Below are 72,089 nucleotides of genomic sequence, written 5' to 3' on the forward strand. Positions count from 1 at the left end.
TGTAAAGCTTACATTTTTGAGTGTTTTCCTGTGTTAATTCAGGAAGTTCTGATGTCCTTTGTGGGTGGATTTGTGTTCCGAGGCTGTGCTTCAATTTGAGCCTTTTCTTTGTTTTGTTGGTTCTTAATTTTTTTTTTTTACCTTGTAACATGGTTTACTTTTGAGGGGCTGTACTTCATTTAATTTGTTGTTTTAGTGTGTTTTCTGTATTCTTTAAGGAATGTTCAGATTTTCAAAAAGACTGAATTTATTTCCATTTTAAATATGAGTTAAAGACATATTTCTTTTGTAAGTGTTTTTCTTAGTTGCAATGTGAAGTTACATAAACACCACATACAAATACTTGTGAACTTCTAACATGCAAATGTAAAATAAAATCAAAAATATTATTACCTTGCTTTCTTTGAGGCAAACACAGGTCAGAGTAGGAATAGTAAATTTGCCCACACCACCAACCAGCACTTTCCCTGAGGTATACACCTGTCGGAGTTGGAATAGTAAGCTTGCCCATACCACCATGCAGCACTTTCCTTGAGGCAAACACAGGTCGGGGTAGGAATAGTAAATTTGCCCACACCACCAACCAGCACTTTCCCTGAGGTATACACCTGTCGGAGTTGGAATAGTAAGCTTGCCCATACCACCATTCAGCACTTTCCCTGAGGCAAACACAGGTCGGGGTAGGAATAGTAAATTGGCCAACACCACCATCCAACACTTTCCCTGAGGCAAACGGTAACTAGTCATAATATCGACTGCAAAATATCGAATGGATAAAATATCGAGTCAAAAATATCGAGTATAGGAAAATATCGTAAAAAAGAATATCGAAGTAGAAAATATCGTATTATTTAATGTGAAAATAATATCGAGTACAAAAATATCTAGTCAAATATCGAGTTATATTAATATCGATATGTAGTAATAGTAAAAAATATCGAAAAAGTATAAATAAAATGTTAATAAAATATTATAAATATATTTTTAAAAATAATATATATATTTATATAAATATATAAATGTATGTTAATGTTTAGGAGCGGGATGTTGGGTTAATAGGGGATAAGGGTGGGGAGTAATTTAAAAATATGTTATAAAAAGTGTAAAAATCAATAAATTGTTAGTATATTTTTTAATAAATTATTTAATACATTTTTTAAAAGGAAAAAATATTTTTTTATTTAAAAAATAACAAAAATAATCTACTCAAAAAATGGAATAAAAGAAAAATAAAAAATAATTTTTTATTTTAAAAACACCTATATATAGTTATATAAATATAGAAAATAATGTTAATGTTTAGGAGCGGGATGTTGGGTTAATAGGGGATAAGGGTGGGGAGTAATTTAAAAATATGTAATAAAAAGTGTACAAATCTATAAATATATTATAAAATAAAATAAAAATAAGTATATAAATATAATTTTATTACATAAATTAATTTTGTTAAATATAAAAAATTTATATAAAAATATTTAAAATAATAGGAAACAAAAACAATTTGGGATAATTTATGTTAAATAAGTAATTATAAAATATCATAAATTATTTTTTTAAATTTTTATTTAAAAAAATGCTTTTTTAATATTTGAAAAATAATATTATTAATTTAATCAAATACCATAACATATTTTAATATTTATACATATTTATTAATATTTTTATCAAATACTATAAAAAAATATTTATACATAATTATTAATATTTTTATCAAATACTATAAAATATTTTAATATTTATAAATATGTATTAATATTGTTATCAAATATGACATATTTTTACATTTATTAATATTGATTATTAATTTTATCAAATTTTAAAAACATTAATATTTATAACTATTTATTAATAGTTTCATCAAATACTATAAAATATGTTTATTAATATAAATATTTATTATTATTTTAATTAAATAATATAAAATATTTTAATATTTATACATATTTATTAATAATTTTATCAAATACTATAAAATATTTTATTATTTATAAATATGTATTAATATTGTTATCAAATACTATAAAATATTTTATTATTTTTAAATATTTATGAAGATTTTTTCTAATATTATTTAATTAATTTATTATTAAATAATATTTTTTAATACATTTTTCAAATAATAATTTCTACTAACGTTTGCTCATAAAATAAAAAAAGAAAATTTCAGAATTACTATCCTAAAATATGTAACAAATACTTAAATCTATTTAATTTTAGGACAATATACTGATACTGAAAATAACTGATTTGAAAAAATTTATAAGGATAAAAATACACATAAAATATATCTGAAAATAACATAAATATTTTTTTATAACACAATATATATAATTTAATATGTGGAAAAATATTATTACAATATGTAATAAAATATAGGGCCCCATTAGGATAGCGGGCGGAAAACCACCCCGCCCGCCATGGACGCGGGAAACAACCGCCCGCCATGGAGGCGGTGCAACCGGCAGACAAATTAGGATCGACCGCCACTAGAGACCGACCGCGGCGGTAGCGGTGAAAATGAAACCGCCCGACGTGTGCGGTGATGACAAAACTCCGACCGCGGCGGTCGGAAAAGCAGCTGGAAATACAACACCGCCCACAGGGAAAGCGGAGACACCGCACAGGAAATTACGATATCCCCGAGGGTGGCGCGGGCGGACCGGCAGGCACCGACCGCCGCGGTCGAAGGCAGGATTGCATGGGAGAAATGACGGACAAGCACCAGCAAAGTCACCGCAGCGGACGAACACGAAATCCATCGCGGTCGATGTCAAAGCACCGCAGCGATGCAAAATACTGCATAAACAAAGTAGCCCAGCCACAAATACATACAACACACACACACAGATACAGAAATGGCAAAGATATACACAATACTACATAACCACACCCACTACACACCTGACAACCACTATCCAATTGGACACACCCACACAGCTGAGTACAAATCCACACCCTCCACTCACCACAATCCTTTGCATCTTCCCAGAACAGAAGGCCACACACCACATCTGAGAGAGGCAAAATCGCACACAACACCCACCACCACCATCAACACCACCATCACACCATCACAATCAAACCCCCAGCACAGAACACACCTCATCACCACACCCTTGCACCCACACACCCCTGCACCCACAAACACCTCAACACCCCCACACCATGACCTCACAAAAAATGCCCAAATTCACAGAGAGTGAGTTGACAGTCATGGTCAACGAGATTGTGAGAGTAGAACCACAACTATTTGGGAACCTAGTCCAACAGACACCATTAGCCACCATGACACAAATGTGGGAAAGGATTGTCCAAAGGGTGAATGCAGTTGGGGCCACCCCAAGATCCAAGAAGGAGATCATGAAGCGGTGGCATGATCTCAAGAGGGTTGTCAAGGAGAAGAGGAGCAAGAACTGGACTCTGGCAAACGTGACTGGCAGTGGCCCTCCCGTCCCACTGAAGACATTCACACCATGGGAGGAGAAGGTGCTTGCTATCCTGCTACCTGAGAGTTACACAGGAGTAGCCGGGGGAGCGGAGGCTGGTAAGTACAGACAACCACATTGACTTTTACCTCCTTGCAATACCCAACCACCAATACACTGTCCATCCCTAAACAAGATGTAGCCAGCCATTCTGCTGAGGAGGCCTGTATGGGGCCGGAATGTCAGTACAACAACTCCCACCATAGACCCTGTCCCACAGCCCAGCATCATGGAGGCCTGCCCCACCCAGGAGCAAGTGTCAGCCATTGCACTGTGTAACAAACAAACTTACAGGTAGGTAGCCATCTGCACTTGGAGGGTGTTTGTGGGGGTGAGGCCTGTACCACTACTCCCAGCATGCCCCCTGTCCCACAGCCCAGCAGCATGGAGGCTACCCCCACCCAGGAGCAAGTGTCAGCCATTGCACAGTTTAACAAACAAACTTACAGGTAGGTAGCCATCTTCACTTGGAGGGTGTTTGTGGGGGTGAGGCCTGTACCACTACTCCCAGCATGCCCCCTGTCCCACAGCCCAGCAGCATGGAGGCTACCCCCACCCAGGAGCAAGTGTCAGCCATTGCACAGTTTAACAAACAAACTTACAGGTAGGTAGCCATCTTCACTTGGAGGGTGTTTGTGGGGGTGAGGCCTGTACCACTACTCCCAGCATGCCCCCTGTCCCACAGCCCAGCAGCATGGAGGCTACCCCCACCCAGGAGCAAGTGTCAGCCATTGCACAGTTTAACAAACAAACTTACAGGTAGGTAGCCATCTTCACTTGGAGGGTGTTTGTGGGAGTGAGGCCTGTACCACTACTCCCAGCATGCCCCCTGTCCCACAGCCCAGCAGCATGGAGGCTACCCCCACCCAGGAGCAAGTGTCAGCCATTGCACAGTTTAACAAACAAACTTACAGGTAGGTAGCCATCTTCACTTGGAGGGTGTTTGTGGGGGTGAGGCCTGTACCACTACTCCCAGCATGCCCCCTGTCCCACAGCCCAGCAGCATGGAGGCCTCCCCCACCCAGGAGCAAGTGTCAGCCATTATACCCTGCACGCTCACCTTACAGGTATGTAACTACCGTTTATCTTCATGAAGTGTGTGTGTATTAATCTATTTACTATTGTACAAAATGCATAGACAATCAACCTTTAGGACACCATGATCTAACTATCCACTATGTAATGTAACACGATGTTGCCATGATTTGTACAACTGATGACAGCACAATGCACTAGTGTACAGACAGCTGATGATACACAGATGACACAAACACTGACCACTCCCCATCTACTCCACAGGTGATGAAGAACTCACTGCTGGGGACAACACCAACGACCCGCAGAGCCAGTCTCCACCTCCGGCACATGGACTCACAGATGCAGACTCCCAGGACAGTATGGACGATGAGCTCCAGGCCGGCCCATCCGGTGTTCCACACACCCAGAGGTCCCAGGCCCCCATCCTCCCCACCACCACCTCTGCTGCAACGACAACGCAGCAGACCCCTGCTGTCACAGCCTCTGCCTCCACCGCAACCACCACCGCAGCCACTGCCACCAACACCACCACGACCACCAGTACCACCTGCAGCACCCTCCCTGTCCCTAGGGATGACCAGCCCACACCAACAACTGTGGAGGGCAGGGAGCCAGTGCGTGGCGCACCAGTGGCGAGGGAAGAGGTTCGTGGCAGCAGAGCAGGTGGGAGGGCCAGGGCCAACACCAGACCTCGGGCGGAGTGGACACCATCCCTGGACCACTTCACCAGAGTTGTGGATGCCTATCAAGAGGTCCAGGGACAAAGTGGCCGGTCGGACGAATTTTTCAGGGAGCTCATCCTGCTGATGAGGTCCATCAATAACCACATGGGACAGATGGTGGACCTCATGGGCCAGCAAGTGGCGTTGCAGCGGGACAGGCCTGTGTCCCAACCATCACCGCCATCCCCTCCTGTTGTGCAGCAGGATGACAGTCCACCATCCTCCCCTGCGCCAACAGAGAGGGGCGAGTCCTCTGACGCCGCTGGCCATTCAGCAGGCCCCCCACCGCCAAAAAGATCTAGGGGGCGTCCAAAGAAGAGCCTGGGAGTCTCTGGAAGCCAAGCACCTGCCACACGCCAGTCACGGAGCCAGCCTTGAAGACAACCCTCTCCCCAACTGCATTGACTCTTTTGGACTATCTTTCCCCACATTGCCTTGGCAATGGCACCTGTCTGTTGGACTGGGTCACCACATTCATGTGGTGTCTACTCTTGCATCTCAGCGACCATGACTGTCAACTCACTGCTCATTCCCCACCTTCCTGTAAATATTCACGCACAATTCACATGTCCACCCCGTAAATAAAATACCTTACAATCCAGATTTTGTGTAGTGAATTCTTTAGTGCATAATTTACAATGATGATTATGTCCATGATATGTAAACATGATGTACAGTATGCAGGGCAGGAACACGCTGGAGAACCTAGGGAGACACAACAGAACTACAGTCACTGGTCTCATCGTGGCAACACACACAGATCACTGATCCACAAATATCCTAATTATCACAGGTACCCTACACAGTGTCTATCTGAAATGCTGTAATGCCGTCCATAATACATCTCCGGACGTAACGTCCATTCCAACAATCCCATACATAGGTGACAGAACATGTGGCTATTGGGAACATCTGCGCATAACCATTCACAACATAAGCTAAGACACTAGACTATGTAGACGTTGTAACTCGTCACACACCTCAAGTGAAGTAGCGTTGGATTAGCTGCTGCCGTTGGTCAACTCCTTCCTCCTCTCCACTCTCCTCATCACTGGATTCAGGTCCCTGAGAAGGTTGTGGCCTTGGTTCCTCACCGTCATCCAGGAGCAGGGGGACCCCCTTGTGGATGGCCAGGTTGTGTAGCATACAGCATGCCACAACGATCTTGCACACCTTCCCAGGCGAGTATGCAAGTGCGCCTCCAGTCCTGTCAAGGCACCGGAACCTTGCCTTCAGCAGCCCAAAAGTACGTTCAATTACCCGTCGTGTCCTGCCATGGGCCTCATTGTAGCGGATCTCTGCAGGTGTCTGGGGATTACGGAGTGGGCTCAACAGCCATGGCCTACTGGGATAAGCCGAGTCCCCTGTGGAAAAAAAAATACACATTGCAATGTTGTACGGCCACAGTAAAGGCAGTGACACACAGCACGCGATAGCAGTTGTGTAACTCACCCACAATCCAGGCACGTTCGGGATGCAGATTCTCCATCATCCGTGGCACCATGCTGTTCCTCATGATGAAAGAGTCATGTGCCGAACCGGGATACTTAGCACACACATGTGAAATTGTCATGTCTGCAAGGCACACCACCTGCACATTCATGGAGTGGTAGTGTTTCCGGTTTCGAAAAATGTGCTCCGTCGCCTGCGGTGCCACCAGAGCCACATGGGTGCAATCTATCGCACCGACTACATGTGGGATGTGCCCAAGTGGATAGAAGTCCCCCTTAACGGCAGCCAATTCACGTCCCCGGGGGAAATGGATGTAGCGATTCCGATAGATCATCATGGCCTCGAGTACATCCCTCAGCACCATGCTGAACATGGGCTGCGACATTCCCCCAGCGTTAGCCACGGTCTCCTGGAAGGAACCAGTCGCAAAGAAGTGTAGTGCTGCCATTACCTTGTGGGCGGGTGTGAATGCCGTAGGATAGTGACGGCGAGGCTGCAGGTGGGGCTCCAATAGATCACACAAGATCTTCAATGTCGGTCTGTCCAACCGGAATTTCCTGATGATTGCCTCATTCTCCATGTCCTCAAGCACAATCACCTGACGTAGGAGATTTGGCCTCCTCCTAGTTTAGGATTAAAAACAATAGGTCAATGACAAGCATCATGAGATGGCCATAGCACAAAACATCAATAATGTAATGGGTAAAAAACAATGGCCAGAAAGCTGCATGGCACATCTGGTTACATGGCTGCCCAATAGCTACACACAGAGGGCAGGCCTCTCCAGTGACAATACCCAAGTGACAATAATGTGGATACAATGATTAAACGAGTGACATGCGCAGACATGGAGCTACAAGAGCCACAAATCTAATGTGACTTAACATGTCTGTCATACCCATCTGCCGTACCTGCCAGACCTCAATGCATCATGTACATTGTGGAAGCATTCATCAACACAATGATCACAATAGCAGGGACACATCTGGTTGTGTGCATGATCAGTTCTGAATGCACAAGTCAGGTACGATACAATGCAGTGCCACCAGCCTGGTCAAGGTCTGCACTGACCAACAACACATTAAACCTCACTACATCTATGTAGAGCACCTGACGTCTGACAATTATCAGCACCCATCAAAAGCCTTACTAAAATGGCACAAACACATGCTAAAGTGGCTCAGACTGAACGTGCGTCCTCCTGTGGATGCAATGGCTCTGTGGCATCGTGTGTACAATGATGTGCCCTACACCATGTAGCTGCATGGCACTTATACATTGTCCATGATTGACATACACAGCAATGTGTACGAAAATGCCAGAACCTAGCGCCAGTCCCTGGCGGTGTGACCCCAGCACCACCATCTACCCAGCCAAGGTAGCCATTGGCACATGGACTGGTGTCCATGCCGCTGGCTAGGCTCCGCCGCATCAGTCGCGGTACCTACCGCCGGTCCCCGGCGGTGTGACCCCAGCACCACCATCTACCCAGCCATGGTACCCATTGGCACATGGACTGGTGTCCATGCCGCTGGCTAGGCTCCGCCGCATCAGTCGCGGTACCTACCGCCGGTCCCCGGCGGTGTGACCCCAGCACCACCATCTACCCAGCCATGGTACCCATTGGCACATGGACTGGTGTCCATGCCGCTGGCTAGGCTCCGCCGCATCAGTCGCGGTACCTACCGCCGGTCCCCGGCGGAGCGTCACCGCCATGGTGCATTGCATACAGCCAATGGCATGGGTGTTCAATGTGGCATGATGCAGATTTGAATAATGCGGAAGCGGCGCGCCGCCGCCGCGGAGCCGGTCATTGGATGCTTTTGAATGATGCACCATCGCGGTAGCGCACCCCGGACACCCGCGGTGCGTCACCGCCATGGTGCATTGCATACAGCCAATGGCATGGGTGTTCAATGTGGCATGATGCAGATTTGAATAATGCGGAAGCGGCGCGCCGCCGCCGCGGAGCCGGTCATTGGATGCTTTTGAATGATGCACCATCGCGGTAGCGCACCCCGGACACCCGCGGTGCGTCACCGCCATGGTGCATTGCATACAGCCAATGGCATGGGTGTTCAATGTGGCATGATGCAGATTTGAATAATGCGGAAGCGGCGCCCCGCCGCCGCGGAGCCGGTCATTGGATGCTTTTGAATAAGGCTGACCCAGACAACCAATTGTAGCACCTTATCAGCTTCCTAACGACCCCATGGGCCTATAAATCTGTGGGAGTGAGCCACACATTCCCACTGCTCACAAAGCCTGCTGCCTGGGACCCTCTCCTGCTGCTGCCTGGGACCCTCTCCTGCTGCTGTCTGGGACCCTCTCCTGCTGCACACAGAGCCTGCTGCCTGGGACCCTCTCCTGCTGCTGCCTGGGACCCTCTCCTGCTGCACACAGAGCCTGCTGCCTGGGACCCTCTCCTGCTGCTGCCTGGGACCCTCTCCTGCTGCACACAGAGCCTGCTGCCTGGGACCCTCTCCTGCTGCTGCCTGGGACCCTCTCCTGCTGCACACAGAGCCTGCTGCCTGGGACCCTCTCCTGCTGCTGCCTGGGACCCTCTCCTGCTGCTGTCTGGGACCCTCTCCTGCTGCACACAGAGCCTGCTGCCTGGGACCCTCTCCTGCTGCTGCCTGGGACCCTCTCCTGCTGCACACAGAGCCTGCTGCCTGGGACACCTCACAACTCACTTCCGCCACAGGTCTGCCATATCCACAGGGATGTCAAGAACAGATAAGATCCGTGCCAGTCCATTCACGAGTGAGGAGCTGGATGTCCTTGTGAACGAGGTGCTGGCACAGTACCCACGGCTGTTTGGTGGCCCCAATGTCGTGGTAAGTCACCATGTAGGGAGCAGTAGGGCAGGGTGGTGTCAGACGTGTATTCATGATGCAGCTGTATGTTATTTTGGATGTGTGGTGCTGACAAACACTGACAGACAAGATGTTTGCTGGTGGTGGGAGTGTGTGTTTTGCATTATGACTCTGTCCTAGGCCAATACTTGTATGTGTGAGTGGGATGTGCTACTTTTTGGGGCAGACATGACCAACGGTTGTTTGCCTTGTAGCTGGTTGGACAGTGTCCGCTTGTGATGTAATTTCAGGGTGCCCCTGTAGTCATAGTCAGTGTGCCCCACAGAGTAGGTTCAGTGGCTGCCCTTCCAAAGTTTGTCCATCAGCCAACTTACATGCTACAGTTGCTGCACACTGATTAGTGGATATGCCACATCAATGCCCTGTACAATTTATGATTTACACAGTGCTGTCGATGCATTTGTGTTGAATCATCATTCTTCAGTGTGATAATCATGGAGACTACGAAGCTCAATGTGTGCATGCATTCACTAATGTTTATGCCATGCAGAGTGGCCTTGTGAGGGTACCCCCAGTTCTGGAGGGAGGGGGGTCACTGTGCGTCCAGATTCAGTGTCTGGCTGCTGTACTGATAGATGCTGACATATGACAATGTGTAAATGTTCATTAGTCCTTCTTTACTCTCATACCTGCAGCTCAAAGTACACCAACGTAAGGCTGTCTGGAGGGCCATAGCAGCAAAGGTGCGAGCCCTGGGGGTATCAAACAGACAACACACACACTGTCACAAGAGGTGGGACGACATCAGCCGGCTGGCTAAGCAAGTGGCAGAGATGAAGTTGGGGATGGTACCACGCACAGGGCGTGTGGCACGCCGCACCATGACTCCGCTGATGGCACGCATACTGGCAGTGACCTATCCAGACCTGGATGCACGTCTGAAGGGGCTTCAGCAGCAAGACAGCGATGGTGAGTATCCGGGGAGGGAGAGTTTGTCTGGGAGTGGATGCATGTGTAGAGTGCCTGTGTCTGCGGTGACACATGTGATGTGCGTGTGCTGCCATGCTGTGATATGTGATGTGAGTGGCAACTGTGATGTGTGTCTGTATGAGGCATTGGCCCACCATGGCCTTACTCTGCAGCTCCTGGCTGCAGTTTTCAGTCCTTGACATATATTTTGTTGTCCACATGGTCACTCTTCTTTGTGATGGTGGGTGTAGTCCCTATTATGCTGTACAGCTGTGTCCACTTAATGAGTGTTACACCATGTCAGTCTACTTTGCATGCACCTGCATGGTAGTGGCCCACACATCTGACAACAATGTGAACCCACATTGGCACATGGTGATTGTAATGGCCTATTTGACAATGTGGCATGTGTAGACAAAACAGGTGTGTGTATTCCCCTCTGGATCCCTTTAGGCTCTGGAAGTGGTGATGTTAGTTGTGGCTACATCATGTCCGTGGGGCAGGTCCATGTGGGCTAGGGGAACACCATCCATGGGCAGGGTGTAGTGCTGTGTGTCATCGACATTGGTCCACTCCTGCCTGTTTGTCCGCATGACAGGCACAGTTGTGGTGTAACTGGTGTGTAGCAGCACAATGATTTGAGGGTGTGGTGGTTACCATGTAGCTCTAGGCCTCTCATGTGCTGCATTGCTCTGATATCATGTGACCAGACTATGACACTTATACAACCATGTTTCTGTCACTAATGCAGATTCGGAAGACACCACGGCGGAACATGATCCTGAAAGTGGTGGGGAGACCAGCACGACAGCGGCAGCAGAGCAGGGTGAGACGGAGCAAAGTGACACTGACCACACCAGCGCTACTGAGGGTGACAGGAGTATGCATGAGGAATCTGTGGCTGAGACACAGAGTACCACTTCATCTGATGGCAGGGGGGATGAGTCCCTGTTAGCAGCCACAGGGGATGGGGACTCTGCTGCTGCATCTGACTACCAACGGCCACTGCCCAGCCTCCCATCCACTTCCTCTGGGGCTGGCCATATCCGTGTCACTAAGAGGGGACGTGTGACATTCACACATGGCACCGCAGCACCTGCACCTGTCCCCCCTGCTGCCCTCAGTGCAGAGTGCGTAGAGCTCCTGCGGCAACTTTGCGTGGGCCAGACCGCCCTGCTGAATGCCTTCGGTGCCCACGATTACAAAATAGGGCAGGTTCTGGCATTCATGGAGGGCATACACTCTGACGTGGGTGGCCTACATCGTAAACTCCTGTCATTGTCAGGTACAGTGACGTCAGCCCTCCAACATGCCCCCTTTGCAGCTCAGGTGCCTGTGACGTCCACCCAGTCAGTGGCCACATCAGATGACAGTGAGCACTTGGGACATACATCAAGTAAACGTTACAACACTAGGAGCACAGCTCAGACCCAAAGCAAACAATCCCGTCCACAGACTCCATCCCCAAAGAAGGGCAGGGACCCCCCAATATGCACAGACAAGGTGAAGTCACAGAAGAGCAAGGCCAGAAGAACATTGTGTCAGACATCAGGCTCACATGCTGCTGAGCCATCACCAGATATTGACTCTGCTATGCCCACAGAGGATGTGTGGGATGTCATGACTACACCTGGGGTGAACACAGGGACACACCCACCTACCACATCAACCCCAGAACAAAGTACATCGAGGCAGGTGGAGGGAAGCCCTGTTGTGACCAGCCCAGTCATTGTGGCAAAGAAGGGCAGTGTAGTGGCCATCCCTGGCAAGAAGGGACAGGAGGGCAGTGTAGTGGCCATCCCTGGCAAGAAGGGACAGGAGGGCAGTGTAGTGGCCATCCCTGGCAAGAAGGGACAGGAGGGCAGTGTAGTGGCCATCCCTGGCAAGAAGGGACAGGAGGGCAGTGTAGTGGCCATCCCTGGGGTAAGTGGGAAGGTGGTCACTGTGGGGGGTACACCTTCCAGAGAGGCTAAAGTGGTCCGGAGGCGTAGCCAGCACAAGCGTACTGCAGGATCAAGCACTTCTCCAGAGGGAGTGGCAGTCTCTGCCCCTGAAGTGGAACAGTTGGGGGGTGTGCAGGTGGTGTCAACGCCACTTCCCATCAACCCCATGACAGGGAAGCAAATTCATATTCCAAAGAAGTGGAAGGGCACCCCTCCAACCTCTCCCACCCACACTGTGTCAAGGGCGTGCATGACTCCACCTCCACGTGCCACGTTGCCACCTGGTCCGCACAGCCCTCCACCTTGCAGGCCCTCTGTTATAGCCACACCACATGTCCCTCTGTCACACCAGTCAAGTCGACCTGCAGTCCCTGACACACAGCCAGGTTCCACTCCACCTGACAGCCAGGAGTGAGTTGTCAACACCCTCAGACGCCTGTGCCACACATAGGTGTGCTACAGTACACCATTGTTAGCGATGTGGGTGTGTTCCTGGGCCTGTTGCTCTGATGTGCTCTCCCCTGCCAAGGACACTGGGCCTGTTGCTCTGATGTGCTCTCCCCTGCCAAGGACACTGGGCCTGTTGCTCTGATGTGCTCTCCCCTGCCAAGGACACTGGGCCTGTTGCTCTGATGTGCTCTCCCCTGCCAAGGACACTGGGCCTGTTGCTCTGATGTGCTGTACCCTGCCCTGCCAAGGACACTGGGCCTGTTGCTCTGATGTGCTCTCCCCTGCCAGGGACTCTGGGCCTGTTGCTCTGATGTGCTCTCCCCTGCCAGGGACTCTGGGCCTGTTGCTCTGATGTGCTCTCCCCTGCCAAGGACTCTGGGCCTGTTGCTCTGATGTGCTCTCCCCTGCCAGGGACTCTGGGCCTGTTGCTCTGATGTGCTCTCCCCTGCCAGGGACTCTGGGCCTGTTGCTCTGATGTGCTCTCCCCTGCCAAGGACTCTGGGCCTGTTGCTCTGATGTGCTCTCCCCTGCCAGGGACTCTGGGCCTGTTGCTCTGATGTGCTGTACCCTGCCCTGCCAAGGACTTTGCACTTCCCGATTGTGATTCACCAGTGCATAGTCTATGGCATTTGCACATGATTTTGAGAGTTGCTGTTGTCTACTTATGTTGTGTAGCTACATCTGTGCAATATGTGAATAAATACAGTACATTATGGTGTGTTTTCTCTCTCTCCTTACTGATTAAAGTCATTTTCTTGACTGAGTTCCATGGTCTATTTTGTACATCACCATTGCAAGGTTCTATGTGGCCATATGATTTTTAGACAGGGGGACAGGTTCTTCAGTCCATTGTGGCCCTGCTGATGTTGTACTCTGTGATGGTTATTTGGCAGGCCATGCAGTTTTCGTGTGGGTGAATTGCTATTGCTGCATACACTGTTCACAGGTCACCTTGGGGGACACTGGCAGCACAGGGTGTGCAGCTGTGCTGTGGTGTAGTAGATGTTTATGATGTGATGAGGTGTGTGTTTCCCTTTCTGTGTGCCCTGGCGTGTATGTGTATGGTCGTCTTGTGTTGGCCCTTGGTCCTGGTGGCATGGCTTACATGGCATGTGTGTGGCAGAGGTGTGCAGTGTGAAGGGTGTTAGTTTGTAGTGTATGTATGTGTGCCCCTGTATGGTGTGAGACACACATGTGTCAGGCAGGAGTTGTATGCCTGTTGTATGTTTTGTCTTGCCCTGTGTGGATGTTTGTATACAATTGTGTGGGCTGTGGGGAGTGCACTGGTGTTGTGTGTCCGTTGTCAGGCAATCCTGCTGTGCCTTTGTCCCTGGTTGTGTGTCGCAGTGTGTGTGTATTGTGCTTGTTGTTACAGTGCTTGTTGATGTGCAAGGGGGTGCACGGGATTGGCACCTGGCCTGTGACTACTTCGGGTGGTGTGCAGTGTTGGTCGGGGTGGTGTGTCGCTGTGATGTTTGGAATGTGTCCATGCCTTGGTGTTGCCCTGCCTTCTGCATTGTGCGCATGTGTTGACCGCGGCGGTGACGTGTCCGTGACCGTGACGTTGCTGCAGGTTGGCCGACGTTGTGTGTTCCGGATGCCGTGGGGTGCCTTGTTGTGAGGTGGGTGATGTGTGGGTGCCCATGTGGATGTGTTGTGCCCCCCAGCAGGATGCCAGTGTGGTGCTTGGGACCTGTGTCGGCATGTGTGTTGTGTGGTGTATATGTGTAGTGACGTACCTGCGGCGGCGTCCGCGGCGGCCCATCTGGCGATAGTGTTGCAGCAGGTACATGACCGGATGCATGTGGAGGGCTGGGTCCATGGGGTTCATGTCGGATCTCGTCGTGCGTGCTCCGCTGTAGACTTTCCGCCTGCTAGAGCTGTGCTGTGTGTCCGCTGCGGTGCGCCTGCTTGTTTGGCCCATCCTAATTTGTCGAGCGGGGCGGACGTCATCGGCCGCGGCGGAGGGTCTTGATTGGCTGCAGCCGCCGCAGTGGCGGGCGCACCTTGATGGCGGAGCGCGGCGCTCCGCGGCGGACGGGAAATGACCTGTGTTTACATATCCTAATGTGGCGGACGTGAATTCCACTGCTTGCGGGCGGAAATAGCTGTTTTTCCGCCCCGCCATCGTTGCGGTAGTGCCACCGCCCGACATCCTAATGGACCCCTAGGCCTCTAACATACACGACGCCTCGGTAAATACGAAGTTTCACGTAAAACATACCAAAACGACAACTACATACATACAATAACTCTAAAAACGTCGAATATAGTCTCAAACACTACTACTCTCTCCGAAATATTAGTTAAAATTCCCCTTACCTTTCTCAATGCGAAGCAGCTTCCAACCGTGCTCTTCTCCAGTCCTGAATGAAGCAAAATAACCTTACGCGGTCAAAAAGTAGTCCCCTTAAAGTATATTTGAAAGGTAAAAATAATAAATACAATGTTCTAATAAGAAATAAAATACATACACCAACTTATAATTTCTAATAAAAATGTGTAACACTAATGACCATTTATTTAGTTTAGATATCCGTTTATAATTAATATTAAATAATATTTATAGAATATTATTTAATATTAATATTCTTTAAAAAATATAAACTAAATACATATCTTTTAAATGTTTAATGTTGAATGAAAAATATTATACATTTTTTTTCCTATATTTAAGTAAATGTAGCAATTTATTTCATTTGTAAATTAATAGTATAAATAAATATTGTTATTTATTTATATTAATAATATAATTGAAATACATCATTGGAAATAAATACTATGACAACTCTAAAATTGATGTACTATTTTCAGAATGTATATATTTATTTTGTAACAAATGTTATAACTATTGTTAAATTGTAAATTAATTATAATAATTAATATAATATATTAATTATTATTATTAATTATCCCAACAATGTATGTAAATTAAAAACATATATTTTTAAACATTATATCCAACTAAGTCATTGTTTTAATATTTCATATAGTATTTGGAATAATGTTTTTCTCCTAAATATTTGTATATATATATAACAAGAATTAAAAAATGTTTATTTGTTATTAAAAATTCTATGTAATATCTATCAAAGTATTTTACAATGTTTTTTGTATAATATCTTTAAAACATATAATTACTATTGTTTTTTTAAATAATAATCTCTATATCAAAAATGTATATTTAATAATATTAATATATAATATATTAACATTATTAAATAAATAATAAACAGTCTGTGAATTAAAATGATTATAATTTGTTCTCAATATTAAAATTTGTCACCCAAATATAAATATGTTACAAATTATTATGTTTTGTATAAATACAGTACAAAAGATATGTTTAAAAAATGTACATTTAAAAATGACAATAAATGTAAATGAACACATCCTTTTTTCCTAAATACTTATATAGAATATTAATTGTTTTGACTATTGTACTGTACATGTTATAAAAACAAATTGACAATAAAACTTTTAAAAACATCCATGTGTACTTATTTTCCTAAGATTCTAACACAGTCATGTAAATTTTTCTGTGAGGGTGCTGAACACTGACCAATTATATTTTACTATTCCTAGTCCAGTCAGACAAATATCAGGGAAGGTGTTGAACACTGACCAATTATAATTTACTATTCCCACTCCAGTCAGACAAATATCAGGGAAGGTGCTGGACACTGACCAATTATAATAGATGTATTACGTTACAACACATACTTTTACAACGCATACCTTTACAACAAAATATTTTGAAGGCAAAAACCATTACAACTCATGTAATTGAAATTAATAAAATTTAATTTAATTTAATGTAATTAAATGTAATAAAAATTATTTAATATAATTTAGATGTAATTTAATGTCATTTTTACCCTGTACCCGTAACCCAAAAACCCAAAACTAACCTGGCCTGAACCCTAAAAATACCCCTTTAGCCAAAAACACAAAACTGACCCTGAACCCTTAAAATACCCCTTAACCCAAAAACTAAAAACTGACCCTGAACCCTATAAATACCCCTTTACCCAAAAACTGAAAACTGACCCAGAACCCTAAAAATATCACTTTACCCAAAAACTGAACACTGACCCCTCAATATACCCCTTTACCCAAAAACTAAAAACTGACCCTGAACCCTTAAAATATCCCTTTACCCAATAACTGAAAACTGACCCTGAACCCTAACAATGCCCATTTACCCAAAAACTAAAAACTGACCCTGAACCCTAAAAATACCCCTTTACCCAAAAACTGAAAACTGACCCTGAACACACAACGTCGGCCATCCTGCAGCAACGTCACGGTCACGGACACGTCACCGCCGCGGTCAACACATGCGCACTATGCAGAAGGCAGGGCAACACCAAGGCATGGACACTTTCCTAACATCACAGCGACACACCACCCCGACCAACACTGCACACCACCCGAAGTAGTCACAGGCCAGGTGCCTATCGCGTGCACCCCCATGCACATCAACAAGCACTGTAACAACAAGCACAATACACACACACTGCGACACACAACCAGGGACAAAGGCACATCAGGATTGCCTGACAACGGACACACAACACCAGTGCACTCCCCACAGCCCACACAATTGTATACAAACATCCACACAGGGCAAGACAAAACATACAACAGGCATACAACTCCTGCCTGACACATGTGTGTCTCATACCATACATGGGCACACATACATATACTACAAACTAACACCCTTCACACTGCACACCTCTGCCACACCCAACACCACACATGCCATGTAAGCCATGCCACCAGGACCAAGGGCCAACACAAGACGACAATACACATACACGCCTGGGCACACAGAAAGGAAAACACACACCTCATCACATCATAAACATCGACTACACCACAGCACAGCTGCACACCCTGTGCTGCCAGTGTCCCCCAAGGTGACCTGTGAACAGTGTATGCAGCAATAGCAATTCACCCACACGAAAACTGCATGGCCTGCCAAATAACCATCACAGAGTACTACATCAGCAGGGCCACAATGGACTGAAGAACCTGTCCCCCTGTTTAAAAATCATATGGCCACATAGAACCTTGCAATGGTGATGTACAAAATAGACCATGAAACTCAGTCAAACCAGAAAATGACTTTAATCAGTAAGGAGACAGAGAAAACACACCATAATGTACTGTATTTATTCACATATTGCACAGATGTAGCTATACAACATACTCAGACACCAGCAAGTCTCAAAATCATGTTCAAATGCCATACACCATGCACTGGTGAATCACAATCGGGGAGTGCAAAGTCCTTGGCAGGGCAGGGGAGAGCACATCAGAGCAACAGGCCCAGAGTCCTTGGCAGGGGAGAGCACATCAGAGCAACAGGCCCAGAGTCCTTGGCAGGGTACAGCACATCAGAGCAACAGGCCCAGAGTCCTTGGCAGGGCAGGGGAGAGCACATCAGAGCAACAGTCCCAGAGTCCTTGGCAGGGCAGGGGAGAGCACATCAGAGCAACAGGCCCAGAGTCCTTGGCAGGGGAGAGCACATCAGAGCAACAGGCCCAGAGTCCTTGGCAGGGGAGAGCACATCAGAGCAACAGGCCCAGAGTCCTTGGCAGGGGAGAGCACATCAGAGCAACAGGCCCAGAGTCCTTGGCAGGGTACAGCACATCAGAGCAACAGGCCCAGAGTCCTTGGCAGGGGAGAGCACATCAGAGCAACAGGCCCAGAGTCCTTGGCAGGGTACAGCACATCAGAGCAACAGGCCCAGAGTCCTTGGCAGGGGAGAGCACATCAGAGCAACAGGCCCAGAGTCCTTGGCAGGGTACAGCACATCAGAGCAACAGGCCCAGGAACACACCCACATCGCTAACAATGGTGTACTGTAGCACACCTATGTGTGGCACAGGCGTCTGAGGGTGTTGACAACTCACTCCTGGCTGTCATGTGGAGTGGAACCTGGCTGTGTGTCAGGGAATGCAGGTCCACTTGACTGGTGTGACAGAGGGACATGTGATGTGGCTATAACAGAGGGCCTGCAAGGTGGAGGGCTGTGCGGACCAGGTGGCACCGTGGCACGTGGAGGTGGAGTCATGCACGCCCTTGACACAGTGTGGGTGGGAGAGGTAGGAGGGGTGCCCTTCCACTTCTTTGGAATATGAATTTGCTTCCCTGTCATGGGGTTGATGGGAAGTGGCGTTGACAACACCTGCACCCCCCCCAACTGTTCCACATCAGGGGCAGACACTGCCACTCCCTCTGGAGAAGTGCTTGATCCTGCAGTACGCTTGGGCTGGCTACGCCTCCGGACCACTTTACCCTCCCTGGAAGGTGTACCCCCCACAGTGACCACCTTCCCACTTACCCCAGGGGTGGTGTCTACACTGCCCTCCTGTCCCTTCTTGCCAGGGATGGCCACTACACTGCCCTTCTTTGCCACAATGACTGGGTTGGTCACGACAGGGGTCTCCACTGCCACAATGACTGGGCTGGTCACAACAGGGCTTCCCTCCACCTGCCTCGATGTACTTTGTTCTGGTGTTGATGTGGTAGGTGGGTGTGTCCCTGTGTTCTCCCCAGGTGTAGTCATGACATCCCACACATCCTCTGTGGGCATAGCAGAGTCAATTTCTGGTGATGGCTCAGCAGCATGTGAGCCTGATGTCTGACACAATGCTCTTCTGGCCTTGCTCTTCTGTGACTTCACCTTGTCTGTGCATATTGGGGGGTCCCTGCCCTTCTTTGGGGATGGAGTCTGTGGACGGGATTGTTTGCTTTGGGTCTGAGCTGTGCTCCTAGTGTTGTAACGTTTACTTGATGTATGTCCCAAGTGCTCACTGTCATCTGATGTGGCCACTGACTGGGTGGACGTCACAGGCACCTGAGCTGCAAAGGGGGCATGTGCTTGTTGGAGGGCAGACGTCACTGTACCTGACAATGACAGGAGTGTACGATGTAGGCCACCCACGTCAGAGTGTATGCCCTCCATGAATGCCAGAACCTGCCCTAATTTGTTATCGTGTGCACTGAAGGCATTCAGCAGGGCGGTCTGGCCCACGCAAAGTTGCCGCAGGAGCTCTACGCACTCTGCACTGAGGGCAGCAGGGGGGACAAGTGCAGGTGCTGCGGTGCCATGTGTGAATGTCACACGTCCCCTCTTAGTGACACGGATACGGCCAGCCCCAGAGGAAGTGGATGGGAGGGTGGGCAGTGGCCGTTGGTAGTCAGATGCAGCAGCAGAGTCCCCATCCCCTGTGGCTGCTAACAGGGACTCATCCCCCCTGCCATCAGATGAAGTGGTACTCTGTGTCTCAGCCACAGATTCCTCATGCATACTCCTGTCACCCTCATCAGCGCTGGTGTGGTCAGTGTCACTTTGCTCCGTCTCACCCTGCTCTGCTGCCGCTGTCGTGCTGGTCTCGCCACCACTTTCAGGATCATGTTCCGCCGTGGTGTCTTGCGAATCTGCATTAGCGACAGAAACATGGTTGTATAAGTGTCATTGTCTGGTCACACGATATCAGAGCAATGCAGCACATGAGAGGCCTAGAGCTACATGGTAACCACCACACCCTCAAATCATTGTGCAGCTACACACCATTTAGACCACAACTGTGCCTGTCATGCGGAAAAACAGGCAGGAGTGGACCAATGTCGATGACACCCAGCACTACACCCTGCCCATGGATGGTGTTCCCCCAGCCCACATGGACCTGCCCCATGGACATGATGTAGCCAGAACTAACATCACCACTTACAGAGCATAAAGGGATCCAGAGGGGAATACACACACCTGTTTTGTCTACACATGCCACATTGTCAAATAGGCCATTACAATCACCATGTGCCAATGTGGGTTCACATTGTTGTCGGATGTGTGGGCCACTACCATGCAGGTGCATGCAAAGTAGACTGACATGGTGTAACACTCATTAAGTGGACACAGCTGTACGACATAATAGGGACTCCACCCACCATCACAAAGAAGAGTGACCATGTGGACAACAAAATATATGTCAAGGACTGAAAACTGCAGCCAGGAGCTGCAGAGTAAGGCCATGGTGGGCCAATGCCTCATACAGACACACATCACAGTTGCCACTCACATCACATATCACAGCATGGCAGCACACGCACATCACATGTGTCACCGCAGACACAGGCACTCTACACATGCATCCACTCCCAGACAAACTCTCCCTCCCCGGATACTCACCATCTCTGTCTTGCTGCTGAAGCCCCTTCAGACGTGCATCCAGGTCTGGATAGGTCACTGCCAGTATGCGTCCCATCAGCGGAGTCATGGTGCGGCGTGCCACACGCCCTGTGCGTGGTACCATCCCCAAGTTCATCTCTGCCACTTGCTTAGCCAGCCGGCTGATGTCGTCCCACCTCTTGTGACAGTGTGTGTGTCGTCTGTTTGATACCCCCAGGGCTCGCACCTTTGCTGCTATGGCCCTCCAGACAGCCTTACGTTGGTGTACTTTGAGCTGCAGGTATGAGAGTAAAGAAGGACTAATGAACATTTACACATTGTCATATGTCAGCATCTATCAGTACAGCAGCCAGACACTGAATCTGGATACACAGTGACCTCCCTCCCTCCGGAACTGGGGGTACCCTCACAAGGCCACTCTGCATGGCATAAACATTAGTGAATGCATGCACACATTGAGCCACGTACTCTCCATGATTATCCCACTGAAGAATGATGATTAAACACAAATGCATCGACAGCACTGTGTCAATCAGAAATTGTACAGGGCATTGATGTGGCATATCCACTAATCAGTGTGCAGCACCTGTAGCATGTAAGTTGGCTGATGGACAAACTTTGGAAGGGCAGCCACTGAACCTACTCTGTGGGGCACACTGACTATGACTACAGGGGCACCCTGAAATTACATCACAAGCGGACACTGGCCAACCAGCTACAAGGCAAACAACCGTTGGTCATGTCTGCCCCAAAATAGTAGCACATCCCACTCACACATACAAGTATAGGCCTAGGACAGAGTCATAATGCAAAACACACACTCCCACCACCTGGAAACATCTTGTCTGTCAGTGTTTGTCTGCACCCCACATCCAAAATAACATACTGCAGCATCATGAATACACGTCTGACACCACCCTGCCCTACTGCTCCCTACATGGTGACTTACCACGACATTGGGGCCACCAAACAGCCGTGGGTACTGTGCCAGCACCTCGTTCACAAGGACATCCAGCTCCTCACTCGTGAATGGACTGGCACGGATCTTATCTGTTCTTGACATCCCTGTGGATATGGCAGACCTGTGGCGGAAGTGAGTTCTGAGGTGTCCCAGGCAGCAGCAGGAGAGGGTCCCAGGCAGCAGCAGGAGAGGGTCCCAGGCAGCAGCAGGAGAGGGTCCCAGGCAGCAGCAGGACAGGGTCCCAGGCAGCAGCAGGAGAGGGTCCCAGGCAGCAGCAGGAGAGGGTCCCAGCCAGCAGCAGGAGAGGGTCCCAGGCAGCAGGCTCTGTGAGCAGCAGGAGAGGGTCTCAGGCAGCAGGCTCTGTGAGCAGCAGGAGAGGGTCTCAGGCAGCAGGCTCTGTGAGCAGTGGGAATGTGTGGCTCACTCCCACAGATTTATAGGCCCATGGGGTCGTCAGGAAGCTGATAAGGTGCTACAATTGGTTGTCTGGGTCAGCCTTATTCAAAAGCATCCAATGACCGCCTCCGCGGCGGCGGCGCGCCGCTTCCGCATCATTTAAATCTGCATCATGCCACATGAAACACCCATGCCATTGGCTGTATGCAATGCACCATGGCGGTGACGCACCGCGGGTGTCCGGGGTGCGCTACCGCGATGGTGCATCATTCAAAAGCATCCAATGACCGCCTCCGCGGCGGCGGCGCGCCGCTTCCGCATCATTTAAATCTGCATCATGCCACATGAAACACCCATGCCATTGGCTGTATGCAATGCACCATGGCGGTGACGCACCGCGGGTGTACGGGGTGCGCTACCGCGATGGTGCATCATTCAAAAGCATCCAATGACCGCCTCCGCGGCGGCGGCGCGCCGCTTCCGCATCATTTAAATCTGCATCATGCCACATGAAACACCCATGCCATTGGCTGTATGCAATGCACCATGGCGGTGACGCACCGCGGGTGTCCGGGGTGCGCTACCGCGATGGTGCATCATTCAAAAGCATCCAATGACCGCCTCCGCGGCGGCGGCGCGCCCCTTCCGCATTTTTAAAATCTGCATCATGCCACATAGAACACCCATGCCATTGGCTGTATGCAATGCTCCACGGCGGTGACGCTCCGCTGGGGACCGGCGGTAGGTACCGCGACTGATGCGGCGGAGCCTAGCCAGCGGCATGGACACCAGTCCATGTACCAATGGCTACCTTGGCTGGGTAGATGGTGGTGCTGGGGTCACACCGCCGGGGACTGGCGCTAGGTTATGGCATTTTCGTACACATTGCTGTGTATGTCAATCATGGACAATGTATAAGTGCCATGCAGCTACATGGTGTAGGGCACATCATTGTACACACGATGCCACAGAGCCATTGCATCCACAGGAGGACGCACGTTCAGTCTGAGCCACTTTAGCATGTGTTTGTGCCATTTTAGTAAGGCTTTTGATGGGTGATGATTGCCAGACGTCATGCTCTTCATATATGTAGTGAGGTTTAATGTGTTGTTGGTCAGTGCAGACCTTGACCGGGCTGGGGGCACTGCATTGTATCGTACCTGACTTGTGCATTCAGAACTGATCATGCACACAACCAGAAGTGTCCCTGCTATTGTGATCATTGTGTTGATGAATGCTTCCACAATGTACATGATGCATTGAGGTCTGGCAGGTACGGCAGATGGGTATGACAGACATGTTAAGTCACATTAGATTTGTGGCTCTTGTAGCTCCGTGTCTGCGCATGTCACTAGTTCAATCATTGTATCCACATTATTGTCACTTGGGTATTGTCACTGGAGAGGCCTGCCCTCTGTGTGTAGCTATTGGGCAGCCATGTAACCAGATGTGCCATGCATCTTTCTGGCCATTGTTTTTTACCCATTACATCATTGATGCTTGTGCTATGGCCATCTCATGATGCTTGTCATTGACCTATTGTTTTTAATCCTAAACTAGGAGGAGGCCAAATCTCCTACGTCAGGTGATTGTGCTTGAGGACATGGAGAATGAGGCAATCATCAGGAAATTCCGGTTGGACAGACCGACATTGAAGATCTTGTGTGATCTATTGGAGCCCCACCTGCAGCCTCGCCGTCACTATCCTACGGCATTCACACCCGCCCACAAGGTAATGGCAGCACTACACTTCTTTGCGACTGGTTCCTTCCAGGAGACCGTGGCTAACGCTGGGGGAATGTCGCAGCCCATGTTCAGCATGGTGCTGAGGGATGTACTCGAGGCCATGATGATCTATCGGAATCGCTACATCCATTTCCCCCGGGGACGTGAATTGGCTGCCGTTAAGGGGGACTTCTATCCACTTGGGCACATCCCACATGTAGTCGGTGCGATCGATTGCACCCATGTGGCTCTGGTGGCACCGGAGGCGACGGAGCACATTTTTCGAAACCGGAAACACTACCACTCCATGAATGTGCAGGTGGTGTGCCTTGCAGACATGACAATTTCACATGTGTGTGCCAAGTATCCCGGTTCGGCACATGACTCTTTCATCATGAGGAACAGCATGGTGCCACGGATGATGGAGAATCTGCATCCCGAACGTGCCTGGATTGTGGGTGAGTTACACAACTGCTATCACGTGCTGTGTGTCACTGCCTTTACTGTGGCCGTACAACATTGCAATGTGTGTTTTTTATTCACAGGGGACTCTGCTTATCCCAGTAGGCCATGGCTGTTGAGCCCACTCCGTAATCCCCAGACACCAGCAGAGATCCGCTACAATGAGGCCCATGGCAGGACACGACGGGTTATTGAACGTACTTTTGGGCTGCTGAAGGCAAGGTTCCGGTGCCTTGACAGGACTGGAGGCGCACTTGCATACTCGCCTGGGAAGGTGTGCAAGATCGTTGTGGCATGCTGTATGCTACACAACCTGGCGATCCACAAGGGGGTCCCCCTGCTCCTGGACGACGGTGAGGAACCAAGGCCACAACCTGCTCAGGGACCTGAATCCAGTGATGAGGAGAGTGGAGAGGAGGAAGGAGTTGACCAACGGCAGCAGCTAATCCAACGCTACTTCACTTGAAGGTGTGTGACGAGTTACAACGTCTACATAGTCTAGTGTGTTAGCTTATGTTGTGAATGGATTTGCGCAGATGTTCCCAATAGCCACATGTCCTGTCACCTATGTATGGTATTGTTGGAATGGACGTTACGTCCGGAGATGTATTATGGACGGTATTAAAGCATATCAGATAGACACTGTGTAGGGTACCTGTGATAATTAGGATATTTGTGGATCAGTGATCTGTGTGTGTTGCCGCGATGAGACCAGTGACTGTAGTTCTGTTGTGTCTCCATAGGTGCTCCAGAGTGTTCCTGCCCTGCATACTGTACATCATGTTTACATATCATGGACATTATCATCATTGTAAATAATGCACTAAAGAATTCACTACACAAAATCTGGATTGTAAGGTACTTTATTTACGGGGTGGACATGTGAATTGTGCGTGAATATTTACAGGAAGGTGGGGAATGAGCAGTGAGTTGACAGTCATGGTAGCTGAGATGCAAGAGTAGACACCACATGAATGTGGTGACCCAGTCCAACAGACAGGTGCCATTGCCAAGGCAATGTGGGGAAAGATAGTCCAAAAAGTCAATGCAGTTGGGGAGAGGGTTGTCTTCAAGGCTGGCTCCGTGACTGGCGTGTGGCAGGTGCTTGGCTTCCAGAGACTCCCAGGCTCTTCTTCGGACGCCCCCTAGATCTTTTTGGCGGTAGGGGGCCTGCTGAATGGCCAGCGGCGTCAGAGGACTCGCCCCTCTCTGTTGGCGCAGGGGAGGATGGTGGACTGTCATCCTGCTGCACAACAGGAGGGGACGGCGGTGATGGTTGGGACACAGGCCTGTCCCTCTGCAACGCCACTTGCTGGCCCATGAGGTCCACCATCTGTCCCAGGCGGATATCGATGGACCTCATCAGCAGGATGAGCTCCCTTAAAAATTCATCCGACCGGCCACTTTGTCCCTGGACCTCTTGGTAGGCATCCACAACTCTGGTGAAGTGGTCCAGGGATGGTGTCCACTCCTCCCGAGGTCTGGTGTTGGCCCTGGCCCTCCCACCTGCTCTGCTGCCACGGACCGCTTCCCTTGCCACTGGTGCGCCACGCACTGGCTCCCTGCCCTCCACAGTTGTTGGTGTGGGCTGGTCATCACTAGGGACAGGGAGGGTGCTGCAGGTGGTACTGGTGGTAGTGGTGGTGTTGGTGGCAGTGGCTGCGGTGGTGGTTGCGGTGGAGGCAGAGGCCGTGACAGCAGGGGTCTGCTGCGTTGTCGTTGCAGCAGAGGTGGTGGTGGGGAGGATGGGGGCCTGGGACCTCTGGGTGTGTGGAACACCGGATGGGCCGGCCTGGAGCTCATCGTCCAAACTGTCCTGGGAGTCTGCATCTGTGAGTCCATGTGCCGGAGGTGGAGACTGGCTCTGCTGGTCGTTGGTGTTGTCCCCAGCAGTGAGTTCTTCATCACCTGTGGAGTAGATGGGGAGTGGTCAGTGTTTGTGTCATCTGTGTATCATCAGCTGTCTGTACACTAGTGCATTGTGCTGTCATCAGTTGTACAAATCATGGCAACACCGTGTTACATTACATAGTGGAGAGTTAGATCATGGTGTCCTAAAGGTTGATTGTCTTTGCATTTTGTACAATAGTAAATAGATTAATACACACACACACTTCATGAAGATAAACGGTAGTTACATACCTGTAAGGTGAGCGTGCAGGGTATAATGGCTGACACTTGCTCCTGGGTGGGGGAGGCCTCCATGCTGCTGGGCTGTGGGACATGGGGGCATGCTGGGAGTAGTGAGACAGGCCTCCCTCCCTCCCTCACCCCCACAAACAGGCTCCAAGTGAAGATGGCTACCAACCTGTAAGTTTGTTTGTTAAACAGTGCAATGGCTGACACTTGCTCCTGGGTGGGGGAGGCCTCCATGCTGCTGGGCTGTGGGACAGGGGGCATGCTGGGAGTAGTGAGACAGGCCTCCCTCCCTCCCTCACCCCCACAAACAGGCTCCAAGTGAAGATGGCTACCAACCTGTAAGTTTGTTTGTTAAACAGTGCAATGGCTGACACTTGCTCCTGGGTGGGGGAGGCCTCCATGCTGCTGGGCTGTGGGACAGGGGGGCATGCTGGGAGTAGTGAGACAGGCCTCCCTCCCTCCCTCACCCCCACAAACAGGCTCCAAGTGAAGATGGCTACCAACCTGTAAGTTTGTTTGTTAAACAGTGCAATGGCTGACACTTGCTCCTGGGTGGGGGAGGCCTCCATGCTGCTGGGCTGTGGGACAGGGGGGCATGCTGGGAGTAGTGAGACAGGCCTCCCTCCCTCCCTCACAGCCACAAGCAGGCTCCAAGTGAAGATGGCTACCAACCTGTAAGTTTGTTTGTTAAACAGTGCAATGGCTGACACTTGCTCCTGGGTGGGGGTGGCCTCCATGCTGCTGGGCTGTGGGACAGGGGCTACGGTGGGAGTTGTTGTACTGACATTCCGGCCCCATACAGGCCTCCTCAGCAGAATGGCTGGCTACATCTTGCTTAGGGATGGACAGTGTATTGGTGGTTGGGTATTGCAAGGAGGTAATAGTCAATGTGGTGTTACACATTTGTCTGTACTTACCAGCCTCCGCTCCCCCGGCTACTCCTGTGTAACTCTCAGGTAGCAGGATAGCAACCACCTTCTCCTCCCATGGTGTGAATGTCTTCAGTGGGATGGGAGGGCCACTGCCAGTCACGTTTTCCAGATTCCAGTTCTTGCTCCTCTTCTCCTTGACAACCCTCTTGAGATCATGCCACCGCTTCATGATCTCCTTATTGGATCTTGGGGTGGCCCCAACTGCATTCACCCTTTGGACAATCCTTTCCCACATTTGTGTCCTGGTGGCTAATGGTGTCTGTTGGACTAGGTTCCCAAATAGTTGTGGTTCTACTCTCACAATCTCGTTGACCATGACTGTCAACTCACTCTCTGTGAATTTTGGCATTTTTTGTGATGTCATGGTGTGGGGGTGTTGAGGTGTTTGTGGGTGCAGGGGGGTGTGGGTGTGGTGATGAGGTGTGTTCTGTGCTGGGGGTTTGATTGTGATGGTGTGATGGTGGTGTTGATGGTGGTGGTGGGTGGGTGGGTGTGGTGTGCGATTTTGCCTCTCCTCTCAGATGTGGTGTGTGGCCTTCTGTTCTGGAAAGATGCAAAGGATTGTGGTGAGTGGAGGGTGTGGCTTTGTACTCAGCTGTGTGGGTGTGTCCAATTGGATAGTGGTTGTCAGGTGTGTTGTGGGTGTGGTTATGTAGTATTGTATTATTTTTTGCCATTTCTGTATCTGTGTGTGTGTGTTGTATGTATTTGAGGCTGGGCTACTTTGTTTATGCAGTATTTGGCATTGCTGCGGTGCTTTGACATCGACCGCCATGGATTTCATGGTCGTCCGCTGCGGTAACTTTGCTGGTGCTTGTCTGCCATTTCTCCCATGCAATCCTGCCTTCGACCGCGGTGGACGGTGCCTGCGGTTCCGCACGCGCCACCCTCGGGGATATCGTAATTTCCTGTGCGGTGTCTCCGCTTTCCCTGTGTGCGGTTTTGTATTTCCCGCAGCTTTTCCGACCGCCGCGGTCGGAGTTTTGTCATCACCGCACACGTCGGGCGGTTTCGTTTTCACCGCTACCGCCGCGGTCGGTCTCCGGTGGCGGTCGATCCTAATTTGTCTGCCGGTTGCACCGCCTCCATGGCGGGCGGTTATTTTCCGCCTCCATGGCGGGCGGGGTGGTTTTCCGCCCGCTATCCTAATGGGGCCCTTAGTGTTTTTCTATGCTTAGGATATGTGTTTGAACATGTTTTACATAAATTTTAATGTGTATTTTGGAATCTTTGGGTGTTTGTGTGGGTGGGTTACTTAATGTATGTTTTTTTACAGGTACCGGAACTTCGCTGTATTATTCCATTGAAGGATGCGTTTTTTTTTTGGAGATAGGATTGTATTACAAAATAATGTGATATTTTAACATCTATCTCCTTTTTTCGTGATTTCCTGGAGCGATTTTTAATCTTTTTCACAATTTTTCGGGTTTTTATGGTTGTTGATTTGGAATGGATTACAATAAGATAGGGCTTATTTTTTTTTACTACGTGTGTGTATGTTCATTTTTTAAATGAATTTTACACACTTTGTTTAATATACGTTTACTGGAGCGATTTTTTTAAACCTTTTACTAATTTTCGGGATATTTGTAGGGTGTTGCATTGCATTGGGAGAAGAATATGCGTAATTTAATTTTTACAAGGTGTTTGTATATCACTTTAAATAATAAAGTGTCCACACTTGTATTATCGGGATTTCCTGGAGCGTTTTTCACAACTTTTAAATTATTATCGGGTTTTTGAGGGTTTCCGAAATTGATTTTGTACTGGATTGTAAGGTATGGTATGCATTATACGTGGCTGGATGACCTCTTCTTCTGCTACATAAATTGTACGTTTTTACATTTATTTAATTTGGGTGGGAAATGTCGATTTAAATGTCATTGCAATGTTTAATATTCTAAATATTGCATATTTCTTAAATAAATATTTCATATAATTTAACAAATTTATTTAACAAATGTGTATTATTTATGATTAAATGAAAATTGTTATTCATTGCACAATTTCTGTAATTATCAGAAGTTTTTGTTAGTTTTGGTATGATACATTATAGTAGGCTTTTAGCTATGAGTGATAGGTACTCTAAACCTCTGGTTGAAGGATATAGAGTTACTTGGCTTTGCAGGAGTCTGAACATTTGTTTTGTTTGTTTTGTTAGTTTAGGGCCAATTTGTGTAACAGATTGTTCTATCCTTAGTTCTTGGTAGCTTTGTTCTTTTTTTAAAGATTGTATTAGATTTAGGAAGGTGGGTTTGGCTCTGTTAGTGGTAGCTTGGAATGCATTGTGCCATCCTTCCACACTGTTATTCGTTTTTGCCTCTTTGTTTAATGTACTTAGATATACATTCCACCAAGGTATGTGGAATTTAGGTTGGCGTCGGTGCCCAGATCTATGTAACCTTCCCACCCAAGTATCCTCAAAATAGTCCAGTAGTGGGGCCAGTTTGTCTTCATACTTTTTGTAGTATGTGCAGTTAATAAGTAAGTCATAGTGTTCCGCTACATCAGTAACTGGAACATAGGCTAGTGCTATTAATTTTTTTACTTGATATGCAAAGTTGCTATCAGTTGAGTATTGAATGCTTAGCGTTGATTTTTGGAGATGTCTCCATATACTTTGGTTAAAGTGATAGTAGCAACCTTGGATAGCTGTGTGGGGAAATGTTTTCAAAATGCTATTGATCATAGCAATTTCGAAATCAATAATTATTTTTTGTGGAAAATAATTATTGATTTCATTTTTGATAACATTTAATATTTCTATATATGTATTTTGTTGTTTGTTAGGTAACAAACAGTAAATGAAAGGGATATTGTAGTGATGATATAATCCATGAATGGTATATAGTTGATAAAATGGTTTGGGACATGGTTTAAAAGTCCCATCCATCATCCATTGGTCGCATTGTTGTATTTTTCTTAAATTTGTTGCTGTTGCAAACATGATAATTCTGTTGGTGGGGCTTTCATTGTCAAAAAGTAAAAAATTATCATTACTGTGTGTTACGCTCATTTCTGGGGAAATTATTATTTCTTCAAAAGATGTAGGGTTAGGTTGAGTAGTAGTAGTTAATCTTTTAGTGCGTGCTATTGTGCGTTTAAGGGAGTCAATTGAGGGTAGCTGCCCTGAAGCATGGGCAGGAATTTTTAACAGTTCTTCTTTTAGGATTTGTGTGGTAGGTTTGTCACTCCCTGTGCTAGCTGTTTTTATAGTTTCTAAAGCATCCCTTATCTCTATCTCTGTGACATTGGGGGGGTGATTATGTTCTCTGGTAGATAATACATTTGTGTCTTCAGTAGTAGCCCTACCATAGCATTTGTTTGAATAGTATTTGGTGCATTTCCAGAATACTTTTCTTCCTGTTTGTCTTTCTTGATTATAAACATACCCCATATAACATAACAACAATTTATTTTTCTGTGACATAACAAATTCTGCACCTTCAGTCATTTTGTATTAATTGTTCTAGGAAAGATTAGAAAGAAACATGTTTAAATGTAAAATATTATTGGTAGTGTTTTACACATTTATATTTCACTGTTTATACTTACAGTTAGTAAATCTGGTGTTGAAAAATTCTGAAACTATTATGTTCAATTTATTTCTAGTATGTTCTTCTTGTTTTCCTGTTGGTAGGCAAAGTAAAAAATTATAAGCCATTTGTTAAAAATGTTTCGAATTTTTTTCTCCAGAAAGCAGTATTACATTTAGCTTTTTAGGCAATTTTAGGACATTATTAGAGATACTTACTTTTTTAAATTGTTCACTGTTTGTCTTTGGTGGAGTAGATGAAGGATGTAATGTGATTATCTGTACAGAAGATATAATACACAAGAAATGATTATTAGTACATAGATTTATAAACTTTAGGGACTTAGAGGAAGTTAATAAATATACTTACTTGTTTTAATTCTGTAGTGTTAGCTTAAGGTAGAGGAGATGTAGGATGTTTTCTGAATATCTGTAGAGAAGATAGAAGAAAAAACAAATGGTGTTTAGAATATAGCGTTAACTTTTTAGGGCCTTTGAGGAATTTTACACATATACTTACTTTTTTAAATTGTGTACTCTTTGCCTTTAGTCTAGTAGATGTAGGATGTGTTTAGAATATCTGTAAGGAAGATAGAATAAACAAGAAATGGTTTTTAGAAAATAGTTTTCGTATTTTTGTGCCTTTTAGAACTGTACACATATACTTGTTTAATTTGTGTAGTCTTTACATTTCGTTGAGTAGAATGCGGATGTTATCAGAAATTCTGTTTAGAAGATAGAATAAATAAAGAAAGGATTTTAGAAAATAGTTAATAAGAACAGCAGTTGGTGTATTAGACAACATTTACATATACTTACAAATAGTATTTAGTGGTAAATCACTAGGAGCATATATTTTGATGTGTTTAGGAGATGTCAATAAATCAAATGTTAAAAGAGGAAAATAAATGTAATTTAAACTGTTAGGAGAAATACATACAATTTTAGCCTAGTACTTGTGTATTATAGTAATTAATTTTCACTTACTTGATTAATTTTGTTGCAATCTTGAATAGTAATCTCGATTTCTCAGGAACTAGTTGATCAAAGAGTTGCCTTCTGTTTTCTATAGCTTGTGCAGCAACAAATGGTAGTAGGCATGTACTCCTTTTATAGTGTGTATTTTTTGTGTTCTCTAATCTCATTGGATGTTTTAAGAAAGAGAGCATTTTATTGGTTAGTTTGAATTTTTTCACAATTAATTGGTTTGTTTGTTGAAGTGGAAATGGTCGTTTGTGAAGAGTTTTGCATTAAAGCAGGTTAGTTAATGTAATCTTTTTAAATATATGTACTAATAATGTGATGATATATGTTGAAAAAATTCGACAAATGTATATATTATTTTCTAACTATTCATGATATGTAGGAAAAATGTTTACACATTTAAATGTGTTTTAAAAATTTATTTTAATATATAATATATAATTAGCATTGTGTAATGTATTTTACAAGAAGATTTATGTATCATTTTATATATATAATGTGTATAATCACAAGTCGATAAATTTAAAAAAACGATATTTTTGTAGTCTATATATTGGTAGTCGATATTTTTGTAGTGTTAGGGTTATTTAGCTTACAAACGATATATTTTTAGTCGATATATTGTTTGTCTATATTATTGAAGTCGATATTTTGTAGACTCGATATTATTTACTCAATATTTTTGTAGTTACTTAAATAAGTATATAAACTCGATATTTTTGTGGTCGATAATTAGTCAACTATATTTTGGCAACTCGATATTTTGGCCGTCGATAATATTTCAGTGATCCGAGGCAAACACCTGTCTGAGTAGGAATACTAAATTTCCCCCACCAGCATCCAGCACTTTCCCTGAGGCCAGTGCAGGTTGGAGTTGGAATAATACATTTGCTCCCACCTCCACCCTGCTCTTTCCCTGAGACATACCCATGTCGGAGTAGGAATAGTAAATTTGCCACCACCATCATCCAGCGCTTTCCCTGAGGCCAGTACAGGTCAGAAGGTTTACAACCATTACAACGCAACTCTTACCACGCAGTGCTGTTACAACGCAGGTTTTACTACGCATACCATTACAACGCATTACACTGGGGGGCGCTCTAGGATAGGGAATACGTTTAATTTACTATCCAACACCTTCCCTACTATCCATGGGGACTGGAGTTGGAATAGTAAATTAAACTATTCACTATCCAGCACCCCCAAGTGTAATGCGTTGTAATGGTATGCGTAGTAAAACCCGCGTTGTAACAGCATGCGTGGTAAAAGCATGCGTTGTAACGTCATACATTCGGTCAGAATAGGAATAGTAAATTTGCCCCCCCACCACTATCCAGTTTTTCCCCTGAGGTAAGCACACTGGTAAGTAGGAATAGTAAATTTGTCACCACCATCATCCAGCACTTTCCCCGAGGCCAGTACTGGTTGGAGTAGGAATAGTAAATTTGCCCCCCCACCACTATCCAGTTTTTCTCTGAGGTAAGCACACTAGTTAGAGCTTTAACAATTTATTCCCAGCTGTGTATTTTAAAACTCTTTATTATTCTACTTTGAATATATATATTATTTAAAAAAGCATACTTATTTGGTATAAAATCTAGATTTTTTTGTTACTTACTGAGTAGGTGATTCTTTTGCTGGGTAATATCTGTTTTCAAAATTCCTGCTGGGTTTGAAATTCAGCAAATGCTGTTGAACATTTTTAATAAGTACTTGTTATTATTTCTGAAATATGGGGTCCATTACGACCCGCCACCGTAACGGTACACGGGACCGACCGCCAGAGGTGCATGGTCCCTCCATGGCAATTAGGATGCCACTGCTACGTGGCAGTGGCATCCCGCATATAATACATTGTGGCCGGTGGTGCTGTAAGCAGCACCCGCCACAATGCAATATATGCATGTGGTACATTGGCATGCACAATGTGACAGGCACCACGCGGTGCCTGCCACCTTGTGTATGCCAATGTCGGGGGCTACCATGTGTACCCCCCAAGTGCATACCCCACTGGAGCCCACAACGGGCCCCCAAAGTTAAAACTGCATGCCTTTCCATGGTGGAGTCTCCGCCATGAAAAGGCATTAAACTGTCAACATCATAATATCGATGGCGGTGCCTGCAAGGCACATCCACCATACTGCAGGCCTTTTCCACCCGGCAGGCAATTGTGACGATTACCTACCGGCGGAAAAGCTACAGACGGTCTATCCGTCCGCCACAATACCCCCCGCCATGCTAATGTGGCGAGGGTAAAAGGCCATCTCGCGGGGTGTTTTGGCGATGCGCCTGCCATGCTAATAATCCCCTATATGTTTATATTGTGTTTTTTAAATACTTAAATTGTACACTTACTTCTGTTTGTAGATGGCACTGTTTGGCTTATCCAATTCTCAATAGTTTCCCGGCTCGAAAAATGTCTGTGGTTACCGTGGAAGTCAGTTTACCCCTGTGCTAAAAAAATGGTGGATGGCTGCTTTTATATGTTTTATTGATGGTAAATAATAATTTAATCAAAAATATGTTTTGAAAACAGTTTTTCAGCGTGATTCAGAAGCTGACAAAAAGTTTAATTAATTTGTTATCTTTAAATTGTTTGTTAAATAAAACATTTATTGTTGTAGTGTCAGCCATTTTGGCAACTTGCAGGTTAAGGGGCATTCATAAAAATAGTTAAAGGACTTTTGTTTTTTCAATGTTCAAAACGGTGGCTTAAAAAACATTGCTTTCGCTCCATTGGTACTATGTAAAAATATATTATTCTGTTTTTTTAAACGTTCCTTTAAATTTTGATGTTAAATAGGATCGGGAAATTCTAAAGTACATGGGTACTCATTTTAATACCCAACTATGTTTTTAATAGCCAAGTATTAATACACTCCCCTCCCCAAAACCCCTATTTCCCTTGCATCCGTTCTAGGGGTTAGTTATAGTTTTAAAAAAAATAAGGAAAATATATATTTTTGTTTAATTGAATATACATAGTAATAGTATGCCTAGTAATAGTATGCATTGTAATGGATTGCATTTTAATTGTAGTTTTTGTGTATTCCTATGATCATGCGATGTAATGGTATGCGTTGTAAAATCATGCGATGTAATGGTAGTTGCATTGTGGAAACCGCGTTGTAAAAGCATGTGTTGTAATGGTTTGCATTGTATCATCATATATTCATCTCCGCAGAAGGTGGAGAGGCAATTTATATGCCACAACATATTCAGCCTTCTGCCGAGGGGTGTTGGTGGGGATAAAGCCTGGGACCCCTTTTGACGCCTTACACACCACTATAGATCCCAAGGGCAGGTATGTGATGGTTATGCGGAGGTTAATGGGCAAGGAGATAGCACTGGGCAGTGTTAACGTGCCTAACCAAGAGCAACCACTGTTGCTTTGCAGGCTTTCAAGTCCACTCGCAGAGATAGCCACTCAGAACATTATACTAGGTGGGGGCTAAAATTGTATAGTAGCAAAACACACAAGATGATGGGACGGAATGTTGCACAATGGCAAAACATGCACCCCCAGTCACAGATATGGGTTTAATCCATCGTTATTTTGCTCACCAAGCCACCCCAGTTCAGACATGGCCATATTCAAAACAGTCTTGTACCTGTGCCTCATGGGAACAGTCCAGCCCGAACTGTCAAGCCATGTCTTCCCTGGACCGGAATCAAGCATCCTAGGACCGGTTTCTGGCTATCAGCTGTCTTCAGCCAGGATAGCTTGACTCCCGTGGCTTAGTGAGCATGGGACCCACTTCTGGGCATACCCTTCCCACATAGGGTGAACAGCAAAACACACAAGATGATGAACGGAATGTTGCGCAATGGCAAAACATTCACCCCCAGTCACAGATCTGGGTTTAATACATCATTATTTTGCTCACCAAGCCACCCCAGTTCAGACATGACCATATGCAAATCAGTCTTGGCCCTGTGCCTCATGGGAACAGTCCAGACCAAACTGCCAAGCCATGTCTTCCCTGGAAAAGAAACAAGCATCCTGGGACCAATTTCTGTCTAATCAGCCATCATCAGCCAGGCTAGCTTGAATCCAGTGGCAAAGTGGCTAGGTGAGCAGAATAACGATGGATTAAACCCAGATCTGTGGCTGGGGGTGAATGTTTGCCATTGTGCAACATTCCATCCATCATCTTGTGTATAATTGAATAGTAGATATTAACATAGCTAGATCCAATCTGCCATTGCACTCGGTTATAGCCAGCCACCGCAAAAGCTCTTTGAGAATGAATGGATCATTGGGGCCTGGTGGATGTTTGGAGATTGCAACACCACCAGGCCAGGGATTACTCTTTCTATTCCCCATTATATCATTTGCATACTAGGTTGAACATGATCCTCTGCACATCTCACATTAGTACACTGATGGTGGACTCTGAGTATTTGAGTTGCACTTTGTTAGACCACAGCCCTTTGACTTTTAACCCTCTCTATTGCACCAGAAGTGTCGGCCATTCCAACCTGGCGACTAGTTGCAACCATGTTGGAAGACACATTTTTTAAACATTCCCTCCAGAATACTATTTCTCACTAGTATTTTGAGGAACCAAGGTTTAGCCAGCTCCTCACTGATCGAGTGGGACTCCTTCAAGACAGTTGTCAGAGGTCACTGCATGGAGCAGACAGTGGGGGCCAGAAGGGAGTTAGTGAAGGAACTCCAGAACCGCAAAACCCAGATACATGAGCTCGAGCTTAGACTGGGGGTCAAAGAGACGCCTTTACTCAATTTTCCAGAGCTAAGAGTGATTATAGTAAAACGCTTGATAGACTTCGAACTTTAGACTATAAAGACTATCAGAAGAAACAACATGCTGAGGGTGGGAAAGCAGGCAAACTCATAGTGTGGCTGATTCAGCCAGAAAGTGGAGGGTCACACATAACCAGGCTTCAGACTGGAGATGGGTCCGCAACCTTTTCCCCTAGAGCCATTAATACCTGCTTCTTAACTTACTATACTCCCCGTTATGATCCCCCGCCTGAAATACCAGTTTTATTTATTTATTTTCTATTTATTAAGGAGTTTTATATAGCGCTAGCCTGACCCCAGGGTATTGGTGCGTTTCACAACAGTTGTTTTGGCAAGATTCATACAATTAGCAGTATTCTACATATAGATTTGGCGTCCTAGTGTGCTGAGCAGCATTGAGGTAGTATGTGAGTCCTGAGATAACCTCATAGAGTGCACGTTGTCTCGGAGTTGATACAATAAAGCAGGATTCTACATTTAGTTTCGGAAGTCCAAGTGTGCTGAGCAGCATTGAGGTAGTCCGTGAGTCCTGAAATAACCTCATAGAGTGCACATTTTCTTGGGGTTGAACCAATTAAGAGAGGAAGGAGCAGTTGGGGGTCGAATAGCAGAGAGGAGGTAAGTCTTGGAGCTACAATGTCAGGAAGAGACGACGAGCAGGGAACAGCATTTTTATGGCGGCTATCCATTCAGGAGGGGGCGGTTGAGGAAAAGGATTTTAAGTTGTTTTTTTTAATTTTGTGTAGGACGAGGTAGTCCCGATACCGATTGGGATAGGATTACAGATTTTGGGTGCGTTTCCAGCGAAGGACCGTGCTGCAGTTTTTTGTTTGCGTGTTTTGTGAGGTTCCTTGTCTGACCAGCGCTCTTGAGTTTGACAGCCAAATACTCGGGTTTTCCTGTGTGCATGGCTTTGTGTGTGAGGCAGGAAGTTCTGTATCTGGCACACAGTTCGATTGGGAGCCATTTTAGTTCATTGAGTGCTGGGGAGATGTGATCGTATTTCCTGATTCCAGTGACCATTCTAGCTGCTGCATTTAGAGTAGTTTTGAGGGGAGCTAGGTGGGATTTTGTTGTACCAGGGGGTGGCATTCCCATAGTCGAGTCTGGATAGCACCAGTGATTGGGTGGTTTGTTTGAGGTCATTGGTTAGGATGATTGGTTTTATTTTATTAAGTAACTTTAGGTTGATGAAGGCACTCTTTGCAGAGTTCTTGATGTGATTGGCCATGTCTAGTTTTGAGCCTAGGATAATTCCTAATTATTTAACGGAGTGGGTCAGAGTGTGATTCTCTTAAGAGCATCCAAAGCTTTTAGCCATTAAGAAATATGAGGGTTCTCCTCTTTGTTAGAGATGAGGAGTATTTCGGTTTTGTCTTGGTTGAGTTTTAAGTGGTTAAGCAACAGCCAATGTTGGATTGATTTTAGAGTGACATTTAGTCTATGAATGTCATCAATGGAGGAGTTGTCTAGATATACTTGGGTGTCATCTGCATAGAGGTGGAAAGGGATGTTAGCATTGTTGAGTAGGGTGGTGAGGGATTCCATGTATATGTTGAACAGTTGAGGTGAGAGCGCTTAACCTTGGGGGACGCCCCTGTTGACAGGGTGTAGGTCGGAGGTCAAGTTTTTAATTTTTATCCTTTGTGAGCAGCTGTGTAAGAAGGCGGAGAACCAGCATACGACCACCTCATCAGCTCCTACCCTTTCTTGTAAAGCCTTGATGAAAAGTTGGTGATCAAACATGTCAAAGACTGCTGATAGGTCTTGGAGAATGAGGAGGCAGCATTGGTCGGTATCGAGGGATTTGTGGATGTCGTCTGTGATGTTAAGGATCGTGGTCTCGGTGCTGTAGCCTTTTCTGAAACCTGATTGGTGGGGGTCAAGAAGGTTGATGTTATCCATGTGCTGAGTCAGTGTTGGAGGACACATTTTTCAAGGATTTAGGATAGGAGGGAGTTATTCAGTTCCTTGGAATCTTGGCCTGGTTTTTTAGTAGTGGCGTGACTTGGCCAACTTTGAGGCATTCAGGTATGATGCCGGTTCTCAGGAAGCAGTTAATGATCTTGCACCAGAACCGGGCTATGTAGGGTCTCAGTTTTTTGCTCAGTTCGGTGGGAATCGGGTCAAGGACATGAGAGGCTGGTTTGGAGGTGGGGATCAGTTTGAGGATCTTGGTTTCTGGGTTGGGGTTGAAGGACTTCCAGGTTTTTGTGGGGTGCTTGGGCGAGCTATCTACTGTCACTGGAGGCAGGTTTTTTGCAGACGGCGTTGACGATGATGTCCAGTGAGAGCTTAATCTTGATGATTTTTTCTTCAAAGAAGTTGAAGTTTTCACACAAGTCTATAGAGGACTGTAGGGAGGATTCCGGGGGTTTGGAGGATTGTTGTCTGATGATTTTGAACAGTTCGTTGGGCATGTTTTTTGCGTTGTCCAGGGTGGCGCAGAAGAAGGTGGATTTTTCGATGCTGATGTGTTTTTGTATTTCCTTTGGGCTGCTTTGAGTTATTCAAGTAGGCTTGAGGAGGGGTTGCTCCTCCATAGTCTTTCTGTAGCTCTTAGTTGTCTTCTTTTGTTGTTAATGTCCAGTTTGAACCAAGATCTGGATGGGATGTTCCTGTTTTTTTTTGTTTCAAGGAGGCTACTTGATCTAGAATGGATGTCATGTTTGTGTTGTAGTGGGCGCTGAGTTCTGTTGTGGATAGGTCATCCGTGGAGGCTGTGAAGAGAGAGTTAACCCTTCCCTGTAGGTCAGTCATGTTAATTTGAGCTAAGTTTATAGTCCATTTTGGAGGGTCTTGGGTGGGGGATTAGGTGTGATAGGCTAAGTGAGGTGGAAAAGGATTAAGTGGTGGTCAGACCAGTCCACGAGCTGGGTGCTCTCTAAAGTGATAGTGTCATGGTGGGTGATAACGGTGTCTAGGATTGCTCCTTTGTTGTGGGTTTCCTCTAAGCAGTGTTGGGTAAGGTTTTACTGAGAAACAGCTCCTTCAGGTTCTGGATTAACAGGTTGTTTTCTTAATTCCAGTGAAGATTGAGGTCGGCCAGCATAAGGTTGTTCACATCTCGGAGAGAGCAGTGGGCAATCAGGTCGGACAGGCGTTCAGTGAATGCGGTGGTGTTGTCGGTGGGGGGGTAAATGAGGTGGCAGATAAGTGTTTTATTGTTGCTAGTGTTGATGTTAGTTGTTAGGCACTCAAAGGTGTTGTAGATGAAGGAGTCTATTTCCGTCATGGAAATATTGTTTTTGTGGATGATAGCTATGCCTGCACCTCTTTGATCTTTTCTATCTCTGTTGGTGATAACAAAGCCAGGGGGGACAAGAGTATCCATGAGTGGAAATTAGGGGTCATTTAGCCATGTCACAGGGATGAATGCTATGTCTATGTCATGGGTGAGGATAGATTCCGATAGCTCTGTGGCATGCCTGGTGGCTGATCTGCCGTTTATGAGCATGCAGTTTGTGGGGGCCGTCTCTGTTGTGTGTTTATCATTCGGGGGACCATGGGGATGATAGTAGTGTGGCCGGGGGTCTAGGAGATTTCGGAGGGCATGTTCTCTTCCCAGTCCGGTGATCACTTGTATGTTGGATTGGAGGGTGGCAGTAATAAGATTGTCATATGAGGAAGCGAGAGCTTCCGCTTCACTCTCAGAAGTGTCATCTCTGGTTCATTTTGGTCTCTGTGTCAGATGAGAGAGGGGGTAGAGCTCCCTTCCAGGTGGGGAGTATTGGGAAGCCTCTGTTGTGAGCGAGAGGGGAAGGAAGGGTAATGGTGGCTTTAGGGGTGTGGAAAGGTTAGTAAGGATTTCACTAAGACCCTGGATTATGGTTGGCTTTCAAGCATGGTGAACCACTGCCCAGTCTCTATGTCGGTGTAGGTGTTCTGCACAGGAAAGTTAAACCTGGGGGAAGAGCCTAACATTGTTAAGTTGCCCTTTAGTGTGTGTGGTGTCCGTATGTGATCTAGGCGGGGTCAGTGGTGTGGGGAGGCAGGGGCCCTGTTGGGGCATAGATGTTAAATTGCATGAGGGACTAGGGAGGGGGTTGGGAATCATGTACTGTACTTTGAGGTCATTTGAAGTGGGTTGGGAGGGAAGGAGGGCGGGGGCGGGAGAGGGTGGTTGCCGGAGGTGGGTAGAGGGTTTTGTTCTCTCTGGTAGTGTTGGAGGTGGTGTCTCGCAGCATGAGGCAGGTGTTATTACTAGGGTACACCAGAAAGGTGGGTGAGCTCTGTTGGCAGGTCGAGTTCTTCAGGGAGAGGAGGATGGGTGGGCAAGGGAGGAGTGCGTGGGAGGGGGAGGTCTGGAGGGATGTGTGGTGCAGTTCCTATAGTCCCAATAGGCTCTGCGCATTGGAATAATATCTTCAGTAGTGTAGACGTAGGACTGAGGTTAACTAGGTCTCTACTGACTATATTAGACTTAAGTTTTTTGCCAGCTAGCTCAGAGTTCACTAGAAACTTTCTCGAATAAGCGAGGAGGAGTTTAACCTCCCTGGATAGACAAGAAGGGATTTAGTTTCTGACAACCATAAAACATGACAACTTTGCTCTCCCTGAATAAGAGTGTATCTCTAGAGTCGTGTGAAAACAAAAGACAGCTATTTCACTCAGTCAAAGGTGCGTGCTTAGTTTCACCAGATTGCAGAGAAAAAGAGAGACGGGCGTTTTCAATAAAAGATGTTATTTATTGAGCAGTCTCTTTCCTCATACAAGAGAAATGAATTGCTACAATTGCAATACTTGTAGTAAAGTAAAGTGCATACAGTAAAAGCAGGATTATGAAATAATACTGTAAAAGCATGGATATAGTTTCTTAGCCATATGATACTTTAAAATGGATAAAATAGATACATACATATATACATTGACTAATCGTACTCAACTGGTGCTTCTAACTACGCCTACCCCGGTGTACCTGACCTAAGCCTAATACGTGGGAAGGAGTAAGTAAGTAGCAGTTTAAGTTAAGTTTGTTTTACCAAGAATCTGTCTCAAGAATTCTCTGTAAGGGTTTAGTCAGTTCAGTACCTGGGTAATAGAAGGCAGGAGGGCTGGTATCTCTCTCTCAGGACTCGGTATCCCAGTCACCCGCAAGGGTAGGCTGGAAACGCCGGAGGCTGGATTTCTCGGCAGGAGAAAAGACAGCGTCTTTCTTTTTAAAGCTAGAGTACATTATTTTTAGGTATGAGGGGAGGGTTTCTCGGGTGTCCTTCCTGATCAAGTGGGTTGGAATGTGGGAGGATTTGCATGGTAGGAGTATCCTGCTGTTCTGGATTTTGTCGTGCTGAGCATGGTTTTCTCAGCAGAGGAGGAGGCAAATGTTTCAAAGTTAAGTAGCATTTTGTTGTTTGAGGATGGAGGAAAGCTTTTGCGGTTCGTCTGGTTTTTTACAATTTCAACAGCTTTTTTTGGTCGATTAATTGCAAAGTCAAGCTGATTTTGGAAGAATGCTGCTTTGAGGTTCCTGATGGGTCTATTATAGATGCATTATCTTTGTTGTAGAAGTTTGAGATTTGACAGAGAAGGGGTATGTCTCCATGCTCGTTCTGCAAGTCTGAGGGATAGGCATTCCTCATTAAGGGGTCTATTGAACCAAGGGTTGGATCTTTTAGATATAATTTTCTTTAGTAATTGGGGGTCCAGGGTGTCCATGGTTTAAGACATGATGTAATGCTCAGTGAGGTCATGTGCATCATACATGGAGGAGGACTGGAGTAGGATGTTGTTAATGAAAGCCAAAATAGTGAGTGGGTAAAGGCGTTTTGTATAGCACAAACTTGACCCAGAGGTATCAGAGCGCTTTACATGACCACCAATTGTGTTACACAAGGACGCATACTTTTTTTGTTAGGCACGGGTAGATGAATTGATTTGCCCGAAATCACAGGATGTCGAGGGTCGTTGCCGAGACTTGAACCCAGTTCCCAGTTTAGAGGTTGACCACCCTCGCCCTTAGGCCACATGGTTGTCACTGATTGGCCCTCAAGATAATTGCACTTTCTGAAATGGGAAAGGTGGTGCAGTGGTGGTCAGTCCAGTCATAAGGTAGGATAGATTCAATTTATATGGCATTCTCCCTTGTGATGATTAAATCTAAGGTGGCCCCTTTCTTATGGGTCGGGTTGTTGCAGTCTTAGATGAGGTTGAGGTCCTGGAGGAGGGATTTAAAACTGTTAACAAGAGGGTCATTGAAGTTTTCCAATGAATGATAAAGTCATGTTATGTTCATCATTGTTAGAGGAGATAATCTCTATGATCTGTTTGATGAACGTGTGGGTATGTTCGGGAGGATGGTAAAAGATGTCAAGAGAGCATGTTGAGATGTCATTGATGGTGATGTTGATCCTAAGGTGTACCTGTATGTAGGCTAGGCCACCCCCTGAATGGTCTGAACGGTCTAGTCAGATGAGTTCATGACTGGGGGGGAATAGTATGTCAAGAAGTGTGGATGAGGATTAATTCAGCCAAGTTTCAGTAAGTATAAGGATGTCAAGGTTAAGAATAATAAGATCCTCTATATCTCCTGCATGTTTCACAGCTAAATGACAGTTGAGTAACGAGCATTTAAGGAATGTTTTGGAGGTATTCATAGACATATGTGATATGGGAACTTATTTGAGGTTTGCTTTATTTATACCTAATGCTAGGGAGGGATGTCCTGAGAGGGTGAGTTAATAGTCTCACTTTCTGTAGTAGGTCTACCGTGGTCAGCCAGAGCATCGGTATAAGTGTCTAGGAGGGAGAGCATATCCTTATTCTCAAACTCTCTGACTGGCCTATTGGTACAAGTGTAGTGGTTATGATTTGGTGTAGATCTCCAACAAGGATGTGTGACCCAGATGTAAACAGGAAAAGATGGGATAGAAGCAGACTGGCATTTGAGAGTTAGAATGTTGATAGTCGAGAGGTTAGTCGTATGTGAGGCTAGCTTGAGTTCAAGGGTGAAGGTGACATAACCTAGTTTAAGGATGTAAACTCTACTCAGCTGTAGTTAATATTTTATAGTGTTGAGCATGCAGTAGTCAAGTCAAGTCAAGTCAAATTCCTTTATTCGGCATTTAAAAACAATAAAACCTTCAAAGCATTACAATTCATAATATTTCATTTTTCAAGGATGATTTGATTAACAGGGATAAAAATCAACTTCTGCCACGCGAATTCCAAATCCTGACCGCCATTCTGATAAAATTCGTAATACAAAACAGTGTATGTACATCGTTAGCCTTTTGCAAGAACAATAAAGCTACTTTAGCGTGTTTGAGCTTTACTCTTTTCAGGATTCCGACAAGGTACTTTCGCCTGGGTGGTCTATAAAATGGACATAATAGTACAAACTGAAGGGTATCCTGCGGAGACCTATTGTCGCAGCCGCAGGTACCCTTCTGTTCAACCATTGATGTAAAACCTAGGGGGTCCGCCAGTAAATGGTGTAGAAGGTTGAACCTAAAACGGGTCATAAAAAATCTGTCCTGTGCATTATAGGTCAGTGAGAGGTAGGGTTCCATTCCACTCTCGCTTTTCACTAGACTGTAAGCAGCGACTGTATGTTTGCTTTCTTCGGATGTCACCCTACTTAGAGCTATCCATTCCCCATACATTTTCTTAACTCTCAATTTGTCCTGAGATGTAATTGTTTCAGGATTGGAAAAGAGGTCCTTGCAACCGATACCCTCTAATGTGCCCTTTACATATTTTAACCAGGGGATACATCTCCCTTTGTCCCTTTTCAGACAGTCTGTGATAATTTGCCTGCTGAGGTCAGCCTCCGGGTTAGACCAAATCTTCACCCAGGCCAAGAGTGGCCTGACCTTGATTTTGTCTCCAATGTAGGCTTCTCCAAGTTCTTCGTGTGTGATATAGGCAGGAGTACTGTGTGGAACTTTCAGGATCCTTCTAAAAAATGTATTTTCCTCCACCTGTATCTGTTGGATATTAACAAAGCCCCAAACTTCTGCCCCGTAGGTTGTTTTGGTGCAGCAAATTGATCTATACAGATTCGAAATCTGCTCCGGGGACCATCTGCCCAACCTGCGACCATAGCCCATTATAGCTCCTGTTGAGGCCACCAGTTTGGGGTAGTGTTTATCCACAAGGAGTCTGAACTTTAGCAGCCCATCAAATAGTAAATCTAAATAGGAGAAGGACTGAACCTGTCCAATTATAAAGGTGCCTATCCTATAGGTGAACTTCTTGTCTGGTCTGGCCCCCGCCAGCGTGACATAGGATTTATCCAGATTAGCCGATAAGTCAAGCGTGTTCATGAAGGTGACAAATCCATCTATCAGCCTCTGAAGCCCCCTCGGTGTTTGGGCTAGCAACACCGCGTTGTCGCGTAGAGCAGGACGGGAACTGGGCGGCTGCCTACTTGTGGGGAGTCTACTCCTAGTTTACATAATTCACTATTTAGATTATTAATGTAAAGGGAGAATAAAAAAGGCGCTAGGATGCAGCCCTGCCGCACGCCACTATTACATGGAAATGGGGAGGTCCTACCTCCCTCTGTGTTGAAACGGACCGAGGCAGTGGTGTTCCAATGTAAGGCTTTAAGGATGTTAACTAGGTCCTGTCCACCCCTAGGTTTATCATCAGGGCCCATAGCTTCTCTCTGTTCATGTGATCGAATGCCGCAGAGAGGTCCATGAACCGCAAGTAAACTGCCTCCTTGCTGGCTATGGTATACTTGGCGATCAGCAAGTAGAGGTTCAAGCATTGGTCCGTGGTAGACCTTCCCTCCCTGAACCCATATTGGGTGTCCGTTATTATCTCGTGGGTATCTGCCCATTCTGTGAGGCGATTTAGGATGACACGCCCCAGGATCAGCCCTGTTCCCTTTTTTGTATATCGGGACTATTGTCGCAGAGGACAAAGAGCGCGGGAGACCAAATTCCGCTGCCGCATGCAGAACCCTCACACGAATAGGAGCAAACAACTCAACTTTACTGAGATATAAATCGGGAGGTATGCCATCAGGGCCGGGGGCGCTTTATTTTTGGTTAGGCCCAAAATAGCCCCTTCCACTTCTCTCAGGGTGATCTCAATCCTTGCTGTGCAACTAAGCCCATACCCCTCATCATTATTGGTTTCGCCCGTGTGGTTATATAGATTTTTAAAGTGGGAATACCATTGATCGGGCAGAATGGTGCTAGAAATCTGTGGGGTGTTTGAGTCCTGGAAACACAGTTTATTTATAATTTTCCAGAACTCGGTCGAATCCCTTCTGTCTGCCGCCTCCCTTAGGTCCTCCCAGGCCTGGGTTTGCAGGCTAAGTTTACGTTTTTTTTGTGCCTTCTTGTATACCAGCCTACATTGAGCGATATATGACTTATCTCTAGGTGTTAATTTTAGGCTAGCTTTTAGCTCTTTGTGTGTCTGTGAACACTCTTTGTCAAACCATCTAGGGGTAGGGGTGAGCATGGAGTAAGTGCCACGATTCATAAGGGGCTCCTGCCTAAGGGAAGCACTGTAGAGTAGTGAACTGGCCGAGTCAGGGTAGTTGGGGGAGCCAGCAACGGGATGGTCTGCCTTCGGAGCTTTGTTCATGGTTGGTTGACAGGGGACAGTGGATGTGCAGATTGTGTTGATGGGATTGTAGGTGCAGGAGTCTATAGAAGAATGGAAAGTACAGATGTTGAAATGTTGTTGTCGGGGGGAGTGCCAAAATGAGCACTGGATGAGGGTGTGTGTTGGGTTGCAGTGGTGTCCATGGATAAATGGGTGCCCGTCACCGAGCAAGAGGTAGGAAGAGAGACGGGGAGGTAGGAGAGATGAGGTTGTCAGATGGAGAGCAATCAGAGTGTAATTGGGAGAGGGTAGGCAGGAGAGTGGCCATGTCGAAATTGTTCATGAGACAGGTGAAAAGATTGACATGAGTCCCATATTGCGACCTGAAGATTGAATGAGCACGTTGCTGTTGTTATAGATGGAGATGGTGGCAACTGCATTGTACAACTTGGAGGGTGCTATAGTAAGTTTATGACTGTGTGGATTTTATTAGTGATGGTGGTGTTGAGTGAGGAGGAGAAGACTCTACTCCACTAAGCGGTTCAGTTGGTAGTGAACATGAGGTCATTCAGTAGGGTACCCTTATTGAGACAGAAGTAGGGGTCAGTGATAAGGCTTTCTTCATTAAGGTTGAGGATTTTATGTTGTAGATTTCTCATGGCTTATTTGGTTAGGCTAGTAGGGTAGTTGATAAAATATAAGTTATTTCCTACATGGGATAGTAGGGCATTCAGCTTGCTGGCATGGGGATGATCCATGCTGGGTTATGTAAACAGGAGAACACTAAGGAGATGAGGCGTCTTCAGAATGTATACCCTAAAAAGGCAGCAGGAGTGAACATTACTACATTGGCAGGCAGGGAGGATCTTTATTCTTATATAAAACCAGGACATATTTGAGACAGCCTTGAAGTCCCATTTCTGTATCTAGTCCCAATAGGTGTTGCAAAGCAAATTAAAATTTTAGAGGTGGTTTAGGTGCTTGGATAGAGGAGTAAAAAAGAATATACAATATATAGATGTACAATAAAATTACTAGTAAGACACACCTCATGAGCAAAGGCAACAACAAATATTTGGAGTAAGGATCACAAAGGCAGACCCTGGTCATGACAGAGGAATGAGAAGCAGCAATAAAATCCTGAGGATGGTTGGCTTTAGATCAAACTCTTTCAGCAAGGAAAATCTTTGTTTTATTTATTTATCAATTTTAGTAATGTTCAACCATCATCCTGAGACATTGTAGATCACACGTGTGAGTTGACTACACAATATTGTTGGCTCATTTGGCTGTTAGGGTGTAAGGTGGCGCTTTAGTTCAATGAATGAAGGGATGTTTTCAATCTTGCTATAGAGAGCTGGGCCAGTTGGATCAGCAGTCATTCATAAACACAAGCTTATGAAGAGCAGTTTTACTCTTCTTTCAGTGCCTTACAGCGGGAATGTGCCTTATAGCGGGAAAGCGGCAGCGCGGAGACAGCTATGCAGCATCAGGCAGAACCTGGCAATCTGGACTGAGGGACAGCACCATGATCCGGGATCAGGTGAGTGGCTATCGGTCCCTCGCACCCAATCAAACCAAGATATAGAGCTCCTTGCTTCTGCAACAATCGGTTCAGAAAACAAACAAAAAGGGAGGGTGAGGCATAAACGGTACCAGTGGTACTGCAGGAAATCAGTGATGCTACAGGGCTCAGCGGTAGTGCTCAGCAGCAATAATGGGCAGCAGTGATAGGGTCCATGGTTGGGTGCAGACGGTCGACAAATCAAAAATATGGCAGGCTCTTGATCAAGGAAGCCGTTTGGGCCAGAACTCGGGCAAAAAACAATTCTATTTTTAGTTTCTCATTTATAAGGAGAGAAACCATCCTCCACAGGACCACTTATTACTGAAAGACTGAAAGATGTCCCTATGTATGTCAGATGTTCCAAACGTAGGGCCTGCTTACAATGTCAGGGAGACCGCCACTGATAGGCCCTTAGGTGGTGGTCTGCCCAACAGAAAGGACATTGGTCGAACCGCCGCATTACAATGCAGGCTCTCAGACCGCAGAGGTCAGGGGAAAAGACCAACATCTCCGACAAGATCTTCTGATCCCGACAGGGCGGTGGTCAGAATCGTAGTCCTGACAACAGGTGGTGCCGAGGCAGGCACCACCATCAGGACTACGATGTCCCTTTACAAGAGGGCTGTCATGGCGGTCCCACCGCCATGAAAAGTCTATCGGAAAACAACTTTGGGGGCTCCAAAAAGAGCCACCTCCCTTATGGGCCACTACAAAGAGGCCCAGGGGGCACATATTATGCCCCCACTCACATCCATGCACTGTTGGTGCATGGCCCAGATTGCATGGATGTGCACAAACTTATTTTTTACACTGTGGCTTCTGCTACTGCCCTTTTTCTGGGCTGCAGCACAAGCCACAGTGTTAGAGAGCACTCTTCTGACCGACAGCACAGCAGTCAATTGTAATTGGGTGGTCGACCACAAATGCCTGTTGGGCTGTCTCCTGCCTGCCACAATAGTGGCTGGTGGTCCGACCGCCCGATATCATAAATGGGCCCTTAGTTTTATCCTGTACAATATAACCTGGAAAAGTGTCTAGCTCTTACAGGAAAAAGTCAAAATGATAAAGTTTGCCTCGCCAAAAAGGACTCGCTCTTGCGTTCTGCTTTTTCCAACAGCATTGGAAGATGCAAAGGATGAAAAAGGCTCAGCGGTAATGGACAACAGTGATAAGGTCCAGGGTCGGATGTAGATTGTCGGCACCTCAACAAATATACATGGAGGGCTCCTTCCTCAAAGGGCTGAATGGCCCAGAACGTGGGCAAGCAGGGGCGGTATTATAAGAGTGGCAGCAGCAAGTATTATAAGAGCGGCAGCAGCAACCCTGCAGGAAAAGCAGCACAGCAGGCACTCAGCGGAGACTGAGATGGAGCCAGTTCGAATAGGGGTGACAGGCAGGATACAGTTTTGGGTGAGGGATGGTCAGACCCCCTCATCCACTTCATTCAAGATGGCAGGCTCCTTCCTCCACAGCCGTTCTCGGCTAGCAGGGGGGTGAAAAGCAAGCAGCCCCAGTGACCCTGTAGCCAACCTCACTGCTCTCTCAGTCACAAAACAGCAGAAGGGGGCTAGAAACACCCGCTGACACCAGGATCTGCATCAGGCTCGCACCTAGAGCTCTGCATCATCAGGAATCCAGTCCAGGGATGAGGAAATGGGTTCTGCTTGGAACGCAAGCTGCTTAGAAGTTTGTAGAGAGATAAGTAGAAGGATCAACATCGTGGAAGGGCAACAGAGACTGGTTTCTGCAGGGACTTTTACTGAAAAGTGATCCCAAGCCCCAGAGTCTGTTACAGGCGGGAAACAACCATGACAGCACAGTCATTACAACGCACTACCTTTACAATCTGGGTGTTCCAACACAACTGCATTTACATCGAAAGCCATTACAACGCAGGCATTACAACGCATGTCACTAAAAGGCATGCCATTACAATGCATACCATTACAACGCATGCCATCACAATGCATTATAAGGTAAGTAATAGATTTTGTTTAGTATTAGGTTGGGTATGGGTTTGAGGGTACATGGGAATAGTAATTTTTGCCCCTACACTATCCAGCGTTTACCCTACTGTTGCACTCACTGGAGTGGTAATAGTTTTTTTACCCCTACACTATCCAACACTTACCCTACTGTTGCACTCACTGGAGTGGGAATAGTCATTTTACCCCTACACTATCCAAAACTTACCCCACTGTTACCCTAAAAGTATTTTGCGTTGTAATGGTATGTGTTGTAAGGGTATGCATTGTAATGGAATGCGTTGTAAATGTAAGTTTCTAAAAATGCGCTGTGATGGCATGCGTTGTAAAATAATGCGTTGTAATAGATGTTGCGTTGTAAAAGCATGCTTTTTAAATGTTCGCGTTGCAACGTGTCCTATTCGTCACAGGCTTGACCTTCTGGTGGTCATCCTGGTGCATGTCTTCTTTCTCTTTTCTTTATATGATATGCACCTTTTTTTTACTGCCAAACTGTATAGGCTTAGAATTCTCAACAACTATATTCGCTTCTAACATAAGTACTAATTTATACCTCGTAACCCTTTGTGGGACATTAGCCTAATGTATTCCTTTTGTTTTGGACTCAACTGCTGGTAATTGTGAACTCCAACACCTGCACACTGCTATCTAGTGCTGACTATATGTCCTGTGAACTCTAATCGTAAATTTGGCTTAAAACTTGATTGCCATATTTAACTTTCATATATGCACATAGCAAATTATACACAAATACACCCAAGGCATGAAGAGCCCCTTGTGGACTGCAGCCCCTGTTATTCCATCCACTGCAGTGGAACTGAAAACATGGCCTTATGCCTATCCTGTGTAGCCTGACTTCTGCTGTTGAAACCTGCAGTGTGACCTTTGTGTTTTGACAGGAATTGACTACCCTTTCAAATATTAGTAAACCAACCCTGTTTTGGCCTTAAACCCCACAAGGCAGGGATTATTATATTTAAAAGTAAGACATGCAGAAAATTAATGTTACCATGTCCCTACAGTGATAAGGTTCCAAATGCTATTTTAATTGTGGCAGGCTTAGTTGTCCACTGCAGAAAAGTACAGATTGAAATAGTAATACTGCTAGCTTGGAACTGGGAGCACCTAGAAACCTCTAAGAAATCTCTGCCTCAGTCCTCAGGAGGATGATTAGCATTCAGCTCTGACAGCTGATCAGCCTGTACCTGACCTGAATGAGGTGGGACTGATGTGTGAACGTCCTTCCAGGAGCTACCCACGTTGTCCTTTTGGGTGACAGGTTACCTCAATGGGCAGGAATCACTCATTTGAACTCACCATAATATTCAGGGTGGGGGATGTCACCCTCTTGTTGGTACAATGGAGTAAAATCCTCACTGACAGGTCTGTTTAAGGCACATGTAAAACATTTGCCCTTTTGAAAGGGATCGAACAGGACCAGAACACTGATCTTTTTTATCCCCTGCATGGCTGCTGAAGGCCGCTGATTTTGTTCTATCTGATTTTGTTATATTAGGCTTCTGTCTCCTATTTAGTTTGGGGTCCAGGACCTGCTTCAAACTGAGTTTTAGTGTTAGATGTGGCTGGACCCTGGTGATTTCCCTCCTATACACAGCCCAGCTCTCAGTCCCCAAGTTTAGTGTGACTGAAGACTTCAGTCTTCTTGCACTGCCCTGGCACATGGCGTTTTGGGCCTGTTAGCAGTAAAGCAAACAGGAACCACTGACAAAGAGGGTAGGGTTGTCACTCGGTACTTTACCCCATTAGTTAGGGAGTTCCCAGGAGCCACCCTCATCAACGAGCTAGTGCCAACCATCGAGTTGGCACCTCAAGGCATCCTCCTTAGAACACTTTCTGGATCTGTGGATGAACAAAAGAGTACTGGACCTACAGTTGTTGACCTGAGAGGAGACCTGAAGTACTGTGCCTGCCCCCTCGTGTACCCAGGACAAGGATGTGGGGTCCAATAGCCAGGTGGCTGTCCTCATGTGTGACTAGAGGGACACTTAAGCTAGAGGGGTATTCTCTTGTAACTTCCAAGCTGACCGGTAGCAACTGGGCCTGGATTGGATGTTGCTGTTACCTCTGCCTGAAAACCCTGAGAGTTTCTCTGTTCCCTCCCATAAGGTCATGGAGGCCTTGTAAGTGTACTTCTGTGGATGTTAGGTCACCAGAATCAAGTTTGGAAATGTTTGAAGAGCCTCCGCTGGACCACTGGAAAAAGTATCCAACCGCTCAAAGCCCCACACACCTCCAAAAAAACAACTAAGTCCCATTCTGCTTTGGGACAATTTTCAGAAAGTAATTTTCAAAGCTCCAGTGGGACCAACTTGCTTCAGGTATCTGTCCTTTAGTTTGACAGTGGCAGCTACAATTTCTGAAATGACCTACTCATGGAAGGTTCTTCCTTCTCATAGAGTGACAAAGGGCTTTTCTCTGTTGGAACATGAGAGAAATGTCAACGTTTAGCTTCAGAAAAGTGACAAAGTCCCTTTCTGCATTGAGACGTAAAAACAATTTTCCGATGTTATGACTTTTAGACTGGGTCCCATAAACTTGATGAATATGACATGGGCGACCTTACGGGCAGCCTGAAGAAATGCCCCTTGGTTCAGGTCTACCATGACCAATGATTTACATTGAATTATACAACAAAGCAATAGAAGGAATTCTTGAATGAATCTCAGTCACTGGTAATTACTCAGGGCTGCATCCCATTTCATCGTTATTTTGCACACCATGCCACCTCAGTTTGGACCCAGTCACGTGGAAATCAGTCTTGCTGCTACTCCATTGGGAACAGTCCAGCCCGAAATGCCAGATCAGGTCTTCCCTGAACTTGAATGAAAGCAACCCAAGACCAGTTTTACCTTTTTCATAGGGCTTATCAGTTGGTTATAGCTGGGTCCCAGTGGCACAGTGTGCATTGGACACTATTCTAGGCATACCTGTCCATTGAGTAAAATGTGCTTTATTTTTTCGGGCAATTTTCATCTTAAGTCTTTAGAAATTCATTTATCCTGTTTCCCTTATTGGATTTTGCCATTTTGGTCTTATTGTACTTAAAGAATTATATTCATCATTGTAAATTAGGTTGGGAAATTGTATTATTTTTAGTGTGATTTTTCTACTGTGTGTGCACATTTCTCAAGTACTTTACATATTGCCTTTGATTTGAGCCTGACTGCTTCGAGTCACATTAACAGGAATTGAGCACAGATTTCCTTTATTCAATTTCTATGACATATAGCAGGTGGTTGCCCAATCTTTTGAGGTGGATACTTGCCCAACACAAATAATAACCTGCTTTTCTACGCCAATACTTAGTTATTTACTGAAAGGCATTCAGATAAGCTATGATTAGGCTGCACCACTAAGTCCATACGCTCATCTCACTTAGATGGATGATTAGCCTCCTGTACCAAAACAGCCTTTACTTTGCTTTGCAGTCGTTGATAGAATAAGAATTCCCTTTTTGCCTCTGGCCAATCAGTCTCAACAACTAAGCAATTAAATGTGATAATATTAATTAATAGGTCTTGATGAGGACTTATTTCCAAAACAGTGTGTGGAGTCCTGTCAAACCATTTCTGCATCTGATACAAGAAAGCATAAAAATTATGACACCAAGGATAATTTCTCTGACTTATGGAATGCTTCATTTTTCTGCAGTCCCACTTAAATATGACAAAACAAGAGCTGCTTTATTTTGATCATCAGGGGGAGGCAAAGATTTGCAGAAGAAGTGAAAAACTGATTAAGAAATAATACTAAACTTCCATAGATCTCCAGAGAACCTATCCAAAGGTACTAATGGTATTATTGGGATCACCACAGAACAGAAATGTGCAGAGCAATATGGCATCGTCCAAGGTAGGTGGTATTGCCAATGAATCAGCAATTTTGGGATCTGAGCGTGAAGGCAATTGACTACCATCTTCTTCTCTGACTTCAAATGTTTACCTATCTATTGTTTCACTCCATTTAATTCCGAACATACCACCTTATTTCCTGATTTCACTAAAGTATGAATTCCTCACTCAGGTTGTATCATAATAGGGGCTAGTCAATCTGTTGGAAATCACTGAGATTGTATTTAGGATCCAAAGGAAGTCATACACTCTTCCATCTATCATCACCTCCACCAATGAATACCAGTGACTACATATACAATAATACTAGGACCTGTGGTGGAACGGGAAAAGGGGAATGGATATATCCTCACTGTAGCTCTCTATAATTTGATGTGATCCAAAAACTAAACATACAGGAAATGTATGTGGTCCCCAAATATATGTGTCCTAGCACTTCTCTCTAATGAGTAGGCTAGCTACCTCAAGCTTCCTCACTATGAACCCTTGTGGAAGATGAGTTACAGTTTCTGCTTTACTCTTGCATCACTGAAGGAATAACAGAAAAGATTATTTTGTAATTCCCTATTTAGGAACTCCTATAACCATTACCACAACTCTAACATCATAGGTATAGTCATATACACATAGCATGAGCAACACAGCCTGTCTTATGAGCCCTTCCTGCGCTGTCAAATAGTGAACTTCAAGTCAATGAAATAATCCTATGGTCTTTAGCAAAGATCATTAAAAATCTTCAAAATAGTACTATGTTTTTACCACACAACACAACTTTCTGGATATTTCTCTGTATTATTGATGTTGTTCAAAGGAAACTAGATCAACGTAGCAAGATCCTGGATCCTGCAACAGTTTTATGTAATTGCCTAGCAAAGATACTGTTCGCAATGGGGACATTTTACCCACCTATTGAAGATGCCTGCCACATCTCCACATTATGAAAGAAGTCATGGCTGGTAAAAAATGTAATTTGTCTTTGGCGCACTCACTTGTAGTGTGTTCTCCACACACAAAGACTCAATTCAGACAGTAACAACACTCTGCAGTGACCGCCATACTTTTTTTTCCCTGAAATGGACTCAGCTCTAGTGGTTTTGGAGCATTAGTCCCTTGGGCTTACTGAGTCTTAAGAGGTGTACCATACCTCCAGCCATCCTTCTAGCCATGGTTCTCACCAGCTGTTTTAGGTAGTAATACCTTCACACAACCGTAAGGGTGTCATGCTTCATGATCGGGCATAGGTCCTCATGGTGTTGGTAGTGCAATACCTCATCGGCCCCACAAGAGGGCACTTGATGGAGATATTTTAGTCAAATAGCCGTGATGATGAGTGCAGGTGTGTAGGATAAGTGAAACTGGTGAATTAAAAATACCTAAGGAGTACCAAAATCAATTTAATCTGGGGGCCCCTTGGAAGGATCCAAGGCATTTCATAAGGGCCAAATTTTGTGACAATGAGTATCCCTGCCCTTGGTCAGTGTTGGGTGGATGCGTTCTGATATCCAATGATAACCAAAATGGGCTCATGTAGAGTTGTAAGTCAAATATGTACCTATTAGGGAGTAAACCAACGGAGGTTTTCCCATTTCTCAACCTGTGTATGACATTTCGATACTAAACCTATCCTGGTTTCCCCTCAGGGAGTACATTATGACCTTGACAGCAAAGGACTGGTCGCATACTCTTATGAATTGCCCTTGCGATGGTATATCATCACAATCAACAATCCATGTAATTCTGTTTTGCAGATACTATGAGATTCCTCGCAAGCGCTGGATCATTCCTTTGCTTCGGAAATTGGGATTGAGAACTTGTCGGCCTGCTTATTTAGCTTTGCAGTTTCTGGACTCCCAATATACTGCCAAATGTATAGCTTGCTTCTTAAAATCATGTCTTAAAATTCGTTGTAATCTCTGAAGTATTTTACTTTATCTAAATGAACAGTTTATAATTATGGTAATTATGTTTAATGTTTTTAATGTAACATACATCGATTTTTTTATATGTACTGTAATATTATATTTTTGTACTTTTTATGGCTACATGATTTGTAACCGAATAAAAGTTTATGAATCATTGAAATATCATGTGTCAGTAAAAACATGCTAGGAGCACAATGCAATGACCCTCACTTTTGCAACTTTGCACCCTGAGATACACTATTACAAAAGCAGTTACCCTACTAGTATTCTCCTTCTTGTCCTTGGTAGCAAGGGCTCTAGACCTTTAATTAGCTCCCTGTCCCCCTCTCTCTCTAACGGATGTATGATGTTACAACGCATACTTTTACAACGCCTACCTTTACATCGCAAGTTTTACAACGCATACCATTACAACGCATAATGCTTTTGGGCGCTGGATAGTGAATAGTTTAATTTACTATTCCAACTCTAGTCCCCGTGGATAGTAGGGAAGGTGTTGGATAGTACATTAAACCTATTCCCTATCCTAGAGCGCCCCCCAGCGCTATGCGTTGTAATGGTTTGCATTGTAAAAGTTGCGTTGTAATGGTAGTTCGTTGTAAAAGTTTCGTTGTAAAGGCTGTATACCCTCTCTAACTGATGAATCAAGAGGGTTGACATGTTGACTATTCCTAAATCTACTCTATCTAAACCTCACCCCTTTCAAACTTATTAATCCCATCATGCATTGTTCTAGAAAACATAATCATTTTAGAATTACAGACTATGCTTTCACCTTTTATCACTGTAATTCTCTCCTCACACAGGCTTGACTGCTGTACTTGCTTCCCGATGACCAATTTGAAAATAAGGCTTAGAGTTATTTTGCTTAGCTTCTTATCATCCTACAGATATTGGTCCCATTTAACAGAGCTTGATTCTCTTACAGCCTTAGGTCCTAAAACTTCACAGCTACTTAACTCTTCCATCAAATTAGCCCAAGATCATATCAGGTGGTTATTAGAAACACATCAACCCACTCCTGTCACCCAACACATTCCCTGCTGTAACCATCTACTATCAATAGGAAAAGACTTGCACAATCTCATATACATATATATGGAAGTTGTCACTCCAAAATCAGTTTTTCCATAGCCAACCATATGATCAAGCTTTTCTAACTGTTACTCAGCATCAGGTAAACTAACGTTCATCATTTGTAGACCTCCAATTTCAATAGTTTTCATAGGCCTGACCTACTTTTTATCACTAAGTCATGGATTAACCAGATTTACTAGTAAAGAGGATTTATCATTACTATTCCAATGATATAAACCATGACACAGCTACTCCTTTCTAATCAGGAATCGAAATTTGCCTAGCATTTGTAACGGTAAGTTTCAATTCTATTAAGGACACGGAGGCGAGGATTATGCTTTTCTTTCTTCGCATTTATTACAAACTTGAAAACACAGCAGCCTTAGAAAAGCTCATAATGCAGAGAAATGCTTCAAAAGCAACAATAAAGCATTTTTTGTCATATAACTCAGGAAAACAATGTCTCTGGGACTACAACTCCCATTGCGATAACATAACAGTCCAAAACGGAGTCCTTCCTCTATGTCCACAATCCATAGATAGGCAGTCCTTTCTCCCTGTTCCTCCTCTTTCTTCGCGCGAGTTACGCCATCAGTTCATTGGTCTGGCTTGGAACCATCATTTCCTAACAGAAGAAACAGAACTGCGTCAGCGCCGTAACGGACAATTCAGGATTTCACAGTCGAATCAACTATGCAAAGCTCAGATTTAACCATGATGAAAAACTTCAAAACCTGGTTACTTACTGCCATACGGGGGGTGTCGCTTGACGATATACCGGGTGGGATAATCCTCGCCTCCGTGTCCTTAATAGAATTGAAACTTACCGTTACAAATGCTAGGCAAATTTCGATTCTATGGCAGGACCGGAGGCTCAGATTATGCTAGTTCAAAGCTTACTTACCACCAAACTTGCAATATCCACCACCGGCTTAAAATAAAACCTCTTAAAGGTGGAATCGGAGGACCAGTCCGCGGCCCGCATCAAATCCTCTAAACGAGCTCCTGCAGAGAAAGCCTTAGAGGCCATGGCCCCTCTGGCAGAGTGAGCTCCGAAACGTTTAGTATCAATACCTGCCTCTTGCATGACCCAACGCACCCACCTGGCTATGGTGGGGGAAGAGAACGCATGGTGTGGTTTACGCAAGGCAATTAACAATTGTCTCTTGCCCGGAGGACGAATGTCCCAAGTCATATCTTCATAAGCTTTCAGACACTGAACAACACATAGCTTCGGGACATCCATGAAAGCCGGATAAGAAATCGTTCTAGAAGCCGACTTTGTGCGGCGACCAATTGTGAATGTGACACCATCTGGTGAAAACACGCGTGCTGAGACATCCAGAGCACGCACATCCGATACTCTCCGGCAGGACACCAAGCATAGCAACATAGCCAGTTTCGCCGAGAGTTCCTTGATCGATAGGTACCTGTTAGGTTGCCAGGACAGAAAAAGATTCAAAACCAAATTGACGTCCCAAAGGACTGAGTACCGGGGAACCGGTGGCAACGCTAATCGGACGCCCCGCAAAAGTCGGCATACAAAAGGGTGTACTCCGATCGGAGCACCGTCAACTGGGTGATGCGCCGCCGATATAGCTGAACGCACAGCATTAATCGTGCGGTAGGCAAAACCACCCACGGCCAATTCCGCCAAATAATTCAGCACGGGTACGAGCCCTGCGACCAAGGGATCCAAACTCCGTCGAAGACACCAACGCACCCACTTAGACCAAGCGGATTTGTAGCGCTTCGACGTACTGGCAGCCCAGGCCTTGGATAACAGACCTTCAGTTGATCTCGAAAGGCCCGGGAGCGACCAACGTCTCCTGAAAGCCTCCATGCCATGAGGCGGAGAGAGCCCTGAACGATGAGAGGATGAGGATCTCGATCCGGGTTGAGGAGCAGGTGAGGAAACCGGGGGAGTAGGATTGGAGAATCCCAGGAAAGTTCCAGAAGAACTGGAAACCAGACTTGGTACCTCCAGAGCGGCGTCACCAACACCAGCTCCACTTCCTGCCGGCGAACCTGCGCCGCTGTCCGCATCACCATCGAAAAAGGTGGAAACGCAAAGGGCTTCTCCTTGCTCCAGTCCTGGAGAAACGCATCCGTGGCCTCTGCCAGCGGATCCGGCCTCCAACTGAAGAATCTCGGGAGTTGATGATCCAAGCGGGACGCAAACAGGTCCAGTGAGAAAGGGCCCCACAGCCCGTTGAGCCAGCGAAAGACCTGGACATCCAACATCCACAGACTGGAATCTCGAAGGTACCTGGAGTGCCAGTCTGCCACCTGGTTGGCCTGACCCGGCAGGTACTCCGCCGTCACCGATACGTGATGTTCTAGACAGTAATCCCAGAACTGCTTTGCCAAATTCGCCAGTGCACGGGACCTCGCTCCCCCCAGGTGGTTCACATACCGCACTGCTGAAACATTGTCCATTTTCAATAGTACGCACGACTTCACTGAGTCCCTGGTCCAGCAGCGTACTGCAAAGGAGCCCGCCAGAAGCTCTAGACAGTTGATATGCAACTTCTGTTCCTCCAAGGACCAAGTGCCGCCTGTCGAAAAATCCCCACAGCGCGCTCCCCAACCGACTCTGCTGGCATCGGATTCGATGACGAGGTCCGGGGAAGATCCGAAAATTGCCCGACCATTCCAGGCTTCCATGTGGGTAAGCCACCACAACATTTCTTCCTTGACCTCTTCCGATAGAGGAACCATTTGGTCGTAGGACACGCCCCTGCGTAAGTGATAAGCTTTGAGGCGCTGGAGAGCCCTGTAGTGTAGAGGGCCCGGAAAGATGGCCTGAATCGAGGACGATAGCAGGCCCACCACTCTGGCAACTTGACGCAACGATGTGTGAGACCTCGTAATTGTCTGTCGCAAGACGTGCTTGATCTTGGACATCTTCCGGGACGGAAGACTCAGGGAAGCATCGACGGAGTCTATGACAAACCCCAAAAAGTCTACCTTCTGAGAGGGTACGAGGACCGACTTGTCTCCATTGATGACGAAACCGAGCTCTTGGAGCAGGTCGACCGTCCGGTCCAGCTGAGAAAGCAAACTGCGTGGACATTGTGCCATCAGTAAAATGTCGTCTAGATAGACGATTAGGCGAATTCCACAAACCGGGAACAGTCGCGAAGGAAGCGAAACGGCGCTTCCGCGACCAGAATGGGGCTCTGAAATAAAAATATTAGCACCAGAGACCCTTTTGCCCCAAAATTAACATTCACAAATACTGTACAAATCCCCTAACCCACAACTGAGAGAGGGAAACAAAAAACACTTAACTGGCTGCGGAAGCAGCGAAGAAAGAGGAGGAACAGGGAGAAAGGACTGCCTATCTATGGATTGTGGACATAGAGGAAGGACTCCGTTTTGGACTGTTATGTTATCGCAATGGGAGTTGTAGTCCCAGAGACATTGTTTTCCTGAGTTATATGACAAAAAATGCTTTATTGTTGCTTTTGAAGCATTTCTCTGCATTATGAGCTTTTCTAAGGCTGCTGTGTTTTCAAGTTTGTAATAAATGCGAAGAAAGAAAAGCATAATCTGAGCCTCCGGTCCTGCCATAGAATTACAGTTTAACAGTGTTTTAAGCAATACCCAATTTTAACCCAGGAGAGGAGCAGGCCTCCCTGTAGTGAAAAATCTATTTATGTGTTTGTCACTGCCAGAATTGTATTGTGGTATACTTCTATAGCGCAAACCTGTCACCACCAAGGGCATCCTGGCGCTTCGACCCAAACTCCAGCAGATACAGCAGCCTTGCCTGTTCTAGGGAAGAGGTGGGTTTTCAACGCCTTTCTAAAGGCTAAAAGATCCTCCAGGCTTCTCAGGGATAATGGCAGAGAGTTCCAGAGTTTGGCCGCCGCTACTCTAAACGATCGGCCACCCATCCTCACTCTCTGGAAACGTGGAACTACTAGTAGCCTGGATGAAGAGGAGCGTAAAGCTCGGGATGGGAGGTACCAGGCAAACATTCTCTGCAAAGGGATTGGGCCCAGGCCATGGATAGCCCTGAACACAATGCACGCTGCTTTATAGCGAACGCATGAATGGACCGGCAACCAGTGGAGTTCCTGTAGCGCTGCCGTTGCAGAGCTGTAGTAAGGGCGGGAGAGGGCAAGTTTGGCAGCCATATTTTGCACCCTTTGGAGCTTGCCCAGAAGTGTTACCGGGGCCTCCAGAAGTAGTGCGTTACAGTAGTCGAGTCGACTTAGGATGGTACTTCGCACTACTTCGGGTCTGGCTTGCTCAGGGAGGAGGGGTAAGACCTTGTGCAGCATACGGATCAACATCATGCACGTTGAGATGGTTTTATTTACGTGCAGGTCCAACTGCAGGTTGGGCCCAAAAGTAACACCCAGATTACGTGCCGATCGTGCGGCTGACACCGACTCTGAGAATGACGGAGGCCAGAAGTCATCTGGGAGATCTCGGGGAACTCGGTCGTTGGAGCAGTACAGGACCTCTGTCTTAGTTCCATTGAACTGTAATGAGTTCAAACGGAGCCATTCCGCTGTCGCCTGCATGCACCGATGGAAGGTCTCCAATGGGACTGCATCCTGTCCCTCCAGTGAAAAGACCAGCTGGGTATCATCCGCATAATTAAATGCGGAGATCCCAAATGATTTAATGAGCTGGACTAGAGGGCGGAGGTAAATATTAAAGAGTATAGGGCTGATGGCGGTAAGGGGCGACGGTGGCAGCATCTCCTGACCCCGCTTGGCGCCAGAAACAATATTAGAGCGGATGCTCTGCATGTAAACTGTTTTTACCTTAAGACAATTGCCTATTTTTAAAATTGAATACGAATTTTAAAAAGTACACTTTTAACTGAGCCTAGCACTTGCACTAGCGGCGGATTTCAGCTAAAGTTGATTAAGAATTTTAACTGTACCTGCACTCTGTATTGCTATTTGCACATTGCACTCCGCCGGTGCCGCTAGGGCTGACAGAACACTTCCCAGCCTCTGAGCTCAATACTCCAGCCTGCCCGCCCCGGTCCGACTCGGTAGCCAATACCGTTGTGCGGAGGGCAGGGCAGGCAAGAGCCAGACGCCCACAGGAAGTAGAGCGGTTAGAGCTCTAGCTGATCACAATCTGAGGGCTATTTAGGCGGCGAGGAGGCACAACCCAGCGCGGTAAGGGACGACGGTGGCAGCATCTCCTGACCCCGCTTGGCGCCAGAAACAATATTAGAGCGGATGCTCTGCATGTAAACTGTTTTTACCTTAAGACAAATTGCCTATTTTTAAAATTGAATACGAATTTTAAAAAGTACACTTTTAACTGAGCCTAGCACTTGCACTAGCGGCGGATTTCAGCTAAAGTTGATTAAGAATTTTAACTGTACCTGCACTCTGTATTGCTATTTGCACATTGCACTCCGCCGGTGCCGCTAGGGCTGACAGAACACTTCCCAGCCTCTGAGCTCAATACTCCAGCCTGCCCGCCCCGGTCCGACTCGGTAGCCAATACCGTTGTGCGGAGGGCGGGGCAGGCAAGAGCCAGACGCCCACAGGAAGTAGAGCGGTTAGAGCTCTAGCTGATCACAATCTGAGGGCTATTTAGCCCCTTGTCGGCTCAAGCGCGCAGCGGTTGCGCGCAGCGGGGCGCCCTGGACGGCGCCTAAGACAAGCCAAAGACCTGCCCGTCTGCGCCCGTCCGCGACAGGACGGGGCACAGGGGCCATGGGGGCTGCATCAATCGGTCTCCCAAGGCATTCCCCACGAGGGCTCAAATACACACCTCAGGTACTGCGGCAACTCAAATCTGCCCCACTATCGGGCTGTAAACGGGATGTGTTCCCTGAGATAGAAGGCCCTTTCTCTTGCTATCATTGCCACAGTCAGTTCAGTACTCTAATAAGAGACAATATTGAGGCTAAACACTACCAACCATGTAAATCGCCTAGCAATACTGAGAATGATTCTACCCAGACTCCCTCGGGGAGGAAAAACATCCTTTGCAATATTAGGTCACTCTCCAAACATACTGCCGAAGTATGGGACCTAGTTTCCTCAAAACAGCCCGACCTGTGCTATCTCACAGAAACATGGTTAAAGCCACACTCCACCCCTGCTATAACCCTAGGAATTCCTGACGGCTACAAGATAGTCAGACTGGACCGGCCAATAAAAGCTGGAGGTGGGATAGCCATTGTGCACAAACAAGAAACTAGCATCACGATATTAGATGAGCTGAGTACCCCTGAAATTGAACTACTAATTTTTAAAATCGTATGGTCCCCCAAAGAAAGTCAAAAAGGTGCCCTAGTATACCGTCCTCCGGGGCCCTGCACAAATTTCTCCAATAGGCTGATTGAGCTACTGGCCCCTCATATAAATAATGAAAGCAACTTCATACTAGTAGGGGATTTTAATGTACACAGCGAAAGGCTGGATTGTAATGAGGCACAGACCTTACTAACAGATTTATCCTTACTAGGACTTATAAAACGAAATTCTGGGCCCACCCATCAGGCTGGACACACTCTTGACCTGATTTTATCTAGTTTCCTGTCAGTTTCATGTCTACCTGGATTTCAGGTTAACTGGACTGATCACTTCATAATGGAATTTTACACCCCGTATTCTAACTCTACCCCTGCAAGCACTATCTCCCTACCTAGTGTACGCAGACAATGGCACAAAGTTACTGCTGACTCCTTTAAGGGAAAATTCAAGCCTTTTGCCATCCTCCCCACTGATAATGCTGAAATTGCACTTGGAAAATTTGAACGTGCAACTAGGGATGCGATAGATAAAATTGCCCCCATGAAGCAATTTAAACCCCGACCTGCTAAAAAACAGGAAGTCTGGTTCTCGGACCATCTAAGGACGTTAAAGTTAACCGCCAGGAAGCTTGAGAAGAAGTGGAGAACTTCTCATTTGGTAGAGGACAAGAACAAATATTGGGATTCACTATCCATCTACCACAAAGCCATCCGGGTAGCACGAAAAACCCATATTACGGCACAAATCACAGCTGCAGGGAATTCACCCAGGGTCCTCTATCAAATCCTTCAAACATTTGTCAAACCTACAGCATGTGAAACATCTGAGGTAGCGTCACAGCAGTTGTGCAATGAAATATCTCAATTTTTTACAGAAAAAATAGACAAAATTTATGAGAAAATAATTTGCGCCAACAAGACCATCACTACAGATACAGCGCCTCTCCAAATAGATGCCGACCTGAAGCAGAATACTTACTCTCTTGATACCTTCCCTCCTATTTCGTCTGATAACATCCTCTCTTTGATCTCACAGATCAAAAGTGGTAGCCCAGACGATACTATCCCAGCGAGGATAATGCCCGCCCTAGCTGACCAACTCTGCCCCATGATTGGAGACATGGTAAACCTCTCTCTGAGCACAGGCAATGTCCCTAGAGAATGGAAACGAGCCATTGTTAGACCAATCAGGAAAAACACTGCGACTCCGTGGACAGAATTGGCTAATCTGAGGCCCATCTCTTTACTACCTTTCCTAGGGAAACTGACTGAGAAGCATGCCAACCACCATCTCTCCAGCTATATCGAACTTGCTGGGGCTCTGGACTACTCTCAGTCAGGTTTCAGACCCAAACATAGCACTGAATCCACCCTTCTGTCAGTCACTGATGACCTGCACATGTACCAGGACAAGGGCATCTCAGTAATCTTGGTTCTTTTAGATCTGTCTGCAGCGTTCGACACCGTGTCACATTCCATCTTGACTGAGCGGTTGTCGAACGCTGGCATCAAGAACAAAGCCCTTGCCTGGCTAAGGAGTTTTTTATCCGATCGCACCCAGACTGTCACCATGGGTGCATATCGTTCAGCGGAGATGGAGATATCAAAAGGGGTGCCCCAGGGTTCGTGTCTAAGCCCGACCCTCTTCAACATTTATGTGGCACCCCTGGCTAGAGTGATGCGTAGGTACGGGTTTACCCCAGTATCCTACGCTGATGACACCCAGCTCCTCTTCCCCTTTAAAACCCTCTCCGCTGAAGTAAGAAACTCCTTCTCATCAGGCATGAAGGCAGTGGCGCACTGGATGTCCTCCAACTGCCTTCAGTGCAACGTCAGCAAGACGGAAGTCATGCTGTTTGGAGAAGCCAGGATGCTATGGGCCCCGAATTGGTGGCCACAGGACTTGGGAGCAGCCCCAGAACCCAAGCAGATAGTGAAAAACCTGGGGATCCGTCTGGATCAAGAACTATCACTAAAACAGCATTCCAACTTCATCTCGGGTTCTTGTTTCCATACCATCAGCCTGCTGCGTAAGGTCTTCCCTTTACTGCCAGATTCCTTTAGGAGGACGCTAGTACAGGCACTCGTGCTAAGTCGGATCGACTATTGTAATGGCCTGCTGCTCTCTGCCAATGAAGGCGTGTTGGCTAAGCTCCAGGTCATTCAAAACACAGCGGCCCGCCTAGTTCTGAATGCTCCGCCAAGAACTCCTTCTAAACCCCTCCTTGAGCAATTACATTGGCTCTCGATTCGGCAAAGAACAAAATTCAAGATAGCCTGCCTGATACACAAATGTCTCCATGGACAAGGGCCTGCATATCTTGAAAACAAATTTATTCCCTACATTCCATCTCGAACACTAAGATCAAGCAATAATCTGCTCCTAGTGGTGCCCCGCGCCAAGAAAGCGAGGCATGGGAATAAAGCGTTGTCAATTGCAGGACCCACATTATGGAACAGACTCCCTCTGTCCCCAAGACAGTGTACTGAGCACTTAAAATTCAGAAGGCAACTGAAAACCGTTTTATTTAAAAATGAGATCTAGCATCTGCTCCAATTTCACATCTTCTGTTTAGCCGGCACCAAAAGCGCAGAGATACTCCATCTGGAGTCGATTCAAGCGCTATAAAAACCAGCAAATAAATAAATAAATGGCTGAGCCCTGAGGTACTCCTTGTCCTACTCTCCGCTCCTCTGAACTGAAGGGGGGGAGCGAGACCCGTTGCTGACGGTTGTCCAGGTAGGAGATTAACCAGTCCCTGGCCTTATCTTTGACCCCGCACTCTTCCAGCCTCGAAATCAAGGTGGGGTGGCTGACCGTGTCGAAAGCGGCCGACATGTCGAGCAGCACCAAAAAGGCTGCCCGACCACTGTCGACTCGCGCCCGCAGATTGTCTAACACGGTCACCAACGCGGATTCCGTCCCATGAGCTGGGCGAAAACCGAATTGCGTCTCGTCCAGCCAGGTGTTCCCTTCTAAGAAGCCGGACAGAGTGCGGGTAACCAATTTTTCCATGATTTTGACTGGAAAAGGAAGCAGGGAGATTGGTCGGTAGTTGGAAAGGCAAGCAGGGTCAAGCGTAGGTTTTTTTAGAAGCGGAGATACCACTGCCTTCTTCCAGCAGTCCGGTACCGTCCCTGTTTCAAACGACTGGCAGCAGATGGAGTGCAAGGGCTGGAAGAGATCCTCCTGAAACACCTTCCAGAGTTTTGAAGGAAGAGGATCAAGAGGCGAGCCGGATGAGATCGTTAGGGCTAGGCTGCCAAACTCCTCCAAGGAGGGAAGGGGAAAGCTTCTCAGCTGGGGTCGACTGGCCACAATCGCCGTAGCTCCCAGGCTGAGGGCCGGATCCGAGGAGGGAGGGGAGAAGCTACTCAGCTGGGGTCGACTGGCCTCGATCGCCGGAGCTCCCAAGCTGGGGGCCGGATCCAAGAAGCGAGGGGAAAAGCTACTCAGCTGGGGTCGACTGGCCTCAGACGCCGGAGCTCCCAGACTGAGAGCCGGGTCCAAGGAGGGAGGGGAGAAGCCACTCAGCTGGGGTCGACTGGCCACAATCGCCGGAGCTCCCAGGCTGAGGGCCGGGTCCGAGGAGGGAAGGAGAAAGCTACTCAGCTGGGGTCGACTGGCCTCAATCGCCGGAGCTCCCAGACTGAGGGCCAGGTCCGAGGAGGGAAGGAAAAAGCTACTCAGCTGGGGTCGACTGGCCTCAATCGCCGGAGCTCCCAGACTGAGGGCCTGATCCTCTGGTCGGGGTCGGCTGGAAGGCGTGGTCGGAGCTTCCAAACAGAGGTGAGCAGCCCTCTGCATGGGTCGACTGGCCACCTCCTCCGGAACTCCCAGACCAGTGGTGGACCCGACTGGGTCCTGCAAGCCCTCCAAGATTTTACGGGTTTTCTCCTCGAAGGCATCAGCAAGTGAGTCACAAAGAGCCTGCGATGAGGGGACAGTGCTGGCCACACACGTAGGGTGGGCAAGGTCCCTGACGATTTTAAAGAGGGCCTGTGCCTTGTTAGGGGCCTGATTCAGAGTGGATTCAAGATAGGTCACTTTGGCCAACTTGATCTGAGCCTTGTATTTTTGTATGGCGGTCCTGAAGACAATTTTCTCCGGGTCCAAGTACTGTTTCCTCCAGGCCCTTTCTGCACGTTTACAGTCAAGTTTAAGCTGGCGTACTTCGCTCGTGTACCAGGGGCTAGCTCGATTCACCCTCCCTCGTGACTTCCGAAGGGGTGCAAGCTTGTCCAGCGAGCTCGATACGGACTGGCAGAAGAGAGTATAACTCTCTTCGGCTGTGTAGCCAAGCTTAAAGTCCTTACCTATGATGTTCGGCAGTGGAGAGGTTTTAAGAATTCGGGACCAAGGTCTCTCTAGCTTAGCTAGAGATATTCCAGCCTTTCGTGAAATATGGTCCTCTAAACAAAGAGAGAACATAATCAGATAATGGTCTGTCCAGAACTGGCACTTAATATCATCTAGTGATACCCATATTGGATCCGCAAATACTAAGTCCAGAATATGACCCTTCTGATGCGTGGAGGCGTTCACCAACTGTTCCAGATTAATATCCGTGCATGCTTGACCAAGGGAAAAGAATGCATTGTCCAGTGAACCGCCTGGCCACAGATTGAAATCACCAAGAATCAGTAACTTGGAGTGGGAGCTCGAGAGTTCGTAGATCAAGTCAATGAGGAGCGATATGGAAGGTGCCGGTCCCGGGGGACGGTAGCATAGGACACCCGAACAAAGTATCAGCTCCTGCTGTTTGACTGTGAAACCCATCAGTTCAAATCCCGGTACTTCTCGAATCTTTAGCTGGGAGAGGGTCAGCCAGTCTCTATAAATGAACCCGATTCCCCCTCCTCGATTGAGTAGGCGTGGGGTGTGACTGATTTTATAGCCTGAGGGACAGGCTAAGCCCAACTCAACCTCACAGTCCTCCCGAGTCCACGTTTCTGTAAGAAACAGGACATCGAGTTTTTCTGATTCGATGAGAAAGGCAATTTCCGTATAGTGCTTGCAAAGGGATCTGACATTGAGCAGGCCACAGGAGATTTGCCTCATAGTTGGTTGCCTAACCGGGTACTGACAGGGTCTTAGTCTGAGTAGCTCAGCCCGAGAGTAGGCTATGCGAAGTGGGCCAGAGGGGCCACGGGTAGCGGCCCTAAGCGCGTCCGTTGCGCGAACGGGCGCAAACGGGCTTACCTCTGGCGCACCTCCGGCGCCCCTACGGCGCACCCGCTGCGCACCGTCGCTGCGCACTTGTCTAATGGCCATCTTATATGGCCGGCGGGTATCACGTGGGTCCTGGCAGGGCGAGTGGCTCTCCCTCACCCAAGATGGCGCCTAGTGAGGAAAGATATTTGATATTTGATATTTATTAAAATTTGTATAGCGCGACTATCGCTCCGGAAGGAGCATCTTGGCGCTGAGCCCACAGAGAACTAGCAATGGAGAGTAAGGATCAGATAGCTGCGAGGAGCGATGAGTCAGACTGAGAGAAGATCCAGGTCTTCAGGAGTTTCCTAAAAAGGCTTTCTGAGGGGGCATGCCTAAGGTTGGGGGGGAGACAATTCCATGCCTTGGCAGCCAAAAAAGCAAAAGTTTTTCCACCTTTAGTTTTTAGTTTAATTCTGGGTACAGTAATTAAATTAGCTCCTGAGGACCTCAGGCAACGAGTTGGAATGTAGCGCAGAAAGCGCTTGGTCAGGTAAGATGGGCCGGTATTCCTAGTAGATTTGAACACCGTGACAAGGAGCTTAAAAAGAATTCTCTTATGGAGGGGCAGCCAATGAAGAGTGTTAAGGGCTGCAGAGGCCGAGGACCTGCGGGGGAGTTTCAGAACAAGCCTGGCCGCTGCGTGTTGAACACTTTGCAATTTCTTAAGGGAAGATTTCTTTATGCCTGCTAGGAGGCCATTACAATAATCCAGCCGGGAGAGAATAAGAGCCACCGCTACTGATTTCCTGGCTGAGATGGGCAGAAAGTCAAAAAAATTCTTTAGCTGCCTGATCAGGCTAAAACAGCACCCCGCAGTAATGCGCACATGCTCGTCGAAGCTAAGGGACGAGTCAAATTGGACTCCAAGATTGCAGGCTGAGGTGACCGCACTCGGGGGTGCTTCGGAGTTATGAGGCCACCAGTCTTTAGGGGAGAAGAGTATGCCTTTGCCTAGGGGTATTATTTCAGTTTTGGCACTGTTACATTTAAGATGATTCAGGTTAAGCCAGGAAAAAACTTGGGAGAGGCAATTTTGAAATCTAAGGGCAGCGTCAGGGTGTCTTTTGTCAATAGTGACGACAAGCTGAGTGTCGTCAGCGTAAGAAGTCACGAGGATCCCATGGGATTCAATCAACGTAAGAAGGGGAGCCATATATATATTAAAGAAGAGAGGGCTCAGTATTGATCCCTGGGGCACACCTGAGGTGGTGGGTCTTTCGCCAGAAAGAAAGGGGCCTAAGGAGACAGTTTGCGATCGATTGGATAAGAATGAAATTATCCAGGCCAGAGCGGGACCCGCGACACCAATCTCACGCATTCTGTTAATGAGAATGACATGAGAGATGGTGTCGAAGGCCGCGGTTAAGTCGAGCAGGATGAGCACAGCTTGTCTGCCCTCATCCTGCAAGAACTTAATGGTATCCGACAATTCGATGAGTGCAGTTTCTGTAGAGTGGCCCGGGCGAAAGCCGGATTGCTGTGGATGCAGAATGCGTTTGTTTTCCACAAAAATTTTTAGTTCCTCGTGGACTAACTGCTCGGTGATTTTGCCAAGTGCTGGGAGAAGGGAGATTGGGCGCATGTTAGATAAATCAGTTGGGGATTTATTTGGTTTCTTCATGAGGGGCTTAACTATGGCCTTCTTCCATTCAGCAGGGACAGTGCCAGAATTAAGGGAATCATTAATAATGGCATTGATTGATGGGGTAACAACCTCGATGAGGTGCTGTAAGATAATCGGGGGACAGGAATCCGTGGGGGCTCCTGATCTACAGGTCAAAATGGCCTTTTGTGTTTGTGCCAAAGAGACTGTAGTAAAGTTATTCAAAGAGGGAATAGTTGTGTCAGTGTCTTGTATGAGGGTAGGTGGAGGGGGGAAATCCTTATGAATGTTCTTAATTTTTTCAATGAAGAAATCTGCTATTTGGTCGCAGAGGGTTTGTGATGGGGGAATTTCAAGTGCCAGTGCCTTTGGGTGGGTAAAGGACTTTACTATGTCAAAGATGGTGTGTTGTTTCTGTTTGGCTGCGTCTATAGCTAAAGTGAAGAATACCTTTTTTGCTTTTTTTATGTTAGAAAGGTATTGTTTCCTCTGAAGAATGTATATGGATCTGGATGAGGGATCATAAGTCCTCCTCCACTCTCTTTCCAGGACCCTACACTTTAGGTGACAATCAGTGAGGGCCTGGGTATACCAGGGAGCATTGGGCTTCCTTTTGCCTTGACCTAATTTTTGGATGGTAGGGTTGGAGTTGGCGGAAACCACTCCATCCATCCACAAATGAAAGTTTATAGAAGCTTGTGATGCCTCTCCCTCGATAGGAGGGGGGGGACAGAGGGCTGCGGGTTCAGCTTGATGCGCTCGGCTACTTTCTTCCAATTGATGGGAAAGGGGGTGGGAAAGTGTTTGATGTGCAATGACGAAGAGGGTTTGGTCATGATGGAGAAGGGAATGAAACAGTGGTCTGTCCATATTTGCGGTAATGGGGAAAAGACATCTAGGGAAGCCAGGTTTGTGCAGATGCCGTCAAGTGTATGTCCGGCCTGGTGAGTAGGGCGGGAGACCAATTGGGAAAGGCCGAAGATCTCAAGTGAATGTAAGAAGTTGAAGGTGAAAGGGTCTGTGCAGGATTCCAAATGAAGATTAAAATCCCCGAGAAGGGTGAAAGTGGGATAGTGGGTCATGAGTGAACCCAAAGTCTCGTCGAGGGAGTCCAAGAATGATGTGGCATTCCCAGGGGGACGATAGACAAGTCCTCCTGATAGGGAGGAGGAGGGGTTGATGTGGATCACGAAGCCCATGCTCTCACAGTCCTTAAGGGAGGCCAGATCGAATGTGTGGCACCTGAAGAGTTTCTTAATAATGATAGCCAGCCCGCCTCCTCGACCGCTGGGCCTGTCCCGCCTGAGGATGGTAAAATCAAGAGGGAGGGCAGTTGCCAGGTCGGGGTTAGAAGCATCGTGTAGCCAGGATTCAGTGATGAATAAGACGTCAAGATCGTTAGACAGAATAAGGTAATAGATGTCTTGTCCATGACAAGCTAAAGATCTGGCATTAATAAGACCGCAGTTAAAGGAGACCGACTTGTGACGGGGAGGGGAAAGAATGGAAGGAGTAGGGCGTGCGGGTCCCAGAGATGACCATCCGCATGAGCGGCAGGAAAAAGGGCCCCAGAAGAGGTCTGTGGGGGGGTGAACTTTGCAAGTGAGGCTTGCTATTTTCGGGCGCATGGAAAGCAGCGCGTTGGAGTCATACCTAGGAACAGGGAGGTTTAGGGCAGCGTGAGCCGCGCCCGGCGCGATCCTGGCGCGGACGGGCGCAGACGGGCTTGGCTTAGGCGCGGCTTCGGCGCGCAACCGGCGCGCCCGCTGCGCCAGCCCGCTGCGCCGTCTGGGAGGATGACACATGATATAGGAAGGAGGGGGGGTGGGAGGACGGCCCGACTAGAGCGCTGCCCTCACCTTCCTCACTCAAGATGGCGCCCACCGCCGAGTGATGTTAATTAAAAGCGGCTGGGCTGAAAGAAGAGGAAGAGAAGGTGTAAGGAGTGTCAGAGTGCCTGTCTTCTCAATTCCCCTTAATATAACAGCCCCCAAAGTTAAAATACGGCGGTTTTATAAAACGTTTAAAAACGCTCCAAATATCTTGCAGAAAAGGCTAAAATCAATGCGCCTCAGATCGCGAATTGTCATAGCTCTTCAGCAGCTCGCAGCCCC

This window comes from Lissotriton helveticus, chromosome 9 (genome assembly GCF_964261635.1).
Source record: "Lissotriton helveticus chromosome 9, aLisHel1.1, whole genome shotgun sequence".
NCBI lineage: Eukaryota > Metazoa > Chordata > Amphibia > Caudata > Salamandridae > Lissotriton > Lissotriton helveticus.